Source organism: Siphateles boraxobius, unplaced genomic scaffold, assembly GCF_051911475.1.
Source record: "Siphateles boraxobius isolate OS27281-9 unplaced genomic scaffold, OSU_SipBor_1 48, whole genome shotgun sequence".
Classification (NCBI taxonomy): Eukaryota; Metazoa; Chordata; class Actinopteri; order Cypriniformes; family Leuciscidae; genus Siphateles; species Siphateles boraxobius.
The window spans coordinates 12,374,222-12,446,310 of NW_027509119.1; the positions used below are offsets into that span (position 1 = coordinate 12,374,222).

The 72,089-nt window shown below is 42.2% G+C and overlaps 1 pseudogene; it reads right to left on the reverse strand.

Annotated features, from left to right (window-relative positions):
• Positions 1 to 6,478: 6,478 nt before the first annotated feature.
• LOC143710842 (uncharacterized) lies at positions 6,479 to 27,167 on the reverse strand (annotated as a pseudogene).
• Between the last annotated feature and the right edge of the window lie 44,922 nt (positions 27,168 to 72,089).

The window sequence follows — 72,089 nt, forward strand, 5'->3', positions numbered from 1 at the left end:
TATTCTAATTTTCTGGGATTTTGATTTTGTGGTTGTCATAAGCTGTAAGCCATAATCATCAAAATTATTACAAATAAAGTCTTGAAATATCTCACGTTGCATGTAATGAGTCAATATAATATATTAGTTTCACCTGTTAAGTTGAATTCTTGAAATAAATCAACTTTTTGATGATATTCTAATTATATGACCAGCACCTATACATGAACTAATAATGAACTGTACTTCAACAGCATTTTTTACTCTTTGTTAATTTTAACATTTAATAATACATTATTAAAATCAAAAGTTCTGTTTGTTAACATTAGTTAATGCACTGTGAACTAACATGAAGAAACAGCTGAACAGCTGTATTTTTATTAACTATCGTCAACAAAGATTAATAAACACTGTAATACATGTATTGATCACAGTTAGTTCATGTTAATGTTAACAAATTAAACCTTATTGTAAAATGTTACTACTTTTTCTTTCACTTGTCTTTCTTTTTTACTTCCACAATAATCTGCCAATTAACAATTTGATATTATCCTCATGGTTGTCAAAACAAAAATTAGCTTATTTTTACAATCTGTGTGTGACATAGTTTTTTCATTACTGAAAATGTGTGGGTTTTTGGTGAGGGTTAGAGCTAAACTCAGCTAGACACTAGCCCTTGAGGACTGGAGTTGTTTTTTTTTTTGAGTCTGTGCAGCTGCCCTTGAAATGAAAGCTTTAGCATAGGTTCTGCCAGGAAGACTTAAATACCACGTCACTTATTATCTTCACATCTATCCAATCATGTCCTTATACTCGCTGTTAAAAGATCGGTACTTACACGTTTGAGTTTGCAGATGCTGACGTGACAATTACCTGAAACCCTCCCCACCACCACCAGGATGATCCTGTCCATACCTCCCGGAGGGTCGGCTGCGCCCCTGCCTTCGTCTTCAGGCAGGAAATGCAGATCCGCTACCCTCGGATTATGAACTACAGACGGGGTCTATGCCAAAAAACTTTATAAATAATTGCTTGCTGGGCTGTCAATAAATTAAGGCTTTGTTACATCATTCTATCTCCCGAGTCAATCTGGTAGAACTGTGGCCTATGCGGGTCAAATTGACCCACAAACATCAAAATCATATAAAAATTAAGTGGGTACAATTTAAAACACATCATCCTCCCTTTGTATGCATGTTCAAAAAAATTACAAAATGTCAAAAAAAAAAGTTAAATATTTCAGATAGCGTGAAAATAAAACTGATAGCACGTTTACCATTCATGTCGGAGAAAGTATTTTTCAGTACTGAAAATAGTGTGGAAAAGCTCCTGTTTCAATTCACAAGGTAGTAAAAAAACACCATAAAACAAAAAAATGTTTTTCTTGCGAGGGGGGCGTGGTTAAGCAAAGTCTGCAGTGGGGGAACGAGTGTGGAGACGAGCAGTGATATAAGGAGGTCAAGTGAATTATAACTAACACCTGTCTCTAATTCTAGTGATTGGCGGAGAGACGGATATAAGCGGACCACACACCTGGGACTGGAGAGAGAGAGACATATGTGCTACCTATTGGACTGTTGTTTTTGTTTTACGAGTAAGACTTGAACTGCTTGCCACCCCGACTTCTTCGTCATTGATATCTTTGAACATTTTAAGGCTGGGCAAACATTAAGCCGACGATCGGCTGTTGGGCGATGTCTAACTGTTTTTGAGCGTCGGCCGACGTAGTTTTCTCGGTGTGTTCCGCACCGTTGGCTCAGCGAGCAAAGAAGTCAATACGGTATAGATAGAAGGCTGTTCTAATGTTATGTCATCTTACCTGAGTGTTCCTTAGCGAATATTTCAATATTAACATGAGCGGAGGGGAATAAAGAAAGTGTTTAGCAGGATTGATTTTCAAAACAGTAAACACGCACTCCTTTGTTTATGGTTTGTGTATCTGCAGCCTGCAGCGTCGGTTTCCCTTTTTGAATGATGAATATAGATGAATGTATCTGCAGAAATAGACATTTGTCTCATTTACACGCAGGTGCAGAACGCGCATTCTAGCTGACAGTCGCCTGTAGTTCTCTCGGTGTGTTCAAGTGCATCTTTTTCCCCCGACGCATGCGACGCGAGGCAACAACACAGTCGCCTTTCATCAGCGCAAGTTCTTTGGCGTCGGTTTGGTGTGTCCCGGGCTTTACACTGGTGCCAAAAACTGGGGCGAAGAAGTCAGCATACCGCCATGCAAACAGCACAGCCAACGCCACTTGCGGAGCTTGTCAAGTCACTCACTGGTCTTCATCAGACAAAGCATCAGGTGCTGATGGACCTCAGGTTGGAGTAGTAGGATCGCTTCCGCCTTTTGGTCCAGGTGTAGGAAGCACAGGTGGCAGCACCACAGCAACCTGTCAAGAACCTCCTGGCGTACGATGGTTTAAAGCAGGCCATCCGTCAACGCGTTGGCTGCTCCCCTTAATAAAATCGACAGCACTTCTGGTCAGTGGAGCTGGGTGACAGCAGTTGACCTTTCGTGATGGCCCTGGGAAGTTTTTTTTTTTTTTCCCAGGGGATTAGATCTGGGACAGGGGAGGGGCGGAGACTCTCTCCTCCAGTCTCTTGGTCATCCTTCTGCCGCTGGGACTTTGAGGAAAAATTTAATCACACTTTGAAATCCATGGTTCGTAAATTCATAAAAGAAGATGCCAAAAATTGGGATAAATGGTTTGAGCCCCTATTGTTCGCAGTGTGGGAGGTTCCAAGCTTCCACTGGGTTCCACTGGCTTCTCTATTGTCTTCAGCCCTATAAGGTGCTTGACGTCATTAGGGAGGCTTGGGAGGAGGGGCCTTCAAATAGCCATAGTGAAATTCAGTATGTCTTGGACCTCAGAACAAAACTCCACACTCTATGGAGAATTTGCTCCAGGCATAGAACAGCAGAGTCAGCTGTACAACAGGGGTACGCAAGAGCGGCAATTTACATGGGGTGAGAACGCACAGGGGTGATTCTGTCACGGGTCAGGGTGTGTCACTGGTCCCTGACTGTTGTTTGTTTGGTCCTGTAATTTCTGCAGCTCGTGACGGTGGCACCTGTCGCTCGTTTCCTCTACCCTTTATATCCCCAGCTGTGTCTACAAGTGTTTGTCAGTGGATTGTTTTATGTTGCGTGTGCGTTTCTGGTCTGTTTGTGTTAGCTGTGCTACTTACCAGTGTTCTGTGTTCAGGATACCTAGACGTGCGGATCGGTGCAGGACTGTTCGCCTGCTGGTCCCTGTCCTCGTCTATAGTTGGACATTCCTGGGCTCTCTTCTGACGGTTGTCTCTGCTTCTCTTCACGTCCGCAGGATTACGGACCGTTCTCACTGGAACCGCCGATCGGAGAGGCTTCACTATTATTCACTGAGTCATGGAATTTATTATATTGTTCACAAATTTTTCTAATAAACTTTTCTCTTCTCCTCACTGCGTTTGAGTCCTCCTCATCTCTAAACTCCAGGCCTCACGACAGATTCATGTCAAATTTATTATCTCAATCTTTTAAAATGCTGGAATGAGGTGACATCGGTTGAGTGAGCAGTGGCCGTTTCAGCAGAGGAAGATCTCAGGTCAGAAGCAGCTGTCAAAACCAATCCGCTCGCTCTGGTCCCTGGGTGAAATCACCTCTCAGCTGTACAGCTAACCAATTTAGCCAAGTTGCAAGCAGATTTTGCAGATGTGTTTTCACTCCTGCCTGGTCGCACGGACCTCATACAGCACCATATCGAACCAATCCCCAGGGAATTGTTGCGCAACTATCCCTATCGTTTACCTTAACACAAGAAAAATTAATGAAGAATGGTACAGAATGAATTAAAGGCATAGCTAAAGTTGGGCATAATAGAAGAATCGCACAGTGATGGGGCAGACCGATAGTTTTGGTAGCCAAAATAGACAGCTCTGTCCATTTCTGTGTTGATTATAGAAGGGTGAATGCCGTGTCGAAATTTGACGCTTATCCAATGCCCAGAGTTGACGAGCTACTTGATCGGTTAGGTTCAGCTTGCTTTTACTTGACACCGGATTTAATAAGAGTATTGGCAGATCCCCTTATCGCCATTATCTATAGAAAAATATTTTACTCTTTTGTTCGGGCTGTTCAGGACTCCCCCCACCTTTCAGCATCTCATGGAAAAAATACTCCAGCCCCATTCTCTGTATTCCTACCTTGACGATATCATTATCTACAGTAATGATTGCAGCGGCATCTGGAACACCTATGTTCTGTCCTGAGATCGCTGAGGGTGCTCATCTTCTAGAACTTCTTGGAGATGTGGGAGATGAGGAGGCTGTAAAGGTGAGGCGTGAGCATCTCTGTGTGGTGCGTCTCGGATGTTGCTGTTACATGTGCAAGAGAGAGTTCAAATACACTTATGCATTTTAGCTGACGCTTTTATCCAAATATTAATTTTTAGGAGAGTCTTTTGATTTATCGAGGGGTAGTCCAGACTTTATGACATCCGTCTTACAGATTTTTCCTCTTTGGCCATTCACAAGGTTTCCTGTGGTGTCACTTCAGTCTTTGTACGGTGGGTAGCTGCAGGGGGCTGAGAGTTAAGATAGTGTTGGTGGACGATTTTACTGATCTAATACTACACAATAAAATCAATTCACCAAATTTTATGTCGAAAACCAGCAAATAACAAATAAAAATTTGCATCAATATGCACTTTTTGTTTACATAAACATTAAAATAATAACATTAAAAATGATGGCCAGATTTTAAAGGAGTGTCTTGCAACATGTTATCTACTAACATGTACAAGTTCAAATAAAGTTTTGAGAAAAAGGGTTTTATAAAAAGATAAACCTAGCATATTTCAGCCTTTAAATCATTAAGGGTAAGAGTCAAAAAAGATAAATTACTGACGTTTACAATGCACATAAGCTTATCTTTTATTATTAATAGTAAAATTCAGTCCGATTTTCCCATGGCGTTTGTCATTTCTATGCAACCATGCACTGCGCTCTCAACAACGACTAAGTTTTAGTAGCTAATGAATTTCCACCAGCGAAAAAAGCTTGGTGTTCTGATAAGTTGCGATTTTTTCATCTCGCTGCGCCTGGAAAAAATTAGTGCGTTGCTTAAATTATGAGTGCTAATTTAATACGCGCCTACATTTGAAATAACGAACTTGAGCACGCAAAAGACTTGATATGTGAACGGCCCCTTGGCGAGCTACCTCCAATCAGGCCACGAGCTACTGGTAGCACGCGAGCGACGTGTTGGAGACCCCTGAGCTAGACAATCTGTGCAGTCTTTCGCTGTGTATGAGACATTTGAACAGCATTTGAATGGCCATGCAACGATTGAACATTTATCAGTTTTCCATAATTGGGAGAGAAAGGCTGCAATGTGTTACATGTACAGACAACATAATTGTGAGTTTCATGACAACAAGTGTGACTGGTAAACAAGGTCTCAGTACCCTTCAAAGTCATATATCCTGTGAGGTGATCCCATTTAAAGATAGGGTAGGCAAAGTGGTTCTAAAACACTTTTTGCCAAATTTGTTTAAACTGTCTTTATATACCAATACATATCTAAAATGTAAGTACTCTGAAAAGGAGTTCATAAAAATAGAGTGTCTGTAGTCCTCTCAGGGCTGCAATAAACACAGCTCATTATTCCATTCAGAACAAGTGCTCTGATTGACTTGGTCACTGTTCCTCTCCCTTGTTGCTATGGCTACCAGCCCTTCTGCAACAGGAGCCACCCACATGCGCACACTCGGTTGACTCGCTCATTTCGGAAGAGGAGATGCGCGTACCGACCGCGAGCCACGAAGTCTCACAATTATGGCAGAGAAAGAGCAGTCAAAAAGGTATTTTATTACCTGTGATTCTGACATGATGTCACTCCATAACACTGTGCTCCTCTCCGCTCTGCACTGGTAAACACGTCCTCCAGCTGAGCGGTTGGCATTGCGTGTTCAAGTGTTTTGGGGGCGTGGCTTTGGAATGAACTCAGAAGGAAGGGGATGGGAGTTTCTCTGTTGGATACTTTCAAAATCCAGCAGTTTTCTGCTAGTTTCTCAGACTTACCTACCCCGCCTTTAATTACCTAATCTCTAATTTGGATAAACTTGGTCTGGTTGGATTAAAGGAAAGGTGGCAAAAAACCCAATGCTACAGTACATTTCTTTCCAGTATACATCATAATTGTGTATACCAGTTCTGAATATTTAACCTTTTTAATTTTCTCTGAAGAGAACCATCTAAATCAGGGATCTCCAACCCTGCTCCTGGAGGGCTACTGTCCTGCAGACTTCAGTTCCAAATCTGTTCCAACACACCTGCCTGTAATTATCAAGGAACCCTGAACAGCTTGATTAGATGGTCCAGGTGTGTTTGATTGGGGTTGGAGCTGAAATCTGTAGGACAGTAGCTCTCCAGGAGCAGGGTTGGAGACACCTGATCTAAATCATACATTTCCTGTCTTGTTGCTGTGAATACATCTTGTGCATATATGATCTGCAGGCTAAGGCACATTTGAGCGAGCAGGTGGAATTTGGATGGCAAGTCTGTCTTTGTAATCAGAAATTAAATCATCGATTCATGACTGCAGCCATGCATATGATTTATCATTAACATCACATTTTTTTGTATAAGCAGAGAGTATGTTTGAAATGTTGTAAGTTACATTTTTACATCATTAACAAATTTACCTCATGTAGTAGATTTTTGTTAATGTTTCCTCTAATCAGTCCACCAGGAGGAATTGAGTGGAATTCTGGATATTTTTTGGGTTTAGCGTATCCACAGGTGGTCAAATTACAACAATGAGTAACAGTATAAGAACAATTGTGTGGATTGGTGAAGTTGTCTATGCTATATGAACATTCTCCTACACAATACATTCCTTCCTTTTGGTTGGTACACACAAAAGTTTTTGGTTTTTGCTCATTAGATGTGTATGATGTGAGATTGTATATCGACTCTGTGAACCTTATATGTGTCATTTTGTGTTTCTGTGTGTGTTCACCTATATGTTGCAGGTTCCAAATTTTTAACATAATAGCACAATTTTGTGTCTATGCCATTGTTGTTGTTTTCGTGTAAACGTTGTCGTCTGGATCTATTTTAAGCTGATACCAGGCAGTGATATTGTGCATAAATTTTGGTGCTCATATGAATCCTGAAATGTTTTCATTAGGTGGGTGGGTGCTACCTGAACTACAGCAAAATTATGGTGTGCAATTTGGATACGATACTAAACCGGGAGGCCATGTAGCTGTCTCTTTGGTTGTGATTGTGATTTTTGGCGTGGATGGCCCCTTGGGGTATTTCCACACCCACCTCCCACATTTCAGGTTGTGTGTGAGCAAAATTCTTTGGCCCAGTCTGATGCACGTGGACCCGGAAATTTTCTTTCATCCGGCCTCCATGGGATCGCTGCAGTTGATCTGGAAGACAGGAAGAGAAGAAAGTGACAGTTATATATTTATTCTGTGTACCTTTAAATAATTTGCACTGTGACATGTGGTACCATCGCAGTTTCCCTTTTATGGTTGTGGCCACACAGCTGTTGCATACAGCTTTAATTTCACATGGTTACATTACTTTAAATGAGTCCACCCCCCAAGATTATGGTTATAAACATAAATCTCTTATGAAAGGCAAAGGGGGAGGTGTTGCTGTAATTGATAGTAATATTTTCAGAATTACTAAGAAGTCTAGTTTCAAATATAATTATTTTTAATAGGATCCTTTTCCTATTTAGCACCAACATTTTGAAACAATCTTCCTAACATTGTCCGGGAAGCAGACACAGTCTGTCAGTTTAAATCTAGACTAAAAACACATCTCTTTGACTTAGCATACACATAACACATTATAGACTTCTTTAATTCAATGTTAGGCTGCATAGTTTAGATCAGCCGGAACCAGGAACAATTCCCATAAATCCTGATATACTTGGTACATCATAAGAAGGATGGAGTCTACGCTAATATTAGTCTCTCTGTTTATCCCGAGGTTTACCGCAGTCCGTCAGATCCAGGCCATATCCAGATCTGATGAAGGACCATCGCATGGACACGACAACAACGCATCCCTGAAGGGCCAGCCTCATCAGCCCTGTGAAGGCCTCATGGACACCCCAACAAACCCATCTCCATACTGGCATGATGACTCCGACACCCAACCAGATGGAACTGGATAAATATTGTGAAAGTTCTAATCTAATCTGACTTCTGACCTATAATGCTTATAATCATACACTGTTCGTTCGTTGGCCAGAGGAGAACTGGCCCCCTGACTGAGCCTGGGTTCTCCCAAGGTTTGTTCCTCCATTCTGCCACCTGATGGAGTTTTGGTTCCTTGCCACTGTCGCCAATTTCGCCTTTCTTCTCCTTTGTCGCCATTGGCTTTTGGCTTGCTTAGTTGCATTTAATTTTATATTTAACAATATTATTACAACATTATTTTCCTATTATCTCTGTAAAGCTGCTTTGAAACAATCTGTATTGTAAAACGCGCTGTATAAATAAAGGTGACTTGACTTGACGGTTCATGCCACCTTGCTTCACAAAAATGCGTACCATTACCATGTCCCCTTCTGAGAATTTCACCTCAGAGTTTGGATTGAATTGTGCATCATTTATTAAGTTTGTAAACACTCTAAACAGTGTAACTTTGAGTAGACAATTAGTTTACAACTAACTTTTTTCAGACTTGTTTTCTCCACCATATCTAACAAATCACCGCAGAGCATAAAAAGCATGTGACCAAACTAAGCTTCGGAAGTCCATGTCATACAAGAGTGGGATCAATACAGTTCTACCTAATCTCATTGAAATAAATTTGTGCCAATGAGGACACAACTTGTGTCATGTAGCCTGGTCAACGGATTCATATATTGATCAATAATATAAAATATACAAGTATGTGATCATAATTATAGTAATTGTAATTGAAAATAATATTTTGTGTGTTCTGTTTAAAAAAATATATAAATTATGTTATAGGGAAGTGTAGTGTTAAATAATTTAAATAATACTATTATCATTTCCATTTATGCATCAGAAGAGGTCGTGAAGCAACCATTTTTTTCAAACCAGCTGTCCCAACCTTATGATTCTGCATGACATTTGAAGCTTCAAATGTCATCAATCACGTGGTTTTGTCATTTCGATACAAGCATCGGTACAGTGTGTGATACAATAGTGCTTTGAAAACTACGTCGGAGCATCGGAGCCCCAGTATCAAACGTCATCACTACTACAACTCGCTTCAGTGGACTACGTTACATTAGTTTAGTAGTTTTATACTGCAAGAATAGATGTCAATTTTCTTTAAGTGAACATAACCTCATACATATAATTTACTATTTAGGGCCCATATCCGGAAGGGCCGAAGGCTCTATTGATTTCCTCAGGATTTTTCTTTTTCTTTGGTCATCTTTTTTTTTTTTTGTCGTCAGGGTTTTGGGGCTTTTGGTGCCTGTAACATGCTCAAAAACTCTTGAAAATGTGGACACAGGTCGGAATCCACACCCATTAGGGCCGGGCCAAAGCTGGTACACGAGCATGGCAGGGGGACTTTACGGCTCCCTCTTGAACGGAATATGGAATCTTGGATACATACATGAACTTAAAAGAATGAAACTCGATACAAATATATACATATAGCTCATCGAGTCAAACAACTTCTGCACTCTGTTATTAGCTCAACCCAAAAGGAATTTGGCTATATAGGGTTGATTGAAAAATGCATGCCCTAGAATTTGATATACTTCTCCTAGGGAATTCATCCGAACGCCACCAAACTCTGTCAGCATGAATTCAAGACATTGAGGATTCTAAATTGCGAGCGGATTTTTGATATCTCGATCTCACGTATGTGGATGTTGTGGTTCATAGTCATAGTGGCACCAGCTGGCTGCAGTAAATGTGATAAAACTACAATAAAACACCGTCCTTTTACATTTAACCAGTTTAAATGCATATTGTCCATTGTGCACGGGGCTTGGGCCCATCATCGGTGCTTGCAGCTATTTTTATATATTATTTTTGCACTTAAGTACACTACTATATTCCTGTCTAGGTATTAATTTTTTATACTTTTTATACTTATTATACTTATTATTATCTGCTGGCCAGTCAATATTCACGTCTTTCAACTGCTCTTGTCACAACCTCAACCAGCTCCTCAAAGGCATGAGACTGAGGTGGCGAATACTCAGTTTCTCTTGTGTCGACACTGATAACATCTCGTTCCTCAGAACTAGATAGTTGTAGTGTCGGTGCCTCAATCGAGGCAAAAGGAACCGCAGCGCATGCTTCCAAACCCTCAGAGAAGGCGCTGGACCTATCAGGTGAAGGCAGAGATAAGGCTATATAATAACCCCACTGATAGATCCATTTGCGAACCCCATGACTGCGATCGCCGCTGCGCCTCTTTAGCAGCGGGACCAGAGCCCTGAGGAACGCGAGCCTGAGTGTCCTCGCGAAAGAATGCCAGACAGGATCGGAGTGTACGCATTGGAAGCACATTAAAGTGCTCACAGCCAACGCCCTTGAGTGCTGCATGTGCATGCTCCTCACCCAAACAAGCTACACAAATAATGTGTGTGTCCTCACCTGTTAAATAACATGGGCAGGGGTGCACACACATCTTAAACTGCTGCTTGCTCGCCATGACTTGAGTCCATCAACACCCCCAAAGTTTCACAGTTGTTTCCTCTTCATGGGTTCAACATTTCATTCAGTAACATTAGGCAGTTTTGAACTTATATGCTGTATAATGATTGTGTTATTTTACGCATGCATAAGCAATCTTCTACCATTTGTTTCTCCTTCACCTGTGTTTTGATCTGGAGGTTCTGTACTCTTTCAGAAGATGCATAATAGCGCCCCCTACCGTATATCAGTGAAAACATGGATCACCGGAAAAATTCTGTCAATGGCAGGGAAAGAGTAAAATAAAGTAAATGCCTATGTACACTAACACTGAAAAATTCAGATACTCAGAATTAGGAATTAGGAATCTGTTTTCTTTAAATAAATATTTTTAATCAATGTACATAAAACAGTATGTACAACTATGTGAAAAAAGTATATACTAGGCTACTCAATCAAAAGTGTAAACACAACTACAAGAAATTGGGAAGTCTGTGTAATTATACTTTTAAGTATATCTCAATCAAAAGATTAAGTACAAGTACAGGACAAATATACTTTGACTTTTCTGACAGTATAAGTCAAGTATACTTAAGTGAAATTTTAAGTATATTTCTGAGAAGTAGATAAAAATTAGACTTAAGTATACTTTCTTATTTATAGTTTAAACGAAGTATAGTAATAGCACACTTGACATAAACTTCTTTTTCATTAGGGAATGTTTATGGCCAGATCTCATCTGAAACGCTCACATTGATCAGAACCTCACGGTCGATATTATAACACAGGGAAATGTTTGTGTCTGATGTGTGTGTGCATATGTACACACACTGTTGTTATATTTGTCTCATATGATTAATCTCAGTGCAGTGCTGTGCGTCTGGAGATTCAGCCTGGGTTGGTCCAATCTCTCCAAGGCATTGAGGGTATTTTATATTATAAATGAATGGTGTCTGTGGGCCCGTGTAGAGCAGTGATATTACTGCAGTAATGGAGGGTAATGATCTGGGCTCTGAGAGAAAGAAATATCAGGATTTCTTATGTTTTCTCTCTCCTTCTCTCGTCTCATGTTATTTTAACACCACATTTTGGATACTTATCCCAGAGGAAAGACAAAAACATAGAGTTTCCTATCTGTCAGTCACTCCGACTGCATGTCAATGACTGACAGTAGGGGTCATACTTGGAAGCCCTAATCACCTCTGATAGTTTGAGAAAAGGCCAAAGAAAAATTGGAATTTACATGCACCTCTCCCCCAAACATGTGGGTATGAAAGAAGCCGGTGTGCATTCACTCATTCAGATTTGTTCTTCAGGGCCAACCGAAGTGTCATCTATACACAAGCTCATTCCATTTGCTTAATTTGGGAAGGATTGCTGGTGTAAAGGTTGCAGTACTCTCTCCACACATTGCATGCATATATGCAGAGAGAACTTCCCCATGGGCCTTTCAGCGATCAGAAAGAGCAAGCTTGCTCCAAAAGAGCAAACACAGATGGAGAGCATATTTTTAAAGATGCCTTTCCGCCTGTGTGTTTTTGGGTGTCGATATCTCTCGACCTCGGATGACCATGATCTTTTTCACATTTTTGTGTCGCACAGACCTCCCAGTCCTCTTCTTGCATGTTGCACCAGGTTTAACTCCGCTTCCCGCTTTAACTTTGCATGTACGTAAAAAATTATAGTTCCTCTAGTACCACTCGATTGAGTTTGAGGCCTGGTTAGCACTTCCCAACCCTTCGCGCTGGCTCATTCTGTGGGATTCTCTTTACCTTGGTGGCAGGTAAAGACGCTCCTGTCCTGCATGTGGAAATTGCAGTCCTATTGGTGAAGGAAATTATAGAGTCTTTCCCTCCAGCTGAGATGAAGCATTTTACCAAAGAAAGGCCGTGGGTTGCAACCAAATGCAGAAATGCATTTTGACATGCGTTCACCAACAGCATTGGTTTGCGATTATAGACCTGAAAGATGTGCACTTCCATGTCTCAATTTTGCCTTGACACAGACCGTTTCTTCTGTTTGCTTTTGAGGATCAGGCATATCCGTACAAGGTCACGCTTTTGGGCTGTCCCTGTCACCTCGCGTCTTCACGAGAGTTGCAGAGGCGGCACTTGCCCGCAAAGGGAAGTGGACATTCGCATTCTCAACTATTTCGATGACTGGCTGATCCTAGCTCACTCTAGAGATTTGTACTGCGCACATAGGGACCTGGTTCACAGACACCAAACTCATTTGGGGCTTGAGGTCAACTGGTTAAAAAGCAAGGTCTCCCCAGTGAATTGCATCTATTTTCTTGGAATGGAGTTGGACTCAGTCACTATTATAATGCTTCTTACGAAAGGGAGTTGATACTGAACTCCCTAAAGAATACTACTCCACTGAAACTTCTGGGCCATATGGCGTACTCTGTGCCGGTTACGTTTTTGGGTTGATGCAAATGAGACCACTTCAGCGTTGGCTACAGACTTGAGTCCTGGGATGGGCATGGCGCAGTGGCACATATCACGTGACAATCACAGAGATTTGTCGCTCGCTTATTCAGCCACTGGACAGCAGAGGTGTAAATTCCAGGGGTCAGAAAGCTGTCTGAGTCCCACCTATGAACTCAGCCAGCTGATTTCACTAATTAGTTCTATCTCCTGGCTGGAAAACTGTGCTAATTAGCAAATCCAGGTGATTGGAACAAAATACTTAGGTGGACTTTTACTTTCTGAACCTGGACTTTACACTCTGCTGGAGAGACAATGCATTTCTACGGGCATAGGTTCCATTACAACAAGTGTCCAGGTGTGTTGTTGTCAAAACGTCTCGGTTACGTATGTAACCCTAGTTCCCTGATAGGGAACGAGAGGCTGCGTCAAGCTGTGGGAACGCCTCTGCGTGTGTGCGTCATGAAGCACGTATGGAATCAGTACAATGGAGAGACGGAACGTCATAGGCGGGTGACGTCATCGACCAGGAAACTATAAAGCACCCCCAAAACACAAGCGCGACAGATTCTGATAGGCCTGAAGGAAGCGCTAACGGGCATGCTGGAAGTATGGCAAAACAACACAGCGTCTCGTTCCCTATCAGGGAACTAGGGTTACATCCATAACCGAGACATTCCATTTCAAGGGAACTCGAGCTGTGTCAAGCTGTGGGAACGCCAATACCCACATCGCCATAGGAGCAAATAACCGTCATGTGGGAACTAGCGCACAGAGGATGAGAGCACCTGCGCCCCAGGAGTGGAACTTAAGTCCAATTCATAGAACTTAACAAATGTATGCGGTGAGGACCATCCAGCCGCATCACAAACATCACTTAGCGATACTCCTGACAACAATGCTTTAGAAGCAGCCATACTCCTAGTAGAGTGGGCTCGTAGAGCCAAAGGTGAAGGCTGACCAGCCGACTCATAAGCAAGTGAGATGGCCTCAACCACCCACTTGCTCATTCTCTGTTTAGACGCGGGACACCCTTTCCTGGGTGGCCCAAAGCACACAAATAACTGTTCTGATTTCCTCCACAGGGCAGCTCTGTGGACGTAAGCGTCTAACGCCCTAACCGGGCAGAGAAGGTTAAGTTTCTCCTGATCTGATGACACAAAAGGAGGAGGATAGAAAGCCTGCAGCACTGTAGGTCTAACAGCATTAGTAGGGACCTTAGGGACATAAACTGGTCTAGGGTATAGAAAAGCCTTAACCATACCAGGCGAAAACTCCAGGCACGAGGGTGCAACCGACAGGGCCTGCAAATCTCAGATTCTCTTAAGTGAGGAGATTGCAAGCAGAAAAAGAGTTTTATATGTGAGAAATTTCTCAGAAACTTCCTCAATAGGTTCAAAGGGGGCCAAAGAAAGGACCTCTAGTACAATGGGCAAATCCCAAGTCGGCACCCTCGTACGAACTGTAGGCCTCAGCCTCAAAGTGCCACGAAGGAAGCAAGTTATAAGTGGGTGTCTCCCAAGAGAAACTCCACTGAAAGGGACATGGAAAGCAGCTAGTTCCGCCAAATACACCTTTAGTGTGGAGGGGGATAACCCTGCAGAGAAACGCTCCTGCAGAAACTCCAGCACTGCACCCACTGGGCCGTTAACTGGGTCCTGCCGGTGTTCTGCACACCAAGAAGTGAAAAGTTTCCACTTCAGGGCATATAACTTCCTCGTGGACGGAGCTCTGGAGTGAAGGATGGTCTCAACAACCTCAGTTGAGAGACCAGATTCTATGAGCTGGGCCCCCTCAGAGGCCAAGCCCACAGTTTCCACAACTCTGGGCGGGGGTGAAATATTGTACCGCCCTCCTGAGAGAGTAGATCCCTCCTGATCGGAATCGCCAAGGGAGAGCCGTCCAGAAGAGATATTAGGTCCGCGAACCATATTCGGGCCGGCCAGAACGGGGCTACTAGAAGTAGGCTGACCCCGTCCCGGGAACCCTCTCCAGAACAGGTAGCAGAGCAACCGGGGGAAAAGCATACAGACGTGACCTCGGCCACGGCTGTACCAGAGCGTCCAACCCCAGAGGGGCTGGCTGACTGATGGAGAACCACAGATGACAGTGCGTTGTCTCCTTGGAAGCGAATAGGTCCACCTCGGCGTGACCGAAACTCAACCAAAGGAGCTCCACCCCCTCGGGGTGGAGCCTCCATTCCCCCGGCCTCGGCCCCTGCCTCGACAGGGAGTCTGCTACCACATTCAAATAACCAGGAAGATACATAGCTCTCAGAGACCATAACTTCCCCGTGGACCACAGGAGGATCTGACGGGCCAACTTATAAAGTGGACGCGACCGCAGGCCCCCCTGATGATTTATATACGAGACCACCGACATGTTGTCTGACTGAACTAACACATGATGACCTCTGAGGTCTGCTAGGAAGTGTTTCAAAGCTTGGAACACCGCCAACATCTCTAGACAATTTATATGCCATCATAGATGATGGTCCTGCCACAGACCTTGGGCTGGACGACCACTCATGACCGCCCCCCACCCTGTGAGGGAAGCATCCGTCGTTAGCGTTACGTGACGACAAAGAGCCCCCAACACAGGCCCTTTGGATAGGAACCAGGTTTCTTTCCACATGACCAGAGCACGAAGGCAGCGCCGCGTGACTTTGATCGTGCGGAGGGGATTTCCCCTCGGGGAGAATCCCTTGGTCCGGAGCCACCACTGCGCAGTGGTCTCATGTACAACAGGCCGCAAGGTATAACGTTGGACGCTGCTGCCATCAGACCCAACAGTCTCTCAAACTGTTTTACAGTGAGTAGCTGGCCTAGCTTTACTTGTTTCATAGCTGAAAGAATCGAAGCGATGCGGGTCGGAGAAAGAAGGAGATAATACACTTTTCTTTGCGTTCAGCCTCAACCCCAACTTTCTCATATGAGCGAGAACAACATCTCGATGCTGAACCGCCATCTGCTCTGTCTGAGCTAAAATCAACCAATCGTCGATGTAATTGAGGATCCGAATGCCCTGAAACCTCAGGGGTGCTAAAGCTGCATCCATGCAGTTCGTGAAAGTGCGGGGAGATAAAGCTAGGCCAAATGGAAGAACCTTGTACTGGTACGCCTCGCCCCCGAAGGCGAACCTACGGAACTTCCTGTGTTGTGGAAGGATGGAAATATGGAAGTATGCGTCCTTCAGATCTATCGTGACAAACCAGTCCTCGGATCTGATTTGTGACACGATCTGCTTGATAGTGAGCATCTTGAATTTTAGCTTCCCTACCGAGCGATTCAACAGGCGCAGATCTAAAATTGGAGGCAACCCCCCATCCTTCTTTGGAACGATGAAATATCGGCTGTAAAAACCTGACTCCAACCTGGGAGGAGGAACCCGTTCTATAGCCCCCTTTTGAAGGAGCGCTTTCACCTCTTGTTCCATTACCAGAGCCTGCTCGGGGCCCACCACTGTGGGCAGAACCCCTCTGAATTTTGGTGGACGACACCTGAATTGGATAGTATAACCCTTTTTTACTGTGTGCAGAACCCACTGAGATATTTTTGGAAGGCTTTTCCACTCTGCCAGAAATACTACTAAGGGTAGAGCGGGCACCGTGTAATGTGGTGAACACCTCTCTCCCACGGCAGGGACCACCCTCAGCATCCTGACACCAGTGGCGTCAGGACTTCCTCTTTGCCGAAGCCTTCTTAGCCATAATAACTGTCCTCAGATCAGTTTTGCCAGACGACTTCGGCTGAGAGTGCCGCGTCTGGTCCCACTGTGTGGAAGGGGGAGCGCGAGACGCGACACTCTGCTTCTGTTGCACCCTATGTGAGGAGCTGACTGACTGCCTGGACTGCTCCCGCCCAGCAGTACCAGGGACATGAATTTTAAGAAGCATACATTTCTGAAACGCTGCCGACTGTTTCTTCTCTTCCTGAAATCTATCTATGACAGTATTTACAGAATCACCAAAAAGACCATGAGGAGAGAGCGGAGCGTCCTAAAGAAAAGCTTTGTCTTTTTCTTTCATACCAGAGAGATTTAACCATAGATGCCTCTCTGCGGCCATCAGGGCTGCCATAGTACGGCCCATTAGCTTAGCCGACTGCTTGGTGGCGCGCAGAGATAAATCTGCAGCCTGACGCAGTTCGCGAACTACACGAGGAAGGCAAAAATCTTTCATCTAATTCAGATTTTTCTCTAGACTCCTGCCTAACAGCTGGCCACTCGATGCTTAATTTAGAAACAGCACGAGTGAGCACCTCCATAAGCTCCTCACTTTCGGGAGAGCGAGATGGCGAATCATCGACATCTCCCGCCTCCAGACTAACAACATCCAGATCCTCAGAACTGGATAGTTGCAGTACTGGGGCCTCAGTTCGGGGGGAAGAAACCGCAGAGCGTGCTTCCAAACCCGAGACTGAGGCACTGGATCTAACAGGTAAGGGCTGAGATAGGGCAGAGCCTGTCTCAAGCCCCGCTGTTAGATCCATCTGCGATCCCCACGAATGACGTCGCCGCTCAGCTTCGGCATAAGCGGGACCCGATCCGCGGGGATCGCGAACCGAACCACTCTCCTCAAAGAGTGATCGGCGGGGGCGGGGCGTTCTAAGAGGCAAACGCTCGCAATGCTCACAATCAGCCCCCCCTCGAGAGCTGACTGGGCATGCTGCACTCCCAAACAAACAACACATAAGCTGTGTGTATCCCCGCTCGTTAGATAGCGCGAGCAGGGAGGAACACACTTCTTAAATTGTTGTTCGTTCGCCATTGTCTCTCAATATAATATATGTTTAGATATATATATATATATATATATAGTTTTTTGAAATAGTGAAACTCCTGCTTAGTGACAGACAAAAACACTTGAGACAGATCCACATATAGCGCTTACTGAAGGCAAAGAAGCTGTCGCGCTTGTGTTTTGGGGGTGCTTTATAGTTTCCTGGTCGATGACGTCACCCGCCTATGACGTTACGTCTCTCCATTTAACTGATTCAATACGTGCTTCATGACCTACACATGCAGAGGCGTTCCCACAGCTTGACGCAGATCGAGTTCCCTTGAAAGGGAACTCATGCATCTGGTGTGCAGTGTGCAACGTGCATGCAGCGTTGGGCTCCTGGACAGGACCTTGAACTCTAGCAGCTGCATTTTGGACCAGCTTTAATTTGTTTATTAAGCGTGCCCGGCAACCACCCATAAGAGCATTACAATAATCTAACCTTGAGGCCATGAACTAACTGTTCCGCATTTTTCATTGAAAGCATAGGTAGTAATTTATATATATATATTTGTGATGAGGTTCAGCGTTTGGAAGGAAGAAGACAAGGTCGGCGTGACTGGGACTCATACCTTTTATTTGTACTCAAAACCACAATAAACAAAACAAAACAAAACAAAAGGCACTCACACAGTGCATTCACCGTAGCAATCACCACAGCTCAAATCACTCAGTACTCTTTCCACTGGATCAGCTCGACTCTTTCCGTTTTCTTTTCCCTCTTTTAGCACAACTGGTTTATGGCGTACGAGTCCCTAGTCCTTCTCTCTTTCTCTCGTCTCTCACTCCACAGCGTTTTATATCCGGTCTCTCCATGCCAATTACTGCAACAAGACAGAGGTGTTCACCACGCCCCCCTCGCCACAATTTTTAAGATGGAAGAATGTGGTTTTACAGATGCTAGAAACGTGGCTTTCAAATGAAAGATTGGTATCAAAGAGCACACCCAGCTTCCTAACCGACGGCGAAGACTTGACAGAGCAGCCATCAATTCTTAAACAGTATTCTAGGTTATTATGTGAGGAAGTTTGTTGTCCAATAATTAAAATCTCTGTTTTTTCAGAATTAATCCTCTGGGGTTGGCAGTATCGCTGGCGATACCAGCTCACTTTTTTTCTTATCAGTGCAAAAGAGACTGATAAAAATACTGTGTTGATTTTGATCTTAGTTATAATTGTTATACATCATTCGATCCTGTTAAGTGTCTATTTTTTTGTGTATACTCACAATAAAAACAAAATGTTGTGCTTTTGGACAAATAAAGAAAAAATAAACATGATGCGAGTTCGGCCTTCTCTCTGTCAGTGAAGTCCATTCTGAAACGCGTCCAAAAATGAACTGTAACTCAGCGAACACTCAGGCATACAGGCGCACAGACATGAAGCTTGAATTCTCTTCTTTTAAATGAAATAATTTATATAAAAAAACAAATATTCTCAGTTTATGTAATCTGTATGAAAAGAGAGAGATGTCAGTCTTTTTCTTTTCAGCTCATTATAACTCATTAAGTGCTAGTGTAACCACGCCCACGGAGAGCGTGCGCTATTCAAACGCAAATGACCTGAGGCAAGTCATGCAAACATGCGAACGCCCACATCAGCTGGATAAAACACATAAAGTTTAAAAAGAATCATGTACTTTACGTTGTCTTGCTACACTGTGAGAAATAATACTATCATAATAATCCTGGAAAATTTACCTTAGAAGTGCTGGTAGTTTCATTTTGAGGAGCAATGGATCCAGCTGATGTGAATAGTAAGTTATTTATTCTTAAGTGCTTTGTTCTAATCGTGATATGGAATAGTGTCAGTAAACCGTAAAAATACTTTAATTATGAATAGCGTGTCTGTGTGTGAATGAATGAATGAACGGCACAGAAACTAAATTCTAACAGAGTGCGGTGTTGCTTACTACAGCTGTACAGCATGCATCTGTGCAGTTAATTCACACTCGCACCTACATTAGTAATGTTATTTTTACATGAACACATCCAAACTATCTTGCTATAGCCTACTGAGATGAGTAAAAATACACTGAAAAATGTTGAAATAAAATTTCTTTGTAATGTTCATTTGCAGTTTGTTTATGCCTGCTTATACAATGTTATGAGCAGAAATTGGGGAACAAAAGCTTATTTGATATGGCAGTAGTCTATTTTACAGTAAACTTTACTTTTACTTTAACTCCACTACATTTCAAAGTCAAATATCTTACTTTTTATTCTACTACATTTTCAAAATCAGTCGCTCCTTTTTATTTATGAGTGGATAAAAACATAACTGGTCAAACGAGCCACCATTCACAGTACAGCGAGCGCGTTTTGTTTTGAACTTGAATTGGCGGTATCTACTAAGTGCGAACCAGAGCCGTTATGAGAGTTGGGAACATAGACGGTTGCGACACAGTAGCTGTGTCTGAAACTGCTCACTCGTTCACTCATTCATTAATCCCTATATAGTGTATGGCATTTGAGTGCACTATATCTGCAAGGAGTGAACAAAATTACGTGTGTGTGTGTGTATATATATATATATATATATATATATATATATATATTTAATGGCGTTGTGCAGGTTTATGTGAATGTATCATAACTTTAGGATGTTAATAATTATGACCATAGACGCTCGACAAAAATATATACAGTAGATACTGTAAATGTATTATACCTTATGGGAACAGTCCCCTTCCCTCCAAAATTAAACACAGAAAAAATGTATTCAATTCAAATATATATATATATATATATTATATACTATATATATATATATATATATATATATATATATATATATATATATATATATATATATATAATCTGACTAATTAATGTAATTTTGTTAATAGATTGGTGTGGCAAGAGTGACATTAGTCTTCACGTAGACTGAGTAAAGCAAGAGTCTCGTGACAAATTATAATAGGACATTATAGCCATAAAAAATCATAGTACTTAGATTCTTAAGTACATTTGAAGGCAAATACGTTTGTACTTTTACTCAGGTGAATGTTTAAAGGCAGCACTTATACTAGTGCTGGCAAAGTATCAGAGGTGATTGGGGCTCCCTGATTGGGTGTCATCGACACCCTCCATCAGGGAACAGGGGTTACAACAGTAATCGGGACGTTTTAAGTGACTGCAAGATATGATTTCATTGACTGCAAGATGGAGATGAAGAAGCTGAATGCAGTCTCCCAGAATAGCAATGCGGTCAGGTGTGTGTGTGTGTGTGTGTGTGTGTGTGTGTGTGTGTGTGTGTGTGTGCGCGTGTGTGCGCGTGTGTGTGTGTGTGCGTGTGTCTGGCCATTAGTCTGATGGTGTCATACTGATGTAAGCAAACCAGTCTGCAGTCTGTCCCTGGAAGATCAGAAAAAAAAAAACATTTTGATGGACAGCAGTGGGAGTGAAAAGGGCTGAACCTACAACCAAGAATGACATAAGAGCTTCATAAATTATGTATTCTCTGTCCAAAGTCATCTCATCCAGTTTTCTCACATGTTATGAGAATGATGAGCCGTCTTGACATTAATCATATAAGTGTCATATTTTCTATCTTAAAGAGATGTTTCATCTAAAAAAAAAAAAAAAAAAATTCACCAATTAGTTAAAGTCCCGTCACTGGCCAATGATTGCAGTCCAGAAACATCCTGAGCACAGTAAAACAAGACAAAAATAAGAAAATGTCTACAGAGGCACAGGTCGGTGTTTCTGTAGACACAAACACCAACACAGACAGACACTATTGGACCATAAGTAATTATAGATTTTAGAGTCTACAGTTTGTTTGTTTATTTATTTATCTGCTTTTTTTAAATCACATAGTGCACCTTTAAAACAATGTAGAAAATGAGAATGCAGCAAGGTAAAATGGTTTTTATCTGTTAAATATATGACAGTTCAACTAATCCAAATATGTGACAAATAAATGACATTGCGCCTTTCATCTACATTTAATATTATTATCATAAGAGCCTTTCATAATAAACGAGATTCTAATTGGTAGAAAATATTTATAGATGTCATAATTTCTGGCCTGGATGGGCAAGAAAGGACACTCTGAAATTACTAGTTACCCTAGTAACTTTTTAAGAAAATTATATAAAACAATTTGTCTGACAGTAAAAGCAATATGCTAATAGATTAAACAGCCAATCTTAACTTTTAATATTCATATTCAATTTAGCTCAACCAAAATATCCTTATCCTTGATGACTATTTGACTGTCTAGGCCTTGAGGTGAACTCTACTAAAAGTCTAATTTAAAAAAAAAGCCACAGAAGTCTTGATTTCAAGTATCTCGTCTACCACCACCATGGCTAGTTCAATCACAAAAAAAATGTCCAAACCTGCTTTATTTTCCTCTATACCTTTCAGCAAGGTTAGCCCGGTTGCTGCATGACCTTGTCATTGGTTTACTTTTCAATCACAACAGCATTAAACACCCGCACTCACACACATGATTACCTCTGTCATAAATTATAATATGATAACATGTAACGGATATAATTGTACTGAATAACATACATGTATAATTATGGATTATCTTTCTGATCTTAATGAAGATATTTTGGTCATCAGTTCCAATTAGATGTGACATACTCAAGTAATTTTAATTCAATACTCAGATATCACTCTCTCATATCTCTCTTGCGGGGAACAGACATAGATTAAATTATCTGATACGAAATTGGATTTTCAATAAAGAGCTGCCATTTATAATTTAATTCTGAATTAAGTTTAGGCTATGTAGTTTAGGGCTTCAAGCTATCATGTTGCTGTGCATGTAGTCAGGGGCACAACTACCCAGTGTTAGAGGGGTATGCAGCAACAATTTTGCCACAGGGTTTTTACCAAAATCTAAATGTAGATATCAGCAATATTATTTTGCATTAAGTTAGCAAACACTTGCCAGTCTGTTAACATTAATATTTGTAAGCCTCCAAGTTTGGTAGCAAATCTATGATTCCATGGTAAACCAGAGATATTGCGTTATTTGGTTTCCAGATTCTTGTCATTTATTGTACATGCTACCTTATATTTTTCAGTTTTCAGCTCAGCAACCTCGGTTTTGCATATTCTAAGCTAGCTAGCTACATATTCAGGCTGCTACATTCCCAGTGTTAGCAAATGCTAGTCTGTTAACATGAATATTTGCAAGCCTCCTCCGAGCACAGACGTCACACTTTAAATCCAACCTGTTGCCTTTCACCATCCACTTTTTTAGCGGCTGTCCTTTTCCCTCTTTCTTTTTCTAATTTTAACCGCTGACAGCTTTTTTGCTTTATCCATCTTTTTCGAGTTTCAACGACAACTCACTACTGTGGTGCTCACTCAGCGCTCATGGCGCCCCCGCCGGCTCGCGATATTACCCTTCTATGTCAAAATAAATTCTATGATGGAATCTTATGAGGGCGCCGGCCCCTACTCTAGCTTGTTAGTCCTCAACAATTTATAACCTTTTATATAAATGTATAAAACTTAACCATTGCTTTGGCGCCCCCATGATGCGGCGCCCCTAAAGCCCTAAAGCGCATACCCACTTTTTGCGCCACTGCATGTAGTGTATCATATTATTAGTATGATATACTAATACATTTGCCTAAATCTAAATAGTGTATCAATGTAATGTGCTTGATTTAAACTTCCATTTCCAGAGTGATGAATCAAAATAAATATCCACAGTTATTATGTCAACTTTTTTTATATATACTTTGATTGTACTGCCAATACTTAAGATATTTTTACAACAAGTTGTTTTAAGTGCATTATATCTCACGGATGGAATAAAAGTGAAGCAAGGATTCAAATGCAGAAAATGAAGGATCTTTAGTTAAGTTATAAAATAAAACAAACATACAAACAAAACCACCCTGAGGGGGAAAACGTCTCAGGTTACGACTGTAACCTATGTTCCCTGAGAACAGGGAACGAGACAATACGTCATCCATGCTATGGGGGGAACGCCTCAGGCTTGACAGGTGTCTGAAATCAAGTATCAACTCACAGCAATCATGTTGACCGGCGACAGCCCGTGCTTCATCAGCTGAATGATGAGCACGCAACCTGGATGTATAAAAAGGGCGCCTTGAGACCGTGACAACATCCTATCGTCTGAGGGACTGTTGCAGGCAGGCCCCGAGATATGGCAGGGAGACGTATTGTCTCGTTCCCTGTTCTCAGGGAACATAGGTTAAAGTCGTAGCCTGAGACGTTCCCTTTCGAAGGGAACTCATCAATACATTATCGACGCTATGGGGAACAAAATACCCACTCCGCCATGCTGAGGGGAGATCATGCCCAAGGGCAGTGACAACCATCAGAACCAGTAATTCAAAGAACACTGAAACCACTCACCCTAAGCTCACATTGGGCTGTCAGTGACAGCACTCCCTACCGGTCATAGCCCAAGCTAATGAGCCGAGAAACTGCCAGAACACTATTCACTATCACTATTCAGGAGCACTATCACTATTCAGGAGAGCATGCCTCCTGAAATACCACCAGGCTGGCCTGGTGATCTATAATAAGACGCACCGACTGGCCATTGCCTCTGTGTCCGAGACAGAGCCTCCGGAAATTGTCTTGGATAAGGCATCCAAAAAAAAGAAGGCCTGCAAAGCTGGCAGAAACCATTCAGTTCTGGATCACAGTGACGGGATTCCCTGGAGAGTGTGACTCAACCTCAAGAAAGGACGGAAGACGTCCACTCAATCCATCGGTCTACCCAGTGCTCGTTCTGAACACTGAGAAAGTAAGAGGGATCAAAACCAGGAAGGTCTTCTGAAGCCTAAGACCTGATGACCCCCTATGTGGGGAGCTCCAATACATGAGGGCTTATATCAGGAAGGCAAGGCCACAGCATGTGGAAGTTCATACTCAGGAAGGCCCGTGCGGCCTGTAACCTGGCGACCACAGTATGTGGGAGCTCATATTCAGGAAGGCCGGGTGAGGCCTGTAACCTGGCGACCACAGTAAGTGGAAGCTCATATTCAGGAAGGCCGGGTGAGGCCTGTAACCTGGCGACCACAGTATGTGGGAGCTCCTATTCTGGAAGGCCAGGTGAGACCTGTAACCTGGCGACCACAGTATGTGGGAGTTCATATTCAGGAAGGCCGGGTGAGGCCTGTAACCTGGTGACCACAGTATGTGGGAGCCCATATTCAGGAAGGCCAGGTGAGGCCTGTAACCTGGCGACCACAGTAGGTGGGAGCTCAAACTCAGGAAGGCCGGTGAGGCCCAAAACCTGGCAACCACAACCTGTGGGAGCTTACTTTCAGGAAGGCCAGGTGAGGCCTGTAACCTGGAAACCACAGTTTGTGGGAGCTCACATTCAGGAAGGCCGGGTGAGGCCTGTAACCTGGCGACCACAGTATGTGGGAGCTCACATTCAGGGAGACCGGGAGAGGCCTGCAACCTGACATGTAGAAGCCCATCACCAGGAAGGCCGGTGAGTTCTTTAACCTGGCGACCACAATATGTGGGAGCTCATAACCAGGAAGGCTGGCTGGGGCCTGTCACCTGGCGACCACAGTGTGTGGGAGCTCATAACCAGGAAGGCCGGATGAGGCCTGTAACCTGGCGACCACAGTGTGTGGGAGCTCATAACCAGGAAGGCCGGATGAGGCCTGTAATCTCGCGACCACAGTGTGTGGGAGCTCATAACCAGGAAGGCCGGATGAGGCCTGTAACCTGGCGACCACAGTGTGTGGGAGCTCCCACTCAGGGAGGCCGGGTGAGGCCTACAACCTGACAACCACAGTATGTGGGAGCTCACATTCAGGGAGGCCGGGTGAGGCCTGCAACCTGACAACCACAGTATGTGGGAGCTCACATTCAGGAAGGCCGGGTAAGGCCTGTAACCTGACATGTGGAAGCTCATAACCCGGAAGGCCTGGGGAGGCCTGTAACCTGGCGACCACAGTATGTGGGAGCTAGACTCACAACCTTGCTTACCGAACATGTCCCCGGCTCTGTATAGGAGGCGAGTTCTGAAAAAGAAGAGAAAAATGTTATTTGCGCAAAAGAACATTTTCACTCAGCATAAAAACCTGCAGCGGGCGGAATGAGGCACACCGGGACTCAGAAACTCAGTAACCCCCTCTTTTTTTTTGTTCCACAAGTAAGGCGCTCCTATCAACCTAGCTGAAGCGGGGCATCAGAGAATTCATGAACTCATCATGGGCCCCGCCCCAGGCCTGATGTAGGAGGAGCCTGGGAGCGATGGTGGTTAGGATACAAGATCCAGGGAGGTGATATTAACGTTTGGTCTGAGAACGTTTGCTCTGGATCACCTCCCTGAGATCGTGCCTCCCGAGGGAGTTACGCCTCCTGCGCGGCCTGCTCCCTCTGCTAGGAGGAGGGGGCCAACGGGAAGTGACACTGGCCTTCTGGGTCTGTCTGTGACCCTCAGACCACGACGAACCAGGCCCTCCCGCCTGCCTGGGCTGGGCCGAGGACCTCCACGGTATGCAGCTCTTAAACGCCGCAGACGCGCCCTCGCCTCCCAGAACTTATCGACCACCGTCTCGACGGAAGGTCCGAAAAGCTCGGAAGGCGAAACCGGCGAATCGAGGGGAAAGGTTTTTTCTTTCTCCCCGATGTCAGCCTGGTTGACCCGCAGATGCCTCTCCGTGCCCACCATTGCCGCCATTGCTCTCCGTGCCCACCATTGCCGCCACGGGTTCTTCCATGCCTTCTCGATCTCAGAGTGGAGATCAGGAAGGAATGGAAGGCTCGTCCGGGCTGGTGGCATATGGGAAGGGAGGAACCGATCGTCCAAAATACCACGAGCAGGTTCCTCCTGGACGTGCCTCAACTGTAGCTGCAATCTGTTGGTGGCGCGCCACATAACGTCCACCAACTCAGCGTAGACTGGGCAGAAGGGCTGAGATGGTTCCGTCTCAACCAGACTGACATCATCAGCAGCCAACTCCTGCCCAGCCTGAAGAGAACCAGTTACAGATCCATCAGAAAGAGAAAGAACCTCTTCAACATCAACCTGTAACTCACCCTCGTCAGCTGGCAGATCATCCGCGAGGTTAACGCCCCTCTCTAGACGATCTGCCAGCTCTATCTGAGAGCCCCACGAGCTCAAGCGCCGCCGAGCCTCAGCCCGAGCGGGACTGAAACCACGGGATTCAGATGCCGCGCCCACTTCCCTTGAGAAGTGGTACAGACGAGAGCGGAGAGTTCTGATAGAAAAAATCCCACAGTTTGCGCAGTGTATGCTCTTCCCCCAGGCAGAAAACGCACAGATCGTGTGAGTCCTCCGGTGTCAGATATCTGGGACACGGGTCGGCACACTTGCGAAATGAATTCTTCCTCTTCTCTGTACGCTTCATTTTCTTAGTTGATTATCTTTCAAACAGACAAAACAGTCCCTGAAGACGAAAAGGATGTTGTCACGGTCTCAAGGCGCCCTTTTTATACATCCAGGTTGCGTGCTCATTATTTGAGCTGATGAAGCACGGGATGTCGCCGGTCAACATGATTGTTGTGAGTTGATACTTGATTTCAGACACCTGTCACGCCTGAGGCGTTCCCCCCATAGCGTTGATCACGTATTGTTGTGTTCCCTTCGAAAGGGAACAAGACAGGCATCACAAAACTTGACTTTGGCAGAAAAACCAGAAACACGAGGATACACAGAGTGACGAACCAGCACAGGACTGCAAACGTGGGGAGACTAAATAGGGAAGCAAACAAAAGAGGGTAACGAGGAAAGCAGGTGTGGCAGATGAATCAATTATCAGGTAATAAGATGATAGGGGCTAGACAATCGACAGGTGAGCACATGGCACAAGGAAACACATGACTATTCATGTGCTCACAACAGACAGGACTATAACACAAGCAAATGACAAACCGGGAGTGTCAGAGCTCTGACACCAAACCAAGATATAATCTAGACAGAAGTGACAGAACCCTGATATTATATGTATATTATATATATTTTTTGTCTTATATTGTAAATATTGTGTTTTCACTGCTCCTTTTCACATATTGTGTGAGGTTTTAAATATTTTTTTCTGTGCCCATTAATTCAACGTCTGTCACTGTAAGCAAATTAAATTATGTTTATTATTTGTTGAATATTGCTTGTGTTTAAGAACTAAAGATTGTTCCTGCATAATAATTATTGTAACAGTGTTGAATCTGATTGTTTGAATTCATTATTTGTTGATTTATTTTAATATCACTCAAAAACAAATTTCTGTCCTAAAATTCTAGATGACGCAGACTGGTAGGTCCTTAATTCAATTTGTTAGCGATCACATTGTTATCTACATAGCTTAGCTGATTGGTTGCTGTGGCATCAGCGGCCAATGTGCTTGCAGCTCAACATTCAATTTTGTTTGCTGTTAGCAGTTTGCAGCGCACTTTCAGAAACTCTCCACCTTCCCAAGCTCCACCTGTATAGATTTGCTACAGGGTTTATTTCATGTATGTTATACATGCAGCAGCATAATGTATTGGCAGTAGCAAGTCTCTGTACTTGCTCTGCAGCAGCAGTAGCAATAAGCAGCAGCAAGAGCAGCGTAGCAGATCTATTCCGCAAAGACCAAATTCATTTTGATTTGTCATGACAGAATAATCATTGTTGTAAGGTAATAAAAGGTAAATGTTCCTCAGACTGGAATTAAATTTGGTGCGATTTAAGTTTGGTAAACAGGTCGATAAAACACAGCAAGTTTAATCAGATTCATGTATTTTAAGTCGTGTTGCTGTGAGGAATAATAATTGCGTAATATATAATCCTGGAAAAATTTACCTCAGAAGTGCTGGCTTCAGTTTCATTTCGAGAGCAACGGATCCAGCTGAGGATTGTGAATAGTAAGTTCTCTAAATATGATATGTTACAGGCGAAATAAGAATGTTTAGACAAGATTTCGTTGACTAGTTTTGGATAGATTATAAAGCTTTTACAGTAAAATAGACTACTGCCACATCAAATAAGCTTTTGTTCTCCAATTTCTGCTCATATGTTAAGATTACACTTGAAATATTGTTAAAATTGTAATTGTTGTTGATTTACATGTGTAAACCATGTATTAAAATAGCAAAAAATATATTTACAAGGTAGTGGTAAACAAAATCGTAATAGGTCAATATAAGCCTTCTCATTAAATAATTTATTATTGTGTTTTTTTAGTGACAAATTTGGGGAGAGGATAAATATTCCAAAACTTTCTGAAGATACAGTATCAGAATTAACTGCACTATTATTGGAAATGTTTACCTTGGATATTATACAATTTCCATGCATACAACATTTGTGAAAAAAATTAAATTAAAATAAAAATTCAAGATGTTTCCAACTATAACTTTTAACCAATTCTCTAGAATGGCCCATATACCCTATTTGAACAGGATTTGTTTTCCGGTATGACTGTGTACTCAAAATGTGCTTTTGACTTTCATGTATATTTTGATTAATTATATATATATATATATATATATATATATATATATTTTTTTTTTTTTTTTCTTTTTTTTTTTCTGGCATTCTTTCTTGTGGTTCCCTCTCAGTGACATACCTGACTAAAAGGCTCATTATGCGGGTCATTGTCTGCAGGTGTGAATCCCAGCATTATTCATGCTGAACTCTCCTGGATAGAAGCTCTCCAGGAGCTGGATTGGAGGCGCCTGGTGTACATCTATTCTCGCTGTCAGTTTTTGTCTTTGCTTAGTTACACAAAGCTGTCCCATGTGTTTTTCCCTGAATCTTCTTCTTGTTTTGTTTAATTGAAATAAAGACTGCTGCAGTTTTAATAAATAAAGTTTACTGCATGGTTTGACATTCATGCAGAGTTTAAATATACACATTAGACTCAGAAACTCAACATGCTTGTGGGAAAATCATAATTTTGTTATAAAAATGTTAATTTGATTGATCACACTAGCATGTCGCTTTCCTGTGCGTTTCACGACACATTCAAAGTGAAATGTTGACTCTCAAGACAGGAGACTCTGTATGGTGCAGTGTATCTGTTTATGTCTCACCATTACAGGCCAGAGACTCAGAACTTTTATCTGTTACTGTCTCACCTGACAGGAGACTCAGAACGCGTCTGTTAATGTCTCACTGGACGAACAGGAGACTCAGAATAAGAGGTGTGTAGCGTAACACTACCCGAAGCTGTTAGGGCTAGTTTTGATCGCAGAACACCACAGAGTAAAGAATTAATTTCAACTGATTTATTAATGCTGGTATGGGGATATTAACATCAGAGGGAGGAGTCAGCCTTTACATGAACATTAACAAATTTTAGAAGTTTGCGGTGAATAGTGCAGTGGACTGTGAAGGGCTTCCTTTCCGGCCTGAGTCCAGAGGGAATGGATCTCCTTAACTTTTTTTGAGCCTGAGGGCGATTGCCGATAACATGCAAGGATTGTTGACAATGGTACAATGCTTGAACAGGCTAAGCACATTTAGCGGAGACCTCGTGTACAGTCAGTAAGTCCTGCCTTAACTAATGTGAGTTTGACTCATAAGTGGGCTGAATCCATATTCGTAGACTTGGTTGGTATTACGGAAGTTAAGGATGTATGTGTAGTGTGGTTTCTCTGCAACACAAATAGCAGTACTCAAATAACAGCAACATCATTACAGATGATCATCATTCACATACTGGCTATAGGCTGTTCCCCTCATACAATCACAATGATGCATAAACACTGGTTGAACATCTTCCATCACATTTACATTCATCATTTATCTATAACATTATAAACATTGTAATTCTGAACCTTGAAGATCGACAGTTAAGTTATAAGAGCTGGCACGGATTATTTAACATCGTCATGCAACATTATACAGCCGATAACTGTGTCATTACTGATAACGAGTGTCAATCAGCGAACATTAGAGGATTAAAGTACTCACTCTTATAGGACGCACACAAAACACAAGATACATCCAATCGGAGGGGATATCAACCCTGATGCACGTCTTCAGCTGTTTTGAAATTCGACAGACCTGATTGTTAGCCGAAGCTGATGCAATCTACCGTTCACGGTGTGCTGAATGGACATTGTCTTCCGCTCGCGCTACATACTTTCATAATAAGAGTCCCAACTAGAGTAGTGCAACAGTGCTCTTATATTATCTTAACATTAAGTGGCCTTTTGCACAGAGTGTGTGTTGTAAGGTTAAATTGATCCTTTTCCAATGAGGAGGAGATTTCAATTTTTCGCTTCTCCATTGCAGTGCTGTGATTGGCTGCTGTCATCAGAGGGGACATACATTGCTTGCTGGTATCAGAGGGGATACACATTGTGTGGCCCACCCTTCTTACCCATGTGGAACTCATTTGCATAAAGCACTCATCTGCAATTGTCTTTAAAGTGTCTCTAAGATTTACTAATGCATTTCTCACTTTCCAAACCAACAGCAGAATAGCTTTGGCAATACTCTAAACAAATAGTCCAAACAAGATGGAAAAAGATTGAACTGTCATGCATGTATTCATTTGTACATTTATAGTTGAATTTGTATAAGATGTTGCACTATGAATAGCTGTCACTGAGAACACTTATTTCTCTGAATAAGTATGAAATGGATGTGTGTATAGTTTACATCAGATTTAAGGTTTCCAAACATAGTTATGAATGGATTAGGACCGATCATTATGGCCTCCCTTTGTTTCCGCCACTGCTCTTGCATCCAAAAAGACCTAAATAGTTTTTTTGGGGGCAATTGGCTTATACCTTAGGGATTAGTCTCAAGATTGGTTCAGAGCAGACACTATCTGTGGACCAGTTAGAACCCCCTGTCTTTCCTATGCTTGAGGTGTATATCAGTTGTCTGAGCATCCCATTCCGATGGTGTTCTAGTCCACCAAGATCCAATCGAAATGTAGCAAACCTTTCTCTACAGTTGCAGTCAGAGAGGGGCCCTGTCATAAAACTGTGGCCTGCAAAACTATGGCCTGCAATGTCCTTTTCACTACCAAACGCTCAGCATCACAACCGCCGTTCTTTACCAAGTGATCTAGCGAGCATGTTTACTACATCAGAAAAAACAAACACATTGAGCTGATTATGTGATGCAAATATTAAAATGAATTAGATCAAGGAAAATATCTTGGAGCGTTTGAAGTGTGCAGTGCTTTCGTTATTTTGAATGTATCTAGAGTAAGCCATGGTGTAAATGCGGGCTTTTAAACTTTTTTTGGACTGGAAGAAGTGTCTTGGATTATATTCTCCAAAACATATAAGTCAAAAGCAAATTAGTTTACAAATCCTGCTCTTTGATAAAAGTGTTTGAGGTCATAACCTGTTTATTAATCGATAATCAGCTTCTGTAATCATAATTTGTGTGAAAAAGAATAAATGTTTTGGGGGTTATACTGTCACTGGAGTTCATTTCAGGTGGAAGCTACAGTGAATTGTATGTATGTTTGTTTTCCAGTAAGTTACACAAAATATGAAATACAAAAGCTTCCAGAAAAATGTACATTAATACGGTTTGGATTGTGGCATAAGCTCCAGGTGAGATACCACAGCATTATCATGTATTTGTCATATATTTATAGTTTGTAAGTGCATTCAGAGATGTAAACATCTTATAATGTATGTGGTCCACATCTTAGACTTAAAATCCCGCTTTCATCTGTGACCGCGGCTACCTCATTTCGCTACAGAGATCCTATTCATGTTTATGCATGAGTATAGATTCTCATTCTAAAGAGGTTACACGAATATGTGAATCCTTCTGTAAGTTGAGTTTTGTGTGTGTGTGTGTGTGTGTGTGTGTGTGTGTGTGTGTGTGTGTGTGTGTGTGTGTGTGTGTGTGTGTGTGGGATGTGCTCTGAGCACAAGAGGACACCGCAGAAGAACAACAGCAGAAGATCAACGGCTAAAATGAGTTTGACATTGGGCCAGCGCCCAAGCAATGGAGGGTGACAGATCCAATACTAGCGTGTGTGTGTGTGTGTGTGTGTGTGTGTGTGTGTGTGTGTGTGTGTGTGTGTGTGTGTGTGTGTGTGTGTGTGAGTGTGTGTTTGGTAAAGTGGCAGGACTAAATGTTTTGTCAGGCCTCTGGCTCTGTAGTCAGTATGAGCGGTCCATTTGAGTAGCGAATGTCCCATCTCAACTGTCATATCACCCCTCCCTTTCCTCCCCCAAGGAGCAAAGGGTATGTGATATCTATGCTTTGGTAAACATTGGATTTTTAGTGATTGATAAATGTTTCTGGGATGGTAAATATTACACTTGCAATGTTGAGAAGCTATTTGAAACTGTTGCATGTCAAGCAACAAGTTACTTCCAAACTAACAAAAATATGTTTTAAGGATGTTCCTATTAAGGTATACGAACATTATTTCTGAATGTTCTCTGCACATTCAAAATGTTCAGACTATTGTATGTTTTTAAAACGTTTTTATTATTATTATTTGTATTATTATAATTATTGTTATTGTCTAGTTATTATTATTATTGTTGTTATTGTTATTATTATTATTATTATTATGGCCATGGAATATTAAATTTTTTCTTTAAGTATATTTTTTCAAACATTATGGAAAGATCACTTTGAAGTGTTCTCTGAATGTTCTGAAACAAACAGTAACCAGACTAGATTATATGTTCTGTTAACCTTACTGGAATAATGTTTGTTCATAACTTTGAGAGATTGCCGACATTCCCTGCTAGATTTGTTATAGTTGTAGGCAGTTAAAATAGAGTCAAGCTGTTGAAAAAGTAGTTCGATAAAATACAAGTTACTGCCAAAAAGCACATAACTAAGCTATTGTGGGGCTATACAGTGCAACTGAATATTATTTAATCATTGTCAAATTGTTGCATTATAATATTAGTACATCAAATGATTTGAATCTGTGGATTGTGTCATGGACTCAACAAAGCATGACTTTTAACAAAGCAAATCTTTCCCGTGAACTACCAAAATACAGACAGCACGTTACATGTCCCACCAGAGACAGTAATATACTGGACCACTGTTACACCACAATAAGGAATGCGTATCACTCCGTCCCACGGGCAGCTTTGGGGCTCTCTGATCACTGTTTGGTTCATCTCATACCGACCTACAGGCAGAAACTGAAATCAGCTAAACCTGGAATAAGGACTGTAAAAAGATGGACTAATGAAGCAGAGCAGAATCTACAGGCCTGCTTTGATTGCACTGATTGGACTGTTTTTGAAGCTGCTACCAATGATCTGGATGAGCTCACAGATACTGTAACATCATATATAAGTTTCTGTGAGGATACATGCATTCCTACCAGGACATTCTTATCATTCACTAATGATAAACCATGGTTTACTGGGAAACTCAAACACCTTCGTCATGCCAAAGAGGATGCTTACAGAAGTGGGGATAAAATCTTGTATAACCAGGCCAGAAACAGATTGACAAAGGAGATCAGAGTTGCTAAAAGGAACTACTCTGATAAACTGAAAAACCAGTTTTCATCCAACGACCCATCATCAGTCTGGAATGGCCTGAGGAACATTACCAACTACAAGTCACCATCCCCTCGATCTGTGGACAATCAACACCTGGCTGACGATTTAAATTCATTTTACTGCCGGTTTGAAAAGCCCTCATTCACACCACACACCCGGTCAGATCTGCACTTCACACATTCAGCATCACCTCCTGTTCTCCAATTATCACCCCCCCCCTCCTGCCATCCAACCTGAGCTTAAGGTCTGTGTGGAGGACGTGAGCCGAGTCTTCAAAAAACAGAAGACTAGGAAAGCCTCAGGCCCAGACGGCATCTCATCTGCTTGTTTAAAAGCCTGCGCTGACCAACTGGCCCCGGTCTTCACGCAGATCTTCAACAGATCATTGGAGCAGTGTGAAGTTCCCTGCTGCTTCAAACGCTCCACTATCATTCCTGTCCCCAAAAAACCCAAAATCACTGGACTTAATGACTACAGACCTGTCGCTCTCACGTCTGTGGTCATGAAGTCGTTTGAAAGACTGGTGCTGGCCCACCTGAAGGACATCACTGGACCCCTGCTGGATCCCTTTCAGTTTGCTTACAGAGCAAACAGGTCTGTGGATGATGCAGTCAACATGGGACTGCATTATATCCTGCAACATCTCGACAGACCAGGGACTTATGCAAGGATCCTCTTTGTGGACTTCAGTTCGGCCTTCAATACCATCATGCCTGGTCTTCTCACAGCCAAAATGACCCAGCTCTCCATACCATCCTCGATCTGTCAGTGGATCACCAGCTTCCTGACGGACCGGCAGCAGCGAGTGAGACTGGGGAAACACACATCCAAGACACTCACAATCAGCACTGGTGCTCCCCAAGGGTGCGTTCTCTCCCCACTGCTCTTCTCCCTGTACACTAATGACTGCACTTCTAAAGACCCCACTGTCAAGCTCCTGAAATTTGCAGACGACACCACTGTCATCGGTCTCATCCGAAACGGTGACGAGTCTGCTTACAGACTGGAGGTTGAACAGCTGGCTGCCTGGTGCAGTTATAACAACCTTGAGCTGAACACGCTCAAAACAGTGGAGATGATCGTGGACTTCAGGAGGAACAGCTCAGCACTCCCCCCACTCACCATCATGAACAGCACTGTGGAAGCAGTGGAGTCATTCAGGTTCCTGGGCACTATCATCTCTCAGGACCTGAAGTGGGACAATCACATTGACTCCACTGTGAAAAAGGCCCAGCAGAGACTGTACTTCCTTCGCCAGCTGAGGAAGTTCAACCTGCCACAGGATCTGCTGATTCAGTTCTACTCAGCCGTCATTGAGTCTGTCTTGTGCGCTTCCATCACTGTCTGGTTTGGTTCAGCTACCAAATCAGACATCAGGAGACTACAACGGACAGTCCGGACTGCGGAGAGGATTATTGGTGCCCCCCTGCCAAACCTCCAGGACCTGTACTCTTCCAGAGTGAGGAAGAGAGCAGGTAAAATCATCACAGACCCCACTCACCCTGGACACCACCTGTTTGAACTGTTACCGTCAAGACGGAGACTCAGATCACTGGCCACAAGAACATCTCGGCACAGGAACAGTTTCTTCCCACAGGCCATTTCCCTCCTGAACAGTTAACACTCCTCCCAAGGCATATGCCTGTAAGTGCAATACTCCCACTGTTTAGTGCAATATCCTACAACTCAGGTGATACTTATATGTAGATTTATTTATTTATAATATTCAAAACACTGTAAATAGGTTCATAATCTGTAAATCTGAAAATGTCTATTCTGACTAAACCCAACTGTGATAGTTTTATTCTCATATATTTAGATTTTTATTTTTTATTCTTATAATTTGTAGTATTATGTTTCATGTTGTATTTGTATATGTCCACTGGAAGCCTCAGTACCAAAACAAATTCCTTGTGTGTGCAAGCACACTTGGCAATAAAGCTCTTTCTGATTCTGATTCTGATTCTGATTCTGACTGATTCATTGAAATATTGTATTTGTCACATTTTTTATTTTAATGATTTTTGTGTTAGCGAACATCACGAACTATACCGATCAAAGACTTCAGATTTTCGTGTAGTATCAGAGGAATCTTTAGGATTCACAAAATGTGTCTCAGACAGCCAAATCGTCTGCGGACCAGGCAAAACCAGGCTTTAGATATTGTTGAAGCAGTGACAACGAGACTTTAATATCACATTAATTTGACAGTGTCTCTCTGTGGGTGTGGATCACCAGAATTAAACTGTTCTCAGCCATTCAGTGTAATTGTAGATTGTCACTCGCCTCAAAATGTTTTAAAGCTGATTTGTTTCTCTCTTGTGTGGCGCTGAAATCAGGCTAGAAATGCTTCAGAAGAGGATGTTGATTGAGGTGACCTTGACTGAAGAGTTTTTCATGCTGCAGTTAAATCAAGAAATGTGTCTTTCAGGGACATTTTGCAGAATCTGATTGGGTCATTCACCTCTGCAAAATTAAGGCTGCTTTCACACTTGGTTCTATTGCTCAAGTTGAGTTTGATTTCCTCCCAATTTTCTGCCCTCACATATCTCGTTTCACATCATAACTTTGAGTCCAAAACATGGTACATTAGTGTGATCAATGTGAGTATACAAGCCTTGATGTAGACTATGTCTCTTTCTCAGAACGCATTACTGTAAAAAAAAAAAAAAAGAAGCCATATTCTAATGTGTTGAGGGATGATAGTGTAAATTGAGGTGTTTGAAATCACCAATGAACTTTAACTTTATTTACTTTTCATTAATTAAATTTTTTTTTTTTTTTTTTAAGGCAATGCGATTTCACTTTAATTTTTTTAAAGATAATTTTTAATGGCTGAATTCTCGGAGGTGTTATTTTTATCTCATTGATTTATTAAATTTTACTTGTGTTTTTTCAGTTAATATTTATTTTGTTTCAAGTAAAGAAAGTTTTTTCTGTATGGTTTTAGTTAACGAAAATAAACCCAAATTCTTCTGGAAAAACTACACTACCCACAATCCTGAAGCCATAAAGCTTTGCGAAATTTAACGGGCTCCCTATACTCTTAATATATTTGTATACTGTTTTTTTTAAATATATTTCATAAAATATGTTGTTAAAATACTTTTAATACTTATAAAAATGCTGTACCATCATTTATGATTTGATTGTGTTGTCTGCAATGACTCCTGGGATGTGTAGTTCATTCCTTTATAGATTAATGAAAGTTTATAGTCTTATTTATATCCTTATTCATAACCTTTTGTTTGGTTCAAGTCAAATGCTTTGTGACTGAAATGTAATGATTCTTCTTAGAGTTGGTTGGTTCAGTTCTTGGCCTATGGAGAAGATGAATGGGAAAATTGCTCTTTTTCAGCATTCAGTAGACCTGCTTTATATGTATCATTTAATCCTAAGGTCTGCAGTGCCTGCCCTCTGTTCCTGTTGCAGTGCAGTATTGACTTGTTACCGTGTGCTTTCGGTTGTGGACTGCTAAAGGCCAGATTGCTGTAAAGATTACACATTTGATCCAGGTACATGCAACCTGTCAAGTGGAAAGTTACAGAATAGTGTCAGTCAAGCAGAAAGGAAAGTCGGCCAGACATGCCGTCAGTCAGTTGGCCAGTGGCGCAACACAATCATTGCCACAATCCATCAATAACCAATCACAAATCTGCATTTCATGACCTGCAACAATTAGTGCTTGCATTATTTTCAACAGCTAATGTAAATTTAAAAAGGTCCATGACTATAAACTCCACACAAAAAACAGAAGGTGTTTGGTTATTTTGTATTCTCTCATACCAATGAAAGAATTAAATTAATGAAAATACATTAAACATTTCTGCACGTCATTCCCAGTGGGGTAAACTGAATTATCATACATAGTGGTCTTCTTACAGTATATGCAGCATTTCCCTTCCGTTTCTGCTGTGTCATATTAAAATTCTTGTTTCTTCTGAAATGTGACCCCTGCTATTTCAAATCAGCTGAACCGAGCATACGAGCCCAATAAATCAATAAATTTCATAAGAAGAAAAAAGATATCAAACCAACAATTGCCAGTTTTTCACACTAAAAAAACCAAACATGTCATGCAAGGACAAATTCGAGTGTCTCCTGATCTGATTTAGAGACTAACAGTTCCTCTTTGAGAGCAGTCTAGAAATTACCAATGCTGAAACAATAAGCATCCCGGCAGCACCGTGTCCCTGCTAAGATGCAATCTAGAGTAAAAAATTATGGGCGAATGATTCTCCTTGGAGTGTGCCGCCATTAATATTTAATCAGCGCACTGGGAGACATCAGCGATGCTTGATGATCCTGCTTTACAGTCACGCTTGGCTTTCTAAAATTCATCATGACATCACGGAAAAGAGAGAAAGATTGCATTTGATTAGGTCACATTATTCTTTGTGCACATTTGTGGAAATGTGTCTCTGACTTCCAATGGTAATTTCAAAACAGACCAAGAAGGCAGGTCAAGGGTCATGCAAAACTAGAGGGATAGTTTACCCCAAAATTATTATTCTGTCATTACTTACATTTACTTATTCTAATAAACTAATATATTATTATTATCATAAAAATAGAAATGATAAATAAATACTTACATCAACTAAATAATATACAAAATATTTGACTGGTAACACTTTATTTTAAGGTGATGTACTCACACGCAACTACATGTACTGCTAGCAATAACATAATATGCATAATCATAACCCTAAACCAAACCCTAACCGTAAATCTATAGTGCGTACATGTACAGTAGTTAATTAATATTACTCATCATTACTTACTTAAATTGGTGTGTTTGTCAGACGTGCTTCAGACACCTGCGGTTGCTGTTCTTCTTAGCGTCAATATCAGACGTGCCGCCGAAGTTCTGCTTCGAAAGGGAACTTTAAATGTACAGTATGATAACAGTACCACACTGCTATGATAAGAACTTTCCATTTAACTTTGTGTATATTTTGAGGGAAATGCCTTCGGCTGATGCTCTGTACCTGCTTGTGCTTTTCAGCATGTTGATGCTCATCTTCTGATGAGGGGAATTGTTCATCTTTATGAGAATAGATTATACAAAGATTTATGTGAATCTTTTTGATACCAAGAAACTTTGCAGATCTAGAGCGAGTTCTGTTCTCAGAGGAATCCGTTTGTTTTCCCCCAAAAAGGGGTGTTACCCTTCGATGACGCAAAAGTAGCGTTGGTCTATCTATGAAACGTACAAAAAAGTATGTTTTCTATCTTTGAAAAAAACATATTAATAGCTACGTTTTAACCATAGACTGTAAAAAAAGATGGACGACGCCCCTTCGTTCTCTTCCATTGGCGAGAAGTGAAGCCGCCATTGTCCCGATATGGCGCTGACATCTTGGGACTTGAGTCTGCGCAGTTGCGATTTCGGGACCAGACATGCGCAGTAGTGAGCAGGAAGTAAAGCCACGAAATCAACGTCCCGCTCTGGTCCCGCCCTCAAGCCTGTTTTATGCTTCTGCGTCAAATCGACGCCGTACCCCCAGCAGACCCCTCTCCGTCGCCGTGAACCCCTCCGCCGCAGCTCGAAGTGCACCTCCAAAAAATTGTAACTAAGCGTCGAGGCGACGCAGACCACAAGGGCTGTGATTGGTCAGATGCACCGCGATGCAACTCAACCTGACGCAGAACCATAAAACGGCCACGACGCCGTAGGAGTGACGGCGTAGCTACGCCATGGAGTTGATGCAGAAGCATAATGAGGCCTTCACTCTCGCTTAATCAAGCGTAAGCACACGCCTCTACTGCAGAACAAATCATTATGTCGGTGTGAAATAATTAATTATAGAAATTTAGATATTAAATTTAAAGCTCCAATCTCCTCAGTCCTCCAAAGATCCCGAAAAAAAGTCCGTTGTTGCTTCAGTGACTACTTTGCTCAGAGAACCTGTCAATCACAGCTGTCAATCATGTACGCCACAGCACCGTTTTTATAGCATCAAATAACTAACTAAAAACAAACTTATTTTAAAAAACAAACACTTGAAATTACATCAGCGTGATAAAAACTACAGTAAATGACAGAAACTATCTTTGGAAAAAATATATGTGAAGTGTAATTTAATTGTTTAGTTGGTCTCACCTCCCATTGAATAACACGGGGAGGCGGGGTTTATGAGCTATACTAAGACCAGTCACCAGGGGGCGATCAAGACGCTTTGGCTTCACTTTTCAGGGCTTGTGCGGCACGCTTGCTTTTAACAATGAGACCAGGCTGGTGGTTCTGGTGTTTGAGTGTCAGGTTTCAGAAATTGTGTGACAAGTAAGGATTTTGAGTGTAAGCAGTTGAAAAAAAAATGCAATATGCCTTTTCCAATTTTCCTATTTTTTTTTTTTTTATGAAATATTGCAGTGTTTATTCTAAATGATATATCGTGCATATCATTTTGTTAAATCCATGTGCCTCGTAATCAAAATATTGTTTTACAGCGACATCTCTTCTCTGATGACGTGTTTACTGATGTGAGGTTTGGACAACCTGTCACTCACACGAGAGCGACCAATAGCAAGCCGTAACCATCCAACCATCCAATTAATCCCCATGTCAATCAGAGTACTCCTCAGCAGATAATGCACGCACTGAACACCAGTCAAAGACTAACTGACCACTTCATTGTGTGAAAATTTATACACATGGGTACAACCATTTCTCAGAAGTAATATAGAATGGAAAAGTATTAAAGATCAAGTAACACCATTTCTTTCAATGCACAAATTTAAATAGAACAAATGAACAATGAACAAACTTCATTTCAGTGATAATTAGAGAAAGTAAAGAGCAAAAAAAAAAAACTCATGAAAAACTGTTCCACCCCTTTCCCCCTCCCACCCCATCCCCATAATGCAACACAGCAAATGTTAAAAAGCATAATAAAAGTCATTTCAGGTGTTTTACTCAGTTCAAGATGACCACCATGCTGATGCTGATCCAGTTGATAGTCAACAGTTTATGAAAACAGCTTAAATGTCCACTCTTTTAGTGCTCAGGTGGCAAGTCTGAGACACAGCAGTGTGTGTGTGTGTGTGTGTGTGTGTGTGTGTGTGTGTGTGTGTGTGTGTGTGTGTGTGTGTGTGTGTGTGTGTGTGGTGTGGGTGTGGGTGTGTGTGGGTGTGGGTGTGTTTGTGTGTGTGTAATCCATCTCTCCACCTCAATGACACATCAAGATAAATAAAGAGTCTTTGAAAAACCCAAGTACGTGGTCATGTCTTTATTCAAAGGGGTTAGCAAGGGGAACACGGGCAAGAGAGGGCAGCTCCGTGACACCACCGCAATGTCTGTTTAATGCCAACTTAAAAAATGTTTTACCCTATCCACATGTAGTGTAGCGTGATTTTCACGGCTATCGCTACAATACAAAATTCTCACAGACTATTTTCAGTCTGTTCCTATAAGCTGTTAAACGAACAGGACAATTGGAATGTCACATCTGTTAGTGTATGGGTGTCAACCCCAAACACTAAGGGTGTGAATGAAGCCTTATTAATGTCATAACACTGTCAAACTAATAAGTACAAACTGTCTGACGTCTCAGTTCCTCCTCTTGTTTCTCTGCTTTACGTCACGGACTAGTTGACAAAGCGACAGGATGTCTGCAGTTTCCTGCGGCCAACTGAGGCCCAATCACATCTCATGTGACTTTAGCGGGAATAATCAGTTTGTGATTTCGCTCTCATTTTATCATCATTTTCTTTTCACTTTCTCTGTGTTTCAAGTCCGCTCGCGGGTGTCTGGGCGCTGATATCAGTGTCGTGTACCTGCCTGACAGATTTTGGTAATAAAATGCATCTTTTTTTACTCTTTTCTTAGTGTGGAGAGAACGTTGCAAATTATTTCAGCTCCATCAGCGCAAATAAGCTCTGGGGTCAATCATCTGCCTCTCTCCTTCACCTTTCCATCACACATCACGCCTTGAACAATTGATTAAGCAATTGTTGTAATTGACTTTAATATGTGCGTGTGTGTGTATGTGTGTGTGTGTGTTTGCTGAAGTAAGAGTAAAAAACAGCAGAGGAGTTAACAATCTCACACTTAACACAAGCTTGCCGCAGCGGCCTTTAAACACATTACGAGTGTGTACTTACCAAAATTAGAGCACTAACTCATGTTGAAAGCTTTATTAGAATATGAAACAGCTGTTGTGCTTTGTGACAGAGTCTATACTCACTTTACACAAGTGAAATATAAAATACTAAAAGCAGACAGTACAGCAGAAATGTTTTGGTCCTTGATTTCTCCAAGAGTTTGTTTGTGGTGCTGCATTCATTTTTGTGTTTTGATGTAAACAGAGCTTGACTAACTTTTTTTTTGCTCACCAGCCACTATGGCTAGTGGTTTTCCAAAGTTAGCCACTCAGTATTTTCAATGGCCACAATTTTGTTTTTGTTGGGAAATTATGTTTAATGGTGGTGTGACAATACACTTTGCTCATGAGAACGAGGCGATATTTCAATCAGCTGATTATTTTGATGATTAATCATGTAATCGGATATATATATACCGCCTCCACGGCGGTGCCTTCCGTTTCTTCCCGATCTCCACACCGAGGTGTCGAGGTCGTGGAAGAGACCCGCCTCTTATCGTGTGTTTAGCCCCCAGACTTCCTCATACTCTAATATATCGGGGGCTAAGTTATATGGTTATGGGGCGATGCCCAAGGCGGAGGAGACTCTAGCTAGCCATCTTTCTGCTGAGTCTTCCTCGTCTCTTAAGGCACCAGCTTTACCCACCAAGCCTCTCAGAAATACTTCGGCTCTGGTGGGTAAGGCTTATTCGGCGGCTGGTCAGGCTTCGGCGTGTCTGCACACAATGTCAATATTGCAGGCATACCAAGCCGATCTTTTAAAAGATATGAGTGAGAGTGAGGAGGTCAGCACTGATGTGGTTCGAGAACTGCGTCAGGCTGCAGATTTATCTCTGCGTGCCACCAGGGAATCGGCTAAACTAATGGGCCGTTCTATGGCAGCCCTGGTGGCCGCAGAGAGACACTTGTGGCTTAATCTGTCTGATATGAAGGATAAAGAGAAAGCTTTTCTTTTGGATGCTCCACTTTCTCCATCTGGTTTATTCGGTGACGTGGTAAACACGGTCATAGATAAATTTCAGGAAGAAAAGAAACAAGCTGCAGCTTTTCAAAAATTCCTCCCACTTAAAGTTCATGTCCCAGGGTCTGCTGGGCGAGGACAGACCAAGTCGTCGACTAGCTCCTCAAATAGGCCGCAACAAAGGCAGAGTGTCACGTCTCGTGGCCCCCCTTCTAAACAGTGGGAACAGACGCGACAGTCTTAGGCGAAGCCTTCTAGTGGTAAGACTGATCTGAGGACAGTCATTATGGCTAGGAAGGCTTCGTCTAAGAAGTCCTGACGCCACTGGTGTCAGGATGCTGAGGGTGGTGAGAGGGAGGTGTTCACCACTTCGGACGGTGCCCGTTCTCTCACGGTGCCCTCAGGGGTCCCTTCTGCCAACCCCGTCTTCGTGTCGGGGCGCAAACGGGCCCAGCGAGCGATTTCCCGAGGGACGCTCGCCCCCTCTGAGGAGGGGTTTAGAGCAGTCAGACCTGTTGTCCCCTGCTGGTGCGCCATTACAGGGCGCTGTGTCTGCTGCTCAAAATATTCCAGAGGCCAGCCTCGAGAGGCTGGTACCCTTAGTAGATTTTCTGGCAGAGTGGAAAAGTCTTCCAAAAATATCTCAATGGGTTCTGCATTCGATAGAAAGGGATTATGCCATTCAGTTCAGATCTCCTCCTCCTCGATTCAACGGGGTCCTGCCCACCGTGGTGGGCCCCGAGCAGGCTCTGGTAATGGAACAAGAGGCGAAAACGCTCCTTCAAAAGGAGGCTATAGAACGGGTTCCTCCTCCCAGCGAGGAGTCAGGTTATTACAGCCGATATTTCATCGTTCCAAGCTCAAATTCAAGATGCTTACGCTAAAGCAAATCATGTCACAAATCAGTTCCGAGGACTGGTTTGTCAAGATAGATCTGAAGGACGCATACTTCCACATCTCCATCCCTCCTTAACACAGGAAGTTCCTGAGGTTCGCTTTCGGGGGCGAAGCGTACCAATATCGTGTTCTTCCGTTTGGCCTAGCGCTCAATAGCAGCAGCAAGCGGCTTGGCATCGAGATGTCGTCCTCGCACACATATCTCCATCACAGATAACATCTTTTCTGGGGGTACTATGGGATTCTGTGGCAATGCGGGCTCGCCTGTCGCCTGCCCACATCGCTTCGATTCTCTCAGCTGTAAAAAGAGTAAAGATAGGCCAGTTGCTCACTGTAAAGCAGTTCCAGAGACTGCTGGGTCTGATGGCAGCAGCGTCCAGGGTTATACCCTGCGGCCTGCTGTACATGAGACCATTACAGTGGTGGCTCAGGACCAAGGGGTTCTCCCCGAGGGGAAACCCCCTCCGCGTGATCAAAGTTACACGGAGTTGTCTCCGTGCTCTGGTCATGTGGAGGGATCCTTGGTTTCTGTCCCAGGGACCTGTGTTGGGAGCTCTTTGTCGTTGTGTAACGCTAACAACAGATGCTTCCCTCACAGGCTGGGGGGGGCGATCATGAGTGGTCGCCCAGCCCAGGGTCTGTGGCAGGACCATCATCGATTTTGGCACATAAATTGTCTAGACATGTTGGCAGTGTTTCAGGCTCTGAAGCACTTCCTGCCAGACCTGAGAGGTCATCATGTTCTTGTCCGGTCCGACAACACATCGGTGGTCTCTTACATTAACCATCAGGGGGGTCTGCGCTCTCGCCCGTTATACAATCTGGCTCGCCGGATCCTTCTATGGTCCCAGGGGAAGCTTCTCTCATTGAGGGCGATTTATCTCCCGGGGTATTTAAATCAGGGAGCGGACATCCTGTCGAGGCAGGGGCCGAGGCCCGGGGAATGGAGACTCCACCCCGAGGTGGTGGAGCTCCTTTGGATGCAGTATGGTCGTGCCGAGGTAGACCTATTTGCGTCCAGGGAGACATCACACTGTCCACTGTGGTTTTCTCTCAGTCATCCAGCCCCGCTGGGGTTGGACGCTATGGTGCAGGCGTGGCCGAGGTCACGCCTGTACGCCTTTCCCCCGATTGCCTTGCTCCCAGGAGTTCTGGAGAGGGTTCGCCGGGACGGGGTCAGTCTATTATTGGTAGCCCCGTTTTGGCCGGCCCGAGTATGGTTCACGGACCTAGGGTCTCTTCTAGACGGCTCTCCTCTGGAGATTCCGATCAGGAGGGACCTTCTCTCTCAGGCGAGCGGGTTGATACTTCACCCCCGCCCAGAGTTGTGGAAGCTATGGGCTTGGCCTCTGAGGGGGCCCAGCTGGTAGGGGCTGGTCTCTCAACCGAGGTTGTTGAGACCATCCTTCATTCCAGAGCTCCTTCCACGAGGTGGAGTCTCTCTGGGGAGACACCCATTTATAACTCGCTTTCTTCGTGGTACTTTGAGGCTGAGGCCTGTAGTCCGCACGAGGGTGCCAGCATGGGACTTAGCTATCGCCCTAGAAGGTCTTTCCCTAGCTCCCTTTGAGCCTATTGAAGAAGTTGCTGATAAGTTTATTACTTTGAAGACTATTTTTCTCCTTGCCATTTCTTCTCTTAAGAGAATCGGAGATATTCAGGCTCTCTCGGTTGCTCCTTCGTGTTTGGAGTTTTCACCTGGGATGGTGAAGGCTTTTCTCCACCCCAGGCCAGGTTATGTCCCTAAGGTTCCTACCAATGTGGCCAGACCTATAGTTCTGCAGGCCTTCTGTCCTCCTTCTTTTACATCATCTGATCAGGAAAAACTTAATCTGCTCTGCCCTGTTCGGGCTTTAGATGCTTACGTCCACAGAGCTGCCCTGTGGAGAAAATCAGAACAGCTGTTCGTTTGTTTTTGACCACCTAAGAAGGGGTCCCCAGTGTCTAAGCAGAGGATGAGCAAGTGGGTGGTTGAGGCCATCTCACTTGCCTGTGAGTCGGTTGGTCAGCCTTCACCTTTGGCTGTCCGAGGTCACTCTACCAGGAGTATGGCGGCTTCCAAAGCCTTATTGTCAGGAGTCTCCCTCCAGGACGTTTGTGATGCGGCAGGCTGGTCCTCACCGCATACTTTCGTCAGGTTTTATGACCTAGACCTCAGCTCCACCCCTGGGGCGCAGGTGCTTTCGGCTGAATTTAATCTTTGATTCACACAGTCGGTCACTTGCTCTTATGGCGACGTGGGTATTAGCGTTCCCACAGCGTTTCACGCAGCTCGACGTTCCTGAAAGGGAACGTCCCAGGTTACGTATGTAACCCTAGTTCCCTGAAGAAACGAGACGCTGCGTGTCGTTGCCATACTCCCGGCATTCCCTTGATCGACTTGCTTCGGACTTTTTCCAGAAGCTGTCGCCATTGTGTTCAGGGGTGTGCTTTATAGTTTCCTGGTCGATGACGTCACTCGTGACGTTCCGTCTCGCCATTGGGCTGATTCCATACGTGCTTCATTACGCACAACGCAAGAGGCGTTCCCGCAGCGTTTCACGCAGCATCTAGTTCCTTCAGGGAACTAGGGTTACATACGTAACCCGGGACGTTATGGTCCTTCATTGAGCGCGTCACAGGACAGTGGTTAATCTCCTCAGCAACTTCACGCGTATGAAGTGCCATATCAGGCATTTCCTTAAACAGCCACAGTTCAGATTTTCCGCCAAAGTAAAGAGCTTAATACCGAAAACTATAATTTATTTTTGCTAATTATTATTTTATTTCAGTTAGTTTTTCAGTAACTGTTGTTAGTTTCGTTTAGTTTTAGTTTTTCATTTATTATGAATTTTTAATTTTATTTCAGTTTACGAAAATGTTTTTTGACCCATAGTTTTAGTCTTAGTTTCAGTTTTCGTTTACGAAAATAACCTTGATTAGTACTGTTGAAAAATTGTGGAACATTTATGATGGATAAAAAGCTACTTATCAGCAACAACCTCAACATGTAAAGGTAGTACTGAGCACATAAATAGCAGAGGTAACCTGAATCTTGTCTGGATCTAACAGGGACAGATGAGCACACACACGTTTGCTTATCCGGTGGAGAGTGGCTCATGAAGCCCTCTTCACCGGAAAGCAGAATGCTGCCATCAAAGGCTTTGCCTTTGAGTGAGTATACTACAGAAATAATTAAAAATCAATTTAAATGTTTATTTGTAGTAGGGATGGGCATGTTTAACCGACGATCGATTATTGATCATTAAGAATTTCGTCGATCACGTTAATTTGTTATCGATTATCATTAAACTAATGCTGCTGCGGAAAGTGAACGTGTTCCCCGGGCTGGTCAAGTTAGCGCGGAGGTACCTGTGCATCCCGGCAACGTCAGTCTCCTCAGAGCAGGTGTTTTCAGCGGCTGGACTGAAGCCTTGTTTACACTCGAGGCGTCCGCACGAGCGCGAAGGTTAGCGCGGCAAAAAAGACGTCATTGCGGTATTCGGTGTTTCACAGGCGAGCGCGTCGAGTATAAACGCCTCGTCTGTTTGGGGAGGTGCGCGCGCAGTCTGCGGAGACTCGCGCTGCATAGCCAGGCGAAAGTGTAAACGAGGCTTGACGGTCAAGTTGCGGTCGCGTCTGACCCCAGATCACGTCATCAACATGCTTATCTCTCTCAACAAAAATCAGTAGACTGGTGTAGAAGTTGTATGTGAGTTACTAGTTATTTTTTATGAGGCTTTGTTAAGTAGCCTAGCCTAATTGATTGTTACAGTAATCTCTCTCACCCTCTTTCTCGACTTCGTTCTTGGATAGTTTTGAGTTACATTTTGACAAAACCTGTCAGATCTAAGTATTATTATGTTTTTGGTTAAGTTATTGTTTAACATGATTTTTTATTATTATTTATTATTTTGGAACAAACAAGGGTCTCTGTTTAAGAACGCCAACTCGCAGCTGCAGGTTCCGTTGCTTTCGAGCACCGCAGCGCATATATATCTTCAAGTTTAGCCTAACTGAACGTCCAGTTTTACTGCCACAAGTTGATCATCTTGTAATAAAGATCTAATCGAGGAAAAACACGCTGTATTTTTGTATTTTCATTGCCTTTTTAATTTATAAAAAGTTAAATAAATAATGAATTTGAATAAAAAAATATTAATGATTAATCGATAGTCGATCGTTAATTCTCCCGACGATCGACTAAGAAAATTTAATCGAATGCCCATCCCTAATTTGTAGTTTATTTCAATTATTGTAATTTCACACAGAGTAATTACAGCACTTTTCTGATTTTTGATTTCTCTGCATTTGCTGCAGATCTTTTGTGGTGGAGCAGGACCTGCAAGGAAAGATGATGGCGGCATTTGTTGGGGAAAAAAAGGTTTTAGGGATTTTACTCAAATATAAAGTAAGGTAATTTATGTTACATTTAATTCAGAAATCAAATTACATTGTGCTGTTAAAATTGCTGCTTTTGTATAATGTTTGTGCAGTTTTGTAGGATCTGAAATCTCTGCAGACTAGTGTGAGCCCTGAAGATGAGGAGCCCAGAGCTGAATCCTTGAAATGATGCCATGGATGAGACCCTCCATCACTCCACCTGCCCTTATCAGATTGTGAAGCACAGCAACAACCTCCGGCACGAAGGGACGGCTCACCTCCACTGGTCAGCTGATTCATCAGAATAAAGCCGCAGAATGGGAACCGCTATGTTGAGTAGTTGGCAGTAGGATTTGGGGTTCAGCGCCTGTAAATACATGCTTGTAGTTTGAAAAAAGCTTTGTTTCATGTGTTGTTGACTTACTAATTTATTAATGTTTCTTATTGTTGTAGTATATAAAATATAATTATTGAATTAATGTATGCATTCATTGATTGCTTGGCTGAAAATTTAGATGTTTCACTGCATTTATCTAGTGTGTATTCATGTCATATGACTAAACAATTACATTGTGCTTGTTTTATTCAATTATATCCTTTTCAGTATAAAAAAGTCATATAATTAAGTATTGGTCAGCATTTATTATTATTATTTTCTTTAAGTTTAGGGGTGGGCTAGCAATGCAATTTATTCTGAGGTAATATTAATTTTTAAGGAGTGATACTTGCATTTTTCGAGTATAAAATCATCAGTTTATTCCAAAGATGAGATATTCGAGCAGCTGCCCGTCTCCTTTGTGCAGACATTACAAACGCTGTGGAAAATCAGTCGGGCTGTGGAGTTCCTGATGTTATGAGTTTTTAGTGCACCTGTCGCTCATATCATTTTTTATTACAGAGGTTATTACATACAAGATCAGGTAAAGATAACATATCTTTAACAATGAACAATCATAATGACAAAAACATAAAGATCATGGGTTTGTGTACATCATAATATGATAATTTATACACAGGAAAAAAGAACAATGACAAGGCTAAATATCTTTAAATAGTTCTTTATAATACATTAAAAAAATCATATTTATTTGTGTTATTTATAAGCCTGAGTGATGAAACGAGAGGTAAATTCAACAAGAAAAAGAGGAAAACTTAAAGAAGTTTATTTATTTTTTTTTGGATATAAAATAAATAAATTAACAATATATTAAAGGAATGATGATTTGGGGATTTCAAGTCGCTTAAAATATAACAACTTAAATCAACCCTAAATGTATTCACAAAATAAATGGGCAGCTGTTTCTTCAACAATACCACAAAATGAGCAAGTTTCATCAATATTAAGATATTTACAGATAGATTAATTAAACGTGACGTTCGTATCTTTTAAGTTGTTGCGCTTGTGATAACGCGTAACGAGGTCACATGATAATGTCAACATGGCAGATGTCGGATCGCATTCATACTTAATGAGATCTGGCAATATAGTACCTACTCTTTTAGCGCTCGTTAAGTAAGTACTTATTGAAGTACCTCATTGAGTATGCGGTTTTGAACGCAGCCTGTGTTACATGACACTGCTAATATGCTGGTTGATGGGTGTTAATGTCAAGCCCTGGATGTAAATATTATAAGAAATTTAGTTAGTCTTTTATCATGTCATATTTATTAATTTTAATAACCTTTACTTTGACTGAAACTACTTACAAATCCAGAAAGATCACACTTTTAGAAAAAAAAAGGTTCAATATAGTGTCGAACCCTTTGTTTCTTGACTCAATTTTAAAGAACCCTTTTATGCCAAAAAGTCTGTATACGAGAAGAAATGTCTTAAATGATTGCATAATACTTTCGAATTTAACAGGTTATTTCATTTTTTTCTTGTTATAAAGTATGAGCTGTTTAATTAAAAAATGAATTAAAATAAAATTAATTAATTAAAACAAAATCCATAAAATGATCTCATGTTGGGAGCCCATAAAAGGTTCAATATTACCGCTTTTCCACCAAGGCAGAGCTGGTGGTGGTTCGGAGCCAGAGCCTAGTTTCAAATTGGTTCTTTGTTTTTCGACCACCAAAGCACCAGCTCCGAACCAGTAAAAGTGGTTCTTAAGTAGCACCAAATCATTGCTGGTCTAGAAGTAAGAACCACTTACGTCAGCGGCTGGGGGCGGGGTTACCATGACCAACAAGACGAACAGAAACTTGTGACCGCCATTTTTTTAAATAGCAGCTAATCGTTCTAATAGCAGCTCGATTGTAATCTCCGTTAATGCAAGTTACGGCGAGCTGCACGAACGTGCTGGATTCGCCGTGTTTGGACACCGATGTAGGTTTGGAAAGCCATGAGCATAAAAAGTAACGCAACGACCGCCATTATTGATGGAAGGCTTGTTCGAGATGCATCGGAGCGGCGTGGATTGATCGGAGCTGCGGGAGTGTTTGGAGAGCATACGACTCCTTCTTCTTTTGGCTCGCTCTCGCAGTGCTTCGATGTCTTGCGCCGATCGGTCTGAGAGAAGCCGAACCATCTCGAACAAGCCTGGTGTGTTTGTGTTTGGCGCTGCCGCGCTAGCGTTGCTGGGCAACATGAGATGATGTAAGATCTGGCTATGCGATGGCTGTCTAGCCTGTGGAAAGGCAAAGCAGTTCTTTGAAAGCTCATCAGTCGAACCAAGTCCGAACCGGCACTAGCACTGGCTATGTACCAGCACCTGTTTCTTGTTGGTGGAAAAGGGGTATATGTGATGCGCCTGACAGAACCCTTTAAGGTTCTATAGTGCAGTTTTGATATACTAAAATAAAGGCTCTTTATTGGCATTGATGGTTCCACAAAGAACCTTCATCATTCATGGAACCTTTCCATTACACAAAATGTTCTTTAGAGTGAAAAATGGTTATTCGGGTTAATAAAATGTTCTTCACACTTTTAAAAAGTTAGTTTTGAGAACCTTTTACTGGTTTATTGGGGAATCAAAAACATTCAATGGCATCACTTTTGAAACCTTTATTTTTAATGTGTGTAGAGGAAAATCTAATATATGCAAAGATAATGTTCACATGTTACGCCCATGTAAAAAAGAAATATAAACTATGGCACGGACACAATGTAGCTTCAGTCAAGTCCCAATGTTGTAATGTATTTGCCATGAACAGCATAATAACATGTTTACACAATATCACAATTAAACATGTCATTTTCCCTTTGCACAACATAATAATGTCCCTCTAAGAAACTACACAAAATATCAGCTTGTCAGTTATAACTCCATATTACTAAAATTCCTGAGTTAACCTTTAAAGTGAGTTACCAAAAATACATCAAAACATGTTTACAGCATCTTAAAACAGTATTGGCAAATAACCTTGAAACAGTACATTTAATAAAACAGATTATTTAAACAAAAATAGATTTAACTTTTAGAAAAATGTTTTGAGAATACAAGGCATAGTTTCCAGAAATGTGTTGAAGCAATCAAGAAATACTGTAAATTAGCTAAATTCATTCAACACACAAACACTTTTCATGGGTTGTACAAACTCAACATAATTGTTGTTACTTGTGGTTTTCGACTAAGTTATACAAATTATTATATGCATTATACTTTAATTAAGAATATAATATTGGCCACTGGCATTTCTGAATTTGTGTTCGCCCTTGTGACCTAGTGGCATGCAGAGATGCCCAGCTATGATTAGTTTGTTTCTGATCTATTACTCTCAGCACTTAAGCCCTAATTAGATATTGACCCATAAGACACACACACACACACACACACACACACACACACACACACACACACACACACACACACACACACACACACACACACACACACACACACATATATATGAGAGAGAACTTGCATTTAAAGAGTAAACTGTCCAGGGCACCCCTCTATCTAGCCCCAGACCCTCATACAAAGATCCTATTATCTGATGTGACTCTCAAAGGACGAGCTGTGAATGAAGTCCACTGGGCTTAAGACAAAAAGAGAGCGATAGAGAGATGGTGCAGATGGTTCTTGTGCTCAGGTTGCGTCCTCGTATTGTTAGACCTGTAGAGAGTGATGTGAGGACATCAGACTGCAGGACAGCGGACGCAGCGTTTGACAGCGATTCTGCCTGGTCTGGATGCAGGGAGTTTTTTGGATAATCTTCCTGTTGAGCTGTGCATGTGCAGATTGAATGTGCACAATGTGGTCCCTAGAAACCTTGTTTAAACTTGCTGCAATTTAACATAATATATGCAAACTATGCCTACAGAATCATATCATTATTATGGGTTTAGGAAGAGACAAAACGACCGCATCATGCAACTGCAAAGGTATGTTGACAATGTCACATTATAGCACCCACATTATAAATCACACAACTAAGTTATTCAAGGTGAGTAAACCTTATAACTTGTGTCTTGTAGAGTCCATGCCTCGGCAGCCAGCGCACAGAGGACCAACAGTATTTTAAGCAGGTGGTCATAATGTTTTGGCTCATCAGTGTATAATGACTTACATCTGCTTTGCAATACTTCACGTATCCATACACTATGTATTTAAATTTAAAGGGCCCCTATTATGCTATTTTAAAGTTTCCTAATGTTGTTGTGGAGTCTCCTACAACATGCTCGCATGCATCAAAGGTAAAAAAACTGTTTAATTTCCTCATAATATACATTTGCACATCATCACATTTTCAATGATTCTCAAACGACTCGTCAAATGAATCAATCCCTCTAAATCCCTCCTTTCAGCGAGCTAATCTGTTCTGATTGGCCAGACAGCTCAGTCTGTTGTGATTGGTTTACCGTGTACAGCGCGTCGAAAACAAAAATGCCCATTGCCATAACAACGTCAGATCTGTATGTCCTGAGGCTTCTTACACTGTAAACTAAACACAGTAACAAACAATGACATTGATTTGACCAATATAAATGCGAGCGTGATGATAAAGCATTGGAAGAACTAGTTATTCAACCCGAACCTCCATCACAAGGACGACTTGAGCAGGATGTTTCTCAGTAATACGCTACTCAGTTTGAGGCTCATAAGATGTTGCAACTGTAATTCTTCACCATCATCATTAAAACGAGCATGTCCATCAACAAACCGATAATTTTACTTGTACTAATTTATTTACATTATTTTTTATTTTTTAGTATTTTTCTAATATATTGCGTAGAATAGGTGGAAACTGTATCAATAACAGTGCAGATATGCAATGTACATTAGCCGAGCTCCAGAGTGAATGATCTGATGTAATATAAACATTGGTAAAACGTACTCGGTTACTAACGTAACCTCGGTTCTCTCTAGAGAGGGAACGAGTACTGCGTAATATCTTACGCTGTGGGGAAAACCTCTTTTCCACGAGATATTGAAGCCAAAAATTATCCTTAATTTTTAATCAATGTAAAACGCTTTGCGACAGCATGCAGACATAGGCAAGGCAGCGTGCGTGCCTATTGGCTGACCTGTGGCAAAAGCAGCAGCCTATCGACAAAGGCCCTGCGAGACATGACACCCAATGGGGCACTTCGCGCCAATATACGTCACGTCCCGCCAGAATAGGCGTGGCCTTGGCCTATAAATACAGATCGATAGGCTGATACAAACTGGTTTTCATCGCTGAAGCGAACCAAGCTGTAGTATGCACGGCAAGATACGCAGTACTCATTCCCTCTCTAGAGAGAACCGAGGATCCGTTAGTAACCGAGTACGTTCTCTTACGAGAGTATCTCTCGTACTGCGTAATATCTTACGCTATGGGGAACACAATGCAACACGCCGTGCGTACTGGGATCCGACACTAAAGTCCCAAGGGCAGTAGCCAGGGGCCCATATAGTGCATAATCACCATAGACTCACAGAGAGTCGGGGAAGAGAGGCTGCAAGCATCATTTCCCATGAAATAGCATCCTACAGGAGCTAGTTATGTTAACAGTGTTCCACACAGACAGGGTGAACTTGTTCAGCCTAAACTGGGTAACAGTACAGGTTATTCAGCACCCATGGAGCTGTTGTCTCGATCAGTGTGCATAAGCAATGACTCAGTATTCTGCACCGGCGCAGCGGGACAGATAATACTGAATTCTAGACCGACAGCAGCTTAGCCTGTAAGGCGGGAACCTCTAGGCTATAAAACCTTATAAATGTAGATGGCGAGGCCCAGCCTGCCGCCATACAGATATCTTGCAAGGAGATCCCGCTAGAGCACGCCCACGACGAAGCCATACCTCTCGTGGAGTGCGCTCTGACACCCAAAGGACACTGTAGGCCCCTAGAAGTGTAAGCCAGCACCATGGCATCAACTATCCATCTGGATAGGCTCTGTTTTGATGCGTCCGCCAAACAAAACGAAGAGCTGCTCTGTCTGTCTGAAGACCGACGAGCGGGACACAAGCCCTCAGTGCCCTGACAGGGCAGAGGAGACTCGCATCCTCCTCCTCATCACGAGCCGGGAGGGCGCACAGGGATATAACCTGGGCCCTGAACGGTGTGTTGAGAGATTTGGGCACGTACCCGTGCCTTGGTTTGAGTATGACTTTCGAGTCATTAGGCCCAAACTCCATGCATGACACGCTTACTGAAAGCGCTTGCAAGTCCCCTACACGCTTCACTGAAGCGAGAGCCATAAGGAATACCGTTTTGAGAGACAGATGTTTCATGTCTGACAAATGGATTGGCTCGATTGGGGCACCTTTCATGGCTTCCAAAACCGTAGAAAGGTCCCAAACAGGGACTGAGGGGGGTCTGGGAGGATTCAGCCTCCGAGCTCCCCTGAGGAATTGCACGACCAGGTCGTTTTTCCCCAATGACTGGCCAGACGTCGGTTTTGCAAACGCCGCTATGGCCGTCACGTACACTTTGAGCGTGGATGGGGTCCTGCCCTTATCCAGCAGCTCCTGAAGGAAGGAGAGCACTTCCGTAACCCCGCAGTCTGCGGGTGAAAAGCCCTGAGCTTGACAACAGGCAGATAATACTGACCACTTCGAGGAATAGAGCCATCTAGTAGACGGGGCTCTAGCCTGCCTGTTTGTACTTAACACTCCCTCTGGGAGGTTAGCGGGTACCCGTTGATGGCCCATGCATGTAGGGACCATAAATCCGGGATGAGGATGCCAAATTGAGCCCTTTGCCTGAGAGAGGAGGTCTCTCCTCACCGGTATCGGCCACGGGGCAGTGCTGGTGAGCCGCATCAAGACTGGGAACCAGTTCTGGTTTGTCCAGAGCGGAGCCACGAGAAGCACTGGGCATCCGTTTTCCCTGATCCGTTCTAGCACCTGAGGCAGGAGTGAGACGGGGGGAAAAGCATAGAGGGGGCAGCGGGGCCATACGTGGGCCAGCGCATCCCTGCTCTTGGAGAAAAAGTTCGGACAGTGAGCGTTTTCTTGGGACGCGAACAGGTCCACCTGCGCTCTGCCGAATGTGTCCCACAGCAGTTGGATCGTCTGCGGGTGCAGTGACCACCATTGTTTCTGGACAGACGGTCTGGTCCCATAAGGCCCATTATCTTCTGAAACCTTTTGAGCGGGACTATAGAGCCGCGGTGGAAGGATTTCGCGGCGCGCTGAATGTCCAGTTCTCGCTCTGGCGATAGACGTGCTGTCATAGACAGCGAGTCCCGCACTGTTCCCAGAAAAGAGATTTTCTGGCTGGGAAACAGCGAACTTTTCGCCCAATTGACTGTGAGACCCAGATTCTCGAGATGCTCGAGCAATGTGGTCCTGTGTTCTATGAGCTCTGAATGTGATCGAGCTAGAATCAGCCAATCGTCCAAGTAGTTCAACACTCGCATGCCCCGAAGTCTCAGGGGTGCGAGAGCCGCGTCCATGCACTTCGTAAATGTACGGGGTGCCAAAGACAGGCCGAACGGTAGGACTGTGTATTGATAAGCCTGGCCCTCAAAGGCGAATCTCAAGAATCGCTTGTGAGCTGACGATATTTGTATTTGGAAATAGGCGTCCTTCAGATCTATTGACATAAACCAGTCTCCTTGGCGCACTTGCGCGAGGATTTTCCTGGTTGTCAGCATTCTGAACTGGCGCTTCATAAGCACTCTGTTCAGCTGTCGCAGATCTAGAATGGGTCTGAGACCCCGGTCTTTCTTCGGTACCAGAAAATATCCGCTGTATAGCCCCCCTTCGCTCTGAGCCTGAGATAAAGGTTCTATGGCCCCTTTTCTCAGCAGTTTCGCTATTTCGGCTCGAAGTAGATGAGATACTTCATTGTTCACCGAGGTTTCGACTCGCGCCGTGTAACGGCAGGGACGTCGAGTGAACTGTAGCGAATAGCCTCTCTTTATAGTGTTCAACACCCACTCTGATACCCCGGGCAGCTTTGCCCACGCATCTGCGTGAATAGCTAGGGGTAGAATGAAATCTGGGCTCTGGGCGCGGTATTGCAGCGGTTGCAGAGCTCCGGTGTGCTGAGACATAAACACTATGTTTACAACGTGCGAGGCGGGAGGCGCGCCGATCACGGCGGGCAGCCTGGTCGCGCCGAATTCTCTATGACCGGTTGTGGAGAGAAAGCGAGCGGTACAAACCCCGTGGGGATGAGCGTGTCTGTGAGGGAATCTGGGCGCGGGACAGCGGGCACATTCACTGCACTTATAACACCGTCGGCTTGTGCTGACTGAATGTGTGTCGGTTTCGATTTTACAGAAACCGAGGGACACGCATTGTGTAGTATTTGTGGACACTGTGTTGTGGGCACATTCACTACATTGTTTGCACAATCGACCTGAGTCGATTTTATTTGTGCTAGCCCTGCGCTGTGGCGGGCTGTGTCTGCGTGTGGAAATGGGCACTGGGACGTGGGCATTCTTACAACACTCATAACACCATCGGCCGTGGCCGGAACACCAGAAAATACACTCTTTATTGGATTTATCTGGGTAGCCGTAAAAACGGCTTTTGTGTGCAGGCAAGCGGGCAAATGAACCGGCTTGTTGACTGCTAAATACACTGGAACAGTCACATTGCATGGAACTGGACGAGCAAAATGTTTTGGTGAAAACACGGCCGCAGCGGGATTTGAACACTGTCGCTTTCCAAGAGAGGCTAGGAAGGCTTTGAGACCTCGGGCTTGATTTCGATCCTCGGCCAGGGCCCGCGCTGAGGGGGGCGGCGTCCGGTAGAGCGAGAGCGCGGTCTCTGTTCTTGGGCCTGGCGGCGTTGAGAAGCGGCTGGAAGCGGGGTGGTGCAGGCTGCGGCTGGGAGCTCCGGGCAGGCGGCTGTTTAGAGCGACCTGTTGTGGAACTAGAGCGCTTTGGGAGAAAGTGCTTCCTAGCCTGCAATGTCTTTTGAACCTCTTGGAATCTGTCCGCGAAATCTTTGACAGCAGATCCGAAAAGGCCAGTTGACGAAATGGGCGCGTTGAGTATTACAGCGCGCTCCGCTTCAGTCATTTCAGAGTGTCAACCACAGATGTCTCTCAGTCACGGTGAGAGATGCCATGTTCCGCCCAATGGCCTGTGCAGCTGATTTCGTAGCGCATAGAGCCAGGTCTGTAGCGCTCCGTAAATCCGCAACGCTGATCGATTCAGCGCCTTCCTCGTCCATTTTTCGGAGAAGGTCGGCCTGGAAGATCTGCAGGATGGTCATTGTGTGTAGTGCTGACCAGGCTTGCCCGGCGGCGGTGTATGCGCGACCGTGCATGGATGACGTCACTCGGCAGGCTTTAGATGGTAGCGTTATCTGAGCCAGAGATGGGAAGCTACCGCTGCTTCCACTGGGGGAAGAGAAAGGTATCCTCTGTCCTTCGCACCGTCCACAGTGGAGAATGCAGCAGAGGCAGAGGTAAGCACCCTGGCCGAGAGGGGGGCGTTCCAGGACCTCGCAACTTCTTTGTGAAGTTCAGGAAGAAAAGGGGCGGGTCTGGATTGTGACGGCGCGTGGTCCTTTTTGAGGAAGCATCCGTCCAGTCGGTTGCGCACAGGCTGCGCGGGCGCCTCCCAGTCGAGGCCGAGGTTGCCGACGGCTCGAGAGAGGAGACGCATCAGCTCTGACTCGATGCCGGCCCGTTTCCCAGCAGGCTCGCGGATAGCAGGTGGGAGGTCCACAGAGCTCGCCCAATCCTCAATATCTGATGCCAGGATAGAGCAGACCTCGGCTGTTTCGTCAACCTCGATGGCGGAAGCGGCGGCGGACGGCGGCCTCTGTCCGTCGGTGAGGGACTCGAGCAATGCCGGCGAAGCTGGCGGGCGAACCGGCGAGCTTTGGCGGGCAGGAGAAGGCTCGGGGCCGCGCTGTGCACGACGCTTTTTACGGCGCGGCGCTACAGCGGGTTGAAGTGCAGGCTCTGAGAAAGATGCCAGGCGAGTCCTCAGAGTCACCATAGGCAGTAGCTCACAGTGATGGCATCCGCCGTCGACGAGAGCGAGAGCCGCATGATCCTCACCCAGGCAGGAAACGCAGATGACATGGTGATCCTCTTCACTGAGTGTGGCTCGACACGAGCCGCAGGACCTATGCATCTTGAGAAAGACGCAGCTCTTTCAGGAGGGAGAGAAACAGTGAAAAAAGTGTGTGTCGCAGCGGCGAACACACGCACACACTTGAATGGAAAGGATATGACGCCGGAAAGCGTAGCAGGTACGGCGGCTAAAGGCGGCGATGCCAGCGACTTCAGACTCAAGGCTCGTCCCGCTGTATGCTTTTCCTCAGACGGCGCGGCTTCTCACTCCGGATCCAGCGATGCAGATGCTTCGCTGAAAAGATGAAAATCAGTTTGTATCAGCCTATCAATCTGAATTTATAGGCCAAGGCCACGCCTATTCTGGCGTGGCCATTGGGTGTCATGTCTCGCAGGGCCTCTGTCGATAGGCTTCTGCTTTTGCCACAGGTCAGCCAAAAGGCACGCAAGCTGCCTTGCCTATGTCTGCATGCTGTCGCAAAGCGTTTTACATTGATTAAAAATTAAGGATAATTTTTGGCTTCAATATCTTGTGGAAAAGAGGTTTTCCCCATAGCGTAAGATATTAATCAGTACGAGAGATACTCTCGTAAGAGAACTAATATTTCCTCAATGTAACTTAGTGAGAACGACAGACAATCTGCATTAATAGAAAGAGTTTTAGGTAATAGTGGTCCACAGCTGATTACCAGAAGTATTTCAGTAAGACAGTGATAACATGAGTTGGCCAGTTGGCAGGAGACCTACACAATATAAAACTCAAAACTAAGTATTTTGAACACCATCTTTCAAGAGCAAGCGGTTTGCGAATCCTGCATTGAACTCTGAGATTTGGGAAGCAGTCGTCAGTAAAATAAAGGGAGCATAGCAAAAGTTTAGGATTATGTTTCTGTGATATCTTGGTAAAGATGAATTTTAACCACTGATTCTTCACATGCTCGACCTTGGGCCGTGAAAAAAATCACCAGTCTTCTTGACGTGATGCTATCCAGTATCCACAGGAATCAGCTGCCGGTTTGAGGTTCAAGTTTCCCTGGTGTCTGCGAGTGCATACTTGGGCGGGCAATATACTAATGTTTCGTCTTGACGTCACAACGAAACGGCTTGTGACTCGTTTGAAAAACGATTAATTTAATTGACTCAGAGTCAACTCTTACTTTTGAAAGACAATAACTTAATATACGGTGTACTTTCAGATTTAAAACCGTGCAGGATGTTTTCATTCATTTAGAGCTATGTCACACACTACATGAAAGGTAATTTCCAAAATCTATAATAGGGGCCCTTTAAATGTAATGTAGGAAATAAAAAAACTGACACTGCACGTTAAACAGATCATTTTTGTAATTCTTATCCATATATTGTTCTTTCACTCATATTCATGAATCAATGGTCTGTGCTGCAGGCTTTTATTAGTATTCATCCTCTTAAAGTTCATCTGTGTTTGACTCACTGATATCAATTTAATTACAGAATTACATGAAAATTTAATAACACCATATATTCGGAAAGGGGGAAGTGCCACCGGAATAAATGCCTTCATGCTCAAGCAAAACACAATGGACATTTTGCAAGAAATAAAGACAAAATAGACATGATTAATGCATGATTAATGCACTGACAGAGTCTGTTTCCTCTTGAAGCATTAATGTACATGATTCAATTATTAAGTCAGCCGCACATGCAAAGTGTTTGTGCAGAGATTCATGTGTTAATGTTTTAAAATGTAGAGGCTGCACGGCGAGGATGAGTTTTGTAAACCATGAATGGTATTTTTGTAATTCGTCTTTATAAGCTGCCTTTTCTTGGCGGGTTACATCCAAGTTGCCGCATGGACTTAATTTTCAGGGGCATCTTTTCGTTTATGAGGACATATTTTCTAATCATATATGTATATATATATATATATATATATATATATATATATATATATATACACACATATATATACACACACATATATATACACATATATATATATACACATATATACATATATATACACACATATATATACACACATATATATATACACATATATACATATATATACACACACACACTGTCTCATCCATGTGTGTCATATACACAAATTCTCATTCTGAATAATTAGACTGGGAATTTATTACCTCTCACCCATAAAATTAAACTCATATGTTATGTGATAATATGTAATTATTCATAATGGTGTATTATGAACTATACAAGCAAGACCAAAGATGATTAAAAGCAAAGAACAGAAATATTCATCACAGAAACAATTTTGCACACACATTTTTCATTTTTGTGCTGACCTTCACTTTATTTCTCAATGTGGTTACATGTAGATTATTACACTTGTAATAATTTACACTTAATTATATTGAATGTGCACTTGTTTTCAGGAGGTAGCATGTATTTGAATCCAAGAGAGTGAAGTGTCACGCAGAATGAACAACGCTTTTAATATAACTTCAACAAACTAAACAACTTGACATTTATGTTTACACAGAAAACGAAACAGAAGAAACGGAGGGCTAAAATACACAGGGCTAGATGAATAATGAGACAAGGAACAGGTGTGTAACTAATAAGAAACCATGACAACTTATGAAGAACTAGAGCAGAGGCAAACAGACAATGAAAACGATACTCGGTTACTTATGTAGCCTCGGTTCTCTCTAGAAGAGGGAACGAGTACTGCGTAAGCCATCTTACGCTACGGGTAAAGTCATCTTTGCTCGAGATATTGAAGCCAAAAATTATCCTTAATTTTATATTTATTGTCAACGCAGTGCAGCAGCCAGCAGACCTAGAGCTGGCCATCTTGCGTGCTCATTGGCTGCCCCGCGGCAACTGTTGCAGCCTACCACTGAGCCTCGCGCGTGACGTCATGTCCAATGAGGGCTTACGCGTCATAGCCCGCCAAAATGGGGGTGGCTGAAAATATAAAAGCCAGGCTTGTAGGCTGCGTCACTGGTTTCATCAGCTGAAGCGAAAAACGCTCGTGGCGCCTGCACGGTCAGGTTACGCAATACTCGTTCCCTCTTCTAGAGAGAACCGAGGTTACGTTAGTAACCGAGTATCGTTCTCTTACGAGAGGTTCTCTCGTATTGCGTAAGCTAGCTTACGCTACGGGAACCCATTTTCAACGCCGTGCGCACCCAGCCTCCACTTCATGAGTCCCAGGGATTCTGGGGGAACATAGATAAGTGGGAACAGGTGGCCGGCGAACCGGGCCAGCACATGTTATAAGCACATACAGGGTATACAGAGCGGCGTCGCCGGTCCATATAACTATTCACTGATGCCCAAGGGGCATTGCAGACCTTTCGACTTATAAGCAGATGTGATAGCTTCCACTATCCATCTGGACAGGCTCTGTTTCGCGGCGGCGAGACCCCTGGTGCGTCCACCGAACGAGACAAAGAGCTGTTCCGAACGCCTGAAAGAGGCGGAGTGCGTAATGTAAACACTCAGCGCCCTGACAGGGCAGAGGAGATTCACATCACCCTCCCTATTGGATGCTGCCAGAGCCGAAAGAGAAATGACCTGCGCTCTTAAGGGGGTGCCCAACATTTTAGGGACATAATCATGTCTTGGCTTGAGGATGACTTTAGAGTCATTTGGCCCAAACTCAAGACACGCTGCGCTAACAGATAGCGCGTGTAAATCCCCCACACGTTTAACTGATGACAGAGCTGTCAGAAAAACGGTTTTGAGCGAGAGGTACTTTAGGTCCACGGAGTCTAATGGTTAAAAAGGGGAAAGCTTTCAGGGCCTCTAGGACCAGTGAAAGATCCCACATGGGAACCGACGGGGGTCAGAGGGGATTCAACCGTCTAGCTCCTCTAAGGAAGCGAATGACGAGCTCGTTCCTTCCTATTGACTGGCCGCGCGTCGACTTTAAGCGTGGATGGGGACCTGCCCTTATCCAACAGCTCTTGAAGGAAGCTAAGCAACCCCGGGACCCCACACATTTGTGGGTCTAGATCTCTATCAGCACACCATTTGGAGAACACCGACCATTTAGACGCGTAAAGCCGCCTCGTAGAGGGAGCTCTGGATTGTGTAATCGTGTTCATCACTCCTTCTGGCAGTACAACGGGTATCCGTTGATTAACCGTACGTGCAGAGACCAGCGCTCTGGATGGGGATGCCAGATTGAGCCGCGGGCTTGATAGAGGAGATCTCTCCTCACCGGAATCGGCCAAGGGGCTGTGTGGGACAGCGTGAAAATAAGTATTTTATCTGTTTAAGATATTTAGACCAAGAGGAGCTATAGAGGACGTCATCAAGATATGCTTCACATCCAGACATTTCCTGCAATATACGGTATACCAAACGTTGGAAAGTAGCAGAGGCATTACGAATCCCAAAAGTCATAACAGTATATTGTAAGAAGGCATCAGGGGTAAAAAACGCAGATAACTCTTTTGCCTGAATAGGCACCTGCCAATACCCCCTCAGAAGATCCAATTATCTAACATATTGGGCAGAGCCCACATGATCGACGCAGTCAAAAAATGCGAGGTAAGGGAAAACAGTCAAGTTTCGTCAAAGAATTAAGTTTTCAATAATCGGTGCAAAATCGAGATGAGCCATCAGGTTTGTTTACTAAAACACAGGGAGAACTCCATGAACTAAAACTAGATACAGCCAATTTGTGAGTGAGTAAATAGTTCACTTCTTGCTTTGACAATTCTCGTTTTATGGGATTAACCCTATAGGCATTTTGCTTAACAGGACATGAAGTTCCTACGTCAATGTCATGTTCAATGACAGAGGTACGACCAGGGATGTCAAGGAAAAGAGAAGGAAATTACATCACTAACTCAATGATGTCATTCCTCTCCTTCTCTGCCAAATAAGAAAGATGATTGCAGATCAGCAAGAATCTCAGAAATTTTAAGTCGTCCATCTACTTTTTCCCAAGAAAGAAGATTCCCATTATCATCAGTATTCTCTGGCGAAGAATCACCCATACTATAGGATGAAAAAGGAGAAACCACAGACTGTTGTTCTGAACTAAAAGAATCACAAGTTGTCACCACACCAACAGAGGCAGAAGGCATAATTTTAACACATTAATTTGGCAAACCTGCACTTTTCTCCAACAATGAGGAGTATTCAGCAGATCATTTTTATCTGAAAGATGTTTAGCTACACTGTAAAGTACTGTAAACTTTGCTTGAAATGGATTATTAGAAAGAGGTAGCAAAGACAATACCTGATCACCCACCTGAAAACTCCTAAACTTAACCTTCCTATGATGAAACCTTTCAAGAGCCCCCTGACTCTGTGGATGATATGCACTAGAAATATTGTGGGAAACTCAAAGCTAATGCAGGGCTTTTGTGAACTGTTTTGACATAAAATTTGAACCCTGATCAGATTGAATAACTTTGGGGATTCCAAAAGTAGACATAAAATTAGTGATGGCCTTCAAGATAGACTTCGTTGTGATAGACCTCAATTGATAAGCTGCAGGATAACGGGTAGTCTGGCGCATAATAGTAAGAAGATAATGATGACCAGCCCTAGACCGTGACAGAGGACCAACACAGTCAATGATGAAATGGTCAAAAGGATTGGAAATCACAGAAATAGGTTGTAAATGAGCAGCTGGCACTTTCTGATTAGGCTTACCGGTAATCTGACATATGTGATAAGATTGTACATATTTAGCCACATCTCGCCACATCTCGTTTTACCTTAGGCCAATAAAACTGTCGCATAATACGATCATAAGTTTTCCGGACTCCGGTATGACCAGAAAGTCTTGATGAGCCAATCGCAAAACATTCTCTCAATGTAAGAGGGTCTACAATCTGCCTTATAGGTTCCAAAGCATCTTTATGCAGGACCCCCTTCCAACAAAGTAGACCATCTCCAAGAAAATACAGTGAAGAAAGAACATCAGAACCCCTGTTAGACCCTGCTGCAAAAGATAAAGACTTAAGTGTGTCATCGGTCTGTTGTGCTCTAATTAGCTCCTCTTGAGAGATCTGTAAAATAGAAGTCAAAAGTCAACCATCAGCATTAGAAAGATCAGTATTAAAATGTTCTGGAGTGGACATAACCACAGATGTATCAGCAGATTCACTTTGTAGCACTGTAGATTCTTCCTGATCAGAAGACGGCGAAGAGCAGACCCTCACATCTTTTTTTTATTTTTTATTAGAACTTTTAGACACATCAGATTCTGGTTCACCTGCATTAACAGTGTAAAAGAAGGTGTCATTAAGTGGAACCTCTACAGCTTGATTTTCAGTTAGTTGGTTAGTCATCAATCGAGTGACTACACAAGCTGGAAATAAATCAGGGAAGTCTTTGTTACACGTTTCAACCTCAGATTTTCTTGGTACAGATATTACTATGGGTGGAACTGGCACATTTCCATCTGCCCAAACATTTCCCCCAGCTAAATCATTCCCCAGAATAAATGTAATCCCAGGAACTGGAACTGACTACAACATCACCACAAACTATATGGCAGAGGAAAGATGGATCCGGTGCAAAGGCACTTCAACAGACCCCATCTCAAAACCTCGTACCAGTAGATGGGATCATGTAGCCGTTTCAGAAGCCAATGGCAAAATTCCTTCCAAAAGGAACGACTGCGCAGCTCCTGTATCTCTGAGAATGCGCACAGACATGGTTTCCATTGAACCAGATAATGACATGGTTCCTTCAGTGATAAAAGGTGTTGAATCAACAGAGTCAGTAACACTCTGATCAACAAGTTTACCACAAGAATGAAACAAAGGGTTATCTCTTTCTTCAAGGGTGTCATTCATGAATGGTGATGTAGCTACCAAAGCAACAGGTTTTGAAAGTATTTTTTTCTTCTTAAGAACAACTTTTTACAATAAAAGCAAACCATGTCTCGTGAGAGTGCAGGCTTACTAGAATTATAAACAACCGCTGCCTTTACCTCGGCCCATCACAGCAGACTTAGGCCACATCCACACGAAGCCAGAGCTTTCCCTATCCGATGTTTTTTTTTTCCCTCGTTCTAAAAAAAAATTCCGTAAACATGGCGTCTCAAGAAATATCTGCGTACACACAAAACCACTGAAACCGACTCAAACCTATGTAGTTTACATGCCAGACCAGTACGAGGCGCTGTAATTCTGACACAGATACACTAAAAACAGAGAAGAAGACTTGCACATTAACCTTGCGCGCTGTATACAATAATATACAGTATGTAATATTAGGCACAGTAGCTTCTTTTCTTTTTTACCAAGAACTTTATTGAACAATATGAAAAACCATAAATGGCCAGGTAGGCCTACAAAATAGGGATGAGTCACGATATTTGATTAGTTGATTAGCTAAAGCAGACGCATAAAGCTTGCCACAACCGGCAAATAGCCTAATCATTATGAATTTTAATTGTTTATTAATAAACTAGCGTTTTCTGTGAAGATGCTGACACGCCACCTTCGCATTAATGTGAAGGTGCCTAAATGCTCACTTCATACGGATTATTAGAGTTGTCTGTTTCTTTTCGTTTTGAATTGTTTTGTTTAAAAGTAGACATTTCAAGCTTAGATATCTTTCTGAGTTTCTGTTAATTTATGAGACAAGCTCCAGTTCTGGTGGGATGCAAGTTATATCGCGTCGCCGTGTATATGTCCTGGTTGGCTCCATGTCCTTGTTGGCTATTGTCTGCTATATTTGCTTCTTATTTATTAAATCCAGGGAATTGGTTGATGAAACATTGATTAAAATTATGATACAATTTATACAAAACGAAATTCACTTTAAAGAAAGGCTTTATACAAAACAAAACTTAATGAAGTGGTCAGATTGATGTGTCTCGATATTGCGCAACTTATGGTTAGGCTAATCGTGCTGTTCACTTTTCATATAATCAACATAAATTAAATGGGAAAAAATGACATAATAATTAAACATAAATATGTGTAAATAAATACATAAATATAAATAAACTAACTTTTCTTTAATGGCTACAACACGTAGGCCTACAGTACAGAGAAATTTAATGTCGGAGCGAACGCCGTGTTACCGGTGAGCATAAGGGGCAGAGGTGCGTTTTTTTTAAATCAAATAATTCCCAGCGATCGTCGAATATAATTTTTGCTTGAAATGCCCATCTCTACAAAATACGAAATGTCTTAATCAGACAAAATACAAGTATCATTGCATAAGAAGTAAATATAATTAAATACGTAAAATAAAGAAATAAAATACAAATTCATTAAAGTAGGCCTAAATAATAAAAAAAGAAATAAAAGAGGCTCAGTGGCTTCTGAATTATGAACTCAAGCAAGTAGTCGCAGTTGTTGTTGATGTTAGGCTACTGATTTAGCGTGTCTGACTAGTCGACAAGTGGGGTGATGACATCATCGTTTCACAAAATACACGTATTGGCCGTACACACGAAAACGCAAGGGTGTCGTTTTCAGATTTATCCACCCTGGGACCCGGTTTCAAAAAATTAGCGGTTTCAGTCTCCCAAAATGCCGGATCCGTCTTGATGAAACGCCGATCCAATACAAAATGTGTACGTATACAGCTAAACGCATCTCCGTGTGGACAGGGCCTTAGTCTTGGCTTGAAAGAAAAAGTTAGACATACTCATGTCGTTTTTAAGGCTGACTGAACGACCCACGATGGGTTAACACAAACTCATCAGCCATGATAGCAGCTTCAGAAAGATTATTCACCTTGTGTTCAGTGAAATATGTAGCTACAGCATGAGGAACACGCTTAAACTCCTCCAAAGCACCAGTTCTCTTAACTGGTCTTTAATTGTAACTTTCATTGAAGTGCAAGTGCACCAACGATCAAATATATTTCCCTTTTCTCTTGCAAATTAAACAAGTGCATTCATCAATTTTATTAAAATTTCAAATTTTTTGTCGATATGCCTCAGGCACGAGTTCATATGCATGTAACACAGCAGATTTTACAATAGCATACTCACCACTCTGTTCCAGTGAGAGAGCAGAATAAACTTACTGTGCTTTGCCTGTGAAAATACACTGCAACAATAAAGTCCTTTTTTGGACATTTCAAGGATAAAGCAACATGTTCAAAGTGAATATTTCTCAATTTCCTTTTCAGAAAATGGTGGAACTAAATCTCAAATTTCTGTGAACATCAAACACATGTTCACCTAATACAGTTGAATGCTCCGATAAATGTAGGCAAATCCACTCGTGAAAATTCTGCTGTTTTTACTGCCAACTCCAACTTCTTTAACCGAAACACTCTATCGTCTCGTTCCCTCTTTTACTCAAGTTTCTTTTCGCACAGCTAATTTTCTCCCTGCGAATTCTGTTTCCACCGCTCTCTCTTTCATTGCGAGATCGTCATGCTCAGAGCGGATTTTCGCGCCATCTAAATACAACTGTTTCTCTTGCAGTGACAAATCTGGAAATTTAATTTCAACTTCTACGTCCACCTCATAAGGAGGAGACACCAAAACATTCACTGAGAGCAATAAACTCAGCGCTTACCTCAAAAACTCCTCTATCAACGAATGATCCCTTCAAAGTAGTCACGAGTGTTTCCTTCAGTCTCTTGAGTAGTGAGATCGATACTGAAGCGTTCGGCGATCTGTAGCAATTGCTCCTTTGTACACCTCAAGCACGTATTCTGAGGGACAAGCGAAGAAATCTTCAAGTTTCGAAGACATTTCATTCTTATACACTTATACTATGAGAACACAAACAAAACAACTCACTCACGCACGAGAGACGTTCTTGTTTATTAGAACTACAACTCCCATAAGCCACTGCTTCGAAAAGGAACTATGTCAGTCCGTTATGTAACCTACTCATTCATAAAAAAATTCAAAGGTATAGGCCTACCAGAAATCAAAACTGTAGGTATGCCGGAAAGAGAAGAACGCACTTAAGCAAGCACAATTATTCACAAATTTTGCAGAATAGGTTCACCTCTATAATCTGAGAAACTCCAGCTCCTATCTGAATGAAAACACTAAATTCTACCTAGTCTTCGAAGGTGTACCGGCCGGGCTCGGGGCGACAAAACTCGGTGACGATCAGTCAGACTGAAAGTCCGAACGCGTACCCCCTACAGAGATGTAAATCTCCACCCAGAATAACCCTCAAAAAAAGGCAAAAGACTTCTCTGGAGAACAATGTTTCACCAGAGGAAGAAACATTCAGTAAATCGGTCCAAACATTTACTCTCGATTTATAAAATATCCAATTAACAGTGACGTCACAATCTGATGTTATACTGCCTCCATCAGGTCGAGAATGTAAAGACAGGGTCATAACACACACACATATATATATATATATATATATATATATATATATATATATATATATATATATATATGCGTATTTCTTTTTTTTTTAAATGGCATAAAAGTATATTTTAGCTTAACAAATGCTTGTCAGTACATTCAAAAGTGTTAACATGGTTTATTTTAACAAACTGAGCGAAGTAATACTAGAAAAAAAAGTTAGCTGAGACAAACTTTAAGTTGGCTTGAGAAAGCCGGACCAGAGAGCTTGAATAAGTTTAAAGTAGCTTGAAGTTTAAAGTAGTTTGAAGTTTGAGAAAGAAAGAAAGAAAGAAAGAAAGAAAGAAAGAAAGAAAGAAAGAAAGAAAGATAGATAGATAGATAGATAGATAGATAGATAGATAGATAGATAGATAGATAGATAGATAGATAGATAGATTAGTTAGAAAAAAGATAGATAGATTAGTTAGAAAGAAAGAAAGATAGATTACTTAGAAAGAAAGATAGATTATTTAGAAAGAAAAATTAGTTAGAAAGAAAGAAAGATACATAGATTAGAAAGAAAGAAAGATAGTTAGAAAGAAAGAAAGATAGATTCGTTAGAAAGAAAGAAATATTAGTTAGAAAGAAAGAAAGAAAGAAGGATTAGTTAGAAAGATGGATTTGTTAGAAAGAAAGAAAGATGGATTAGTTAGAAAGAAAGATTAGTTAGTTAGAAAGAAAGAAAGAAAGAAAGAAAGAAAGAACGAAAGAAAGATGGATTAGTTAGAAAGAAAGAAAGATGGATTAGTTAGAAAGAAAGAAAGAAAAGTTAGAAAGAAAAAAAGATTATTTAGAAAGAAAGCTAGATTAGTTAGAAAGAACAAAAGATGGATTAGTTATAAATAAAGATGATTAGTTAGAAAGAAAGAAAGATTAGTTAGAAAGAAAGAACGATAGATTAGTTAGAAAGAAAGATAGATAAGTTAGAAAGAAAGATAGATAGATAGATTAGTTAGAAAGAAAGAAAGATGGAATAGTTAGAAAGAAAGATGGATTAGTTAGAAAGAAAGAAAGAAAGATTAGTTAGAAAGAAGGAAAGATGGAATAGTTAGAAAGAAAGGAAGAAAGATGGAATAGTTAGAAAGAAAGATAGATTAGTTAGAAAGAAAGAAAGAAAGAAAGATAGATTAGTTAGAAAGAAAGAAAGAAAGATAGATTAGTTAGAAAGAAAGAAAGATAGATTAGTTAGAAAGAAAGATAGATAGATAGATTTGTTAGAAAGAAAGAAAGATTAGTAAGAAAGAAATAAAGAAAGATTAGTAAGAAAGAAATACAGAAAGATAGATTAGTTAGAAAGAAAAAAGATAGATTAGTTAGAAATATAGAAAGAATAGTTAGAAAGAAAAAAGATAGATTAGTTAGAAAGAAAGAAAGATTAATTAGAAAGAAAGAAAGATAGATTAGTTAGACAGAAATATAGATTTGTTAGAATGAAAGAAAGACAGATTAGTTAGAAAGAAAGAAAGATTAGTTAGAAAGAAAGAAAGATAGATTTGTTAGAACGAAAGAAAGATAGATTAGTGAGAAAGAAAGAAAGACAGATTAGAAGGAAAGAAAGAGATTAGGTTAGAAAGAAAAAAGATAGATTAGTTAGAAAGAAAGATAGATAAGTTAGAAAGAAAGAAAGATAGATTAGTTAGAAAGAAAGAACGATAGATTAGTTAGAAAGAAAGAACGATAGATTAGTTAGAAAGGAAGAACGATAGATTAGTTAGAAAGAAAGATAGATAGATTAGTTAGAAAGAAAAAATATAGAATAGTTAGAAAGAAAAAAGTTAGATTAGTTAGAAAGAAAGAACGAACGATTAATTAGAAAAAAAGATAGATTAGTTAGAAAGAAAGATAGATAGATTTGTTAGAATGAAAGAAAGACAGATTAGTTAGAAAGAAAAAAGATAGATTAGTTAGAAAGAAAGAAAGATTAGTTAGAAAGAAAGAAAGATAGATTTGTTAGAATGAAAGAAATATAGATTAGTGAGAAAGAAAGAAAGAGACAGATTAGATAGAAAAAGAGATTAGTTAGAAAGAGATTAGTTAGAAAGAAAAAAGATAGATTAGTTAGAAAGAAAGAAAGAAAGATAGATTAGTTAGAAAGAAAGAAAGATGGATTAGAAAGAAAGAAAGATAGATTAGTTAGAAAGAAAGATAGATAGATAGATAGATTTGTTAGAAAGAAAGAAAGATTAGAAAGAAAGAAAGATAGATTAGAAAGAAAGAAAGATAGATTAGTTAGAAAGAAAGATAGATAGATAGATTTGTTAGAAAGAAAGAAAGATTAGTTAGAAAGAAAGATTAGTAAGAAAGAAAGAAAGATAGATAGATAGATTAGTTAGAAAGAAAAAAGATAGATTAGTTAGAAAGAAAAAAGATAGATTAGTTAGAAAGAAAGAAAGATCGATTTGTTAGAACGAAAGAAAGATAGATTAGTGAGAAAGAAAGAAAGACAGATTAGAAGGAAAGAAAGAGATTAGGTTAGAAAGAAAAAAGATAGATTAGTTAGAAAGAAAGATAGATAGATTAGTTATAAAGAAAGATAGATTAGTTAGAAAGAAAGAAAGATAGATTAGTTAGAAAGAAAGAACGACAGATTAGTTAGAAAGAAAGAACGACAGATTAGTTAGAAAGAAAGAACGACAGATTAGTTAGAAAGAAAGAACGACAGATTAGTTAGAAAGAAAGATAGATAGATTTGTTAGAACGAAAGAAAGATAGATTAGTGAGAAAGAAAGAAAGACAGATTAGAAGGAAAGAAAGAAAGACAGATTAGAAGGAAAGAAAGAGATTAGGTTAGAAAGAAAAAAGATAGATTAGTT